Source organism: Podarcis gaigeae (genome assembly GCF_964106915.1).
Source record: "Podarcis gaigeae genome assembly, chromosome: 3".
Taxonomy (NCBI): domain Eukaryota; kingdom Metazoa; phylum Chordata; class Lepidosauria; order Squamata; family Lacertidae; genus Podarcis; species Podarcis gaigeae.
The window spans coordinates 90,473,639-90,545,549 of record NC_139680.1 but is presented as its reverse complement, the minus strand read 5'-3'; the positions used below and the strand labels follow the sequence as shown (position 1 = coordinate 90,545,549).

The following is a 71,911-nucleotide window of genomic DNA, read 5'->3' as shown; positions in this document are numbered from 1 at the left end:
CCCTGGTATGAAACTGACACTTCTCCAGTTTCACCCACAGCCGGTTTTCTCGCAGCTTGCTCAGTACCTCTCTTACATCTCGCACATGCTGCTCCTCATTCTCTGAGTACACCAGGACGTCATCTAAGAACGCTACGCAGTTCTTGTAGAGCAGTGGCCCCAGGACGTGATTCATGAATGATTGAAAGCAGGCGGAGCCCGCTTGTAATCCGAAAGGCATAACCCGGTACTCAAAAGCCCCCAAGGGGGTGAACATAGTGGTCTTCCACTCATCCCCCTTTCTCACACGTATCAAGTTATATGCCCCCCTAAGGTCCAGCTTGGTAAAAATTTTCCCTTTTCTCACCCGTGTTAGAATGTCATCAATTCTAGGCATAGGGAAAGTCACTGGTCCTGACACTGCATTTAGGGCCCTGAAATCACATACAAGCCTGGGCCTGCCCGTGTTTTTTTTGTCCACAAAGAACACTGGGCTGCCCCCCACCGCTCGTGACTCTCTGATGAAACCTCGCTTGAGGTTCTTGTCAATGAACTCCCTTAACTCCTGCATCTCACTGTCTGACATTGCATACAGCTTGCCCACTGGCAATTGTGCTCCTGGGAGTAAGTTAATTTGACAGTCAAAGGGTCTGTGCGGGGGCAGTTTATCTGCTTCTTTTTCGCTGAATACGTCAATCAAGTCAGCGTATTGTGGTGGCACCCTCCCCTTGTCCATCACTTCCATCCCTGCTAGAGTGGCCCTGGCCCCTGCCTGAGCCTCTCCCTCCTTGCAGTGTTCTAGGCAATGTGCTGATCCAAAGGAAACCACTCTCTGATGCCAGCCTACTAGCGGATCGTGTAGTGCCAGCCAGCTCATTCCCAAGATAATAGGAGCTCCTCCCAAGGTGGCTACGTTAAACGCTATCAGTTCTGTGTGTCTTGCCACCCTCATTATCATTGGTACAGTTTGTTGGTTCACTTCTCCTCCCAACAGCTCCCTCCCATCAATCGTGGTAACCTGCAAAGGCTTACTTAATGGGATAGTCTGTATCTGGTGTTCAGCTGCAAACTCCTTACTCATGAAATTACATGAGCTACCTGAATCCAATAGCGCTTTTATCTTCAGTGGGTGTCCGTTTGCCAGTTCCAGCAACACCTCTATCACAAGCGCTGGTCTTGGAGGTTCCGGCGTGGGCACATTCACTACTCCCTGGCCTGGCTGCTGTGCCCTGATGTTGGCAACCAGGCGTTGGCTTTTACTTGCTCCGTGATTTCTTCTTCCTCCTTCCCCCCAACAGTTCCCGCCATCCCTTGCCATTCCTTCCTTTGCGGACAGACTCTGGCAAAGTGACCTGGCTGTTGGCAGAGATAGCATCTCTTGCCGCTCTTTCCCTCCTTCTTCCGCCCTTCACTGGTGTTTGAAACTGCGCGCGCGCGCTGTTCCAAGTTCCATCGGCTCTGCTGGCGGGAAAGGCTGCTCCGGAATCTCTGGAATGCGGAAGTCCTTCCAACGTTCCCCCTTTCCTTCCCGCTTTTCCATAGCTCTAGCCTCCTGGCGTGCTCCTATGGACAGCGCTGATTTAGTCAGCTGATCCATAGACTCCGCCCTAGGCGCCCGGGAAAGTTCATCTTTCACTGCCGGAGAGAGACCTTCTTCAAACAGCATTTGAATAGGTTCACTAGCAAGGTCCCACCCTAGTCTATGAATCAGCATGGTGAACTCAGTCCAGTACTCACGTACAGATCGGCTCCCCTGTTTACACGCCATTAACTGTCTGCGCACCACCCCCTGCTTGATCTCGCTGGAAAACATCAAGTCCATGGCGCGAAAAACTTCATAGTGTCCTTTAAGATTTCATTATTGGCTGCCATCAGGGGCCGAACCCAGTCCTTCGCCCCTCCCTCTAGATGGCCAATCACGTACGCCACTCTAGAGTTCTCATCGGGGAAGTCATCAAACAGTAGATTGAGAGCATATTGCATCTCTGTCCTAAAGGCTTGATAGTTCCTGGGATCCCCCCCAAATTTCTGCACCAATCCAGGCACCCGTCTGGCAAGTGGGGTGGTTTTCCCTTTATCCGCATCTTGAGCCCTCCTCTCCTCGAGCCTCGCCGTTTGCAGTGCCAGCTGGACCTCCAACGCCCTGTACCTTTCTTCCAGGCTTGGACCTGCTCCAGCTCCTCCGGTTCCGGCTGGTTCGCTCATGATGCCCTCTGCTTGCACAAGCTGCTTTCAAAGACTGTCAGATTGCTATGATGGGATAGTGAGCTGCTTGTGCGTAAAAGCTTGATCCCTCTGGGGTTTGGCTGGTCATCCAAACCGAGGCACTAACGGAGCCCCCAAAGCATGACTCCGTCAGTCGCTGGTAGAATCTGACAGTGGGCGTCTACGGAATTTACGCCAACATAAAAGCTGTTTGACGGACATGCGCCTTCGTGACTCTCTGCGTGACAGTTTCCGGCGAAGGGTGGGAGTTCCTAATGGGGGTTTTGTTACCTCTTCGCTATTCTCACTAGAAGTATCCCAGAGCCTCCCCTCCGCTGTGACTCCTGCACTCCCCCTGCTGGTTCCTTCCTCTGCTGCAGATTCTCTCCTATTCTCCTGGAGCCTGTCCACCACCTGTCCCTCCGATGGCAGTTCCCTGACAGTACCCATCCCCAAACTTGCATGCACAATCTGCACCGATTCCACAGGAAACTCCCACCTGGAAGCACTCTCTGAATGTGTGTTTCTCAAAGGCACAAATGAAATCAGTGGGGACTTAAGCTTAGCATCGGGATATAGTACACTATTACCCAGCTGATTGTAGGAAGAGGAAGAGGCAACAAGTCTTCAAATTCACTATTAAGAATGGCTGGAAAGATTCCCCTTGTAACCTGGCGCACTTATTCCATTAGACTGTAATTACATAACCATAATTGGACAGCTTTGTGTTTGCTTTAAATCATTTTTATTACAGCAGTAAAAGTTCTTTTGTTTTCTGAAATGTGACATAGAAGGTAATTTTCTTTTTCAACCTGTATTCTCGCCCCTTTTTTTTCTTTGTCTGTTTTCGTAACTCATAATAGATGTACATTTTGTGACATTGTTGAGATAATCCACAGCACCTTTATAGGGATGAGATGAGCAGGAAGTTACAGTAAATGCTGTAAAAGTTTCCACTCCATGCTGCGTGGCTTAAACTTTAGAAAAATAGGGAGGTATTCTGGGCTTTGGGAGGAACCACTTTATAATTTTAGAACCGAAAAGGGGAAGGTGGAAATGTCATACGCCTCAGAACCCAAACCTCAGGGCATGTGCACTAAAGATTTAATTGAATGCTTAGAACATGGAATAACTTTATCTCAAGCTTCTAATTTGTTGAAAGGACAGCTTTGAAAATGTGCAGCAGATGTTAATAAATTGATAGGTTGGAGTTATCATTAATCTTGAAAACTAAAGCAACAGAGTTATGAAAAGAGCCTTAAATGAGGTTGCTGGACAACAGTTTATTTATGATCTGTATACAGTACGGTGCTTCTTATTGCCATGCAACATATTACAAAAGCCAGCGGGCCTCTCTTCTGAAATTATTACTGTGTGCATTGCAGTTTTCATGGCAAGGCACCAGCCCTTAAATGTCAAGCGATGGTTCTGAGTGATTATGTCTTTAGAGAAAGCTCAGGGCCTCTCTATGAAGCACTAAAGGAGGGGAAACCAAATGGAAGTTACACACCAACTCCCACCAACCCCAGCCAGCGTGACCAATGTTCAAGGGTGCTAGGGGTTGTAGTCCAACAATATCTGTAGGGCCACAAGTCCCTCACCTCCTGCACTAGAAAAAAATATATTGGCAACAGAGAATCTGCTTTGCACACACAAAAGTAGGATTGCCATATTGCCTATTGCCCAAAAATCAACACCTCTGATATGGGCTGCCAAACGACCAGGTTTTCCTGGACATTTTAGCCACTTTTCGAAAATTCCACCCAGAGGTCATTCTTGACGGATGAATCTTGGCTATGTCCAGGAAATTCCAGATGTATGGCAGCCCTACGGAAAAGGTTCCCAGGTTCATTCCCCAACATCTCCAGGTAGAGGTGGGAAGGATTCCTGGCTGAAACTCTGCAGAGAAGCTGTAAGTTAGATGAGTCCCACAATACTGAGATGAGAATACATGATCTGACTCAATATACGGCAGCTTGCTATGCGACTAGTTTACAACTAATATGCTCCCATCGATGTTTAGAGGCCCAAATGGGACGAGACAATTGGAGGTCTGTGACTGGATTTCCCATAGGTTTTCATTGCAGCGGCTACAAGGGTCCCAGTTTGGACTGGTGTCACTGTGCAAGGTGAGAAAGGCTTTAGAGCCCGCCCGCCCCAATCTTTTTTTCTTATAAAAAATCCCCTCCCAAAGCTGCTGTTTGCCAAGCTGAGCAAAACATACTGCACTCCCCCTGCCATCCAGTGCTGCTGCTGTAATTTGAACCAGGGAGGGGTGTTTTTTGACTGTTTAAAAAATAAAATCGGTTGACTTACAGGTTTTTTTTTTATTATAAAAGATTAGCAGAGTAAAAACAGCTCGGAAGCTGGAGCTAACCTACTACTCATCGGCTATCTTGTTCACACATTGCTAGCACTGCTATAAAGGTATAATAAAATACACTGGAGTCCCATTGCTGAAGAAACAAATGTTCTGCATTGTGACAGGTAGTGTCATGGCTGCCTCATTCAGAAGGAGGGTCAAGAGAGAAAAGAGAGAGAGCAGAAGGCAGGGGCAAAGCTTAAGTGTTTAGTGGGAAACCACAAAGTCTATTTTCCCAATGTCTCAACTCTGCCCTCTGCTGACTGGAGGCATGCATGGCCGCTTATACCCAACATTTTTGGCTGTGGAAAAAAGGAGGATCTTTGATCATCTGGTTTGGTTTATCAGTAGAAGCTGCTCAGCATGAATCACATGAATATGTTAACAACCTCCACCATCATTCCAATTGCTGGGCAGCCTAGACCTGGATTAAAGTTACTTGTACAAAAAGTTGTCAGTTGTAGGGATGTTAAGCATCCTAGCATGTATGGTGACATCATTTTTAAAGAGATGGTCTTGAGATTTTTTTAGAGGTAATCTAATAACAAAGAGCTATTAGACCATTGTGAAGACTGTGGGGTGTGGAATTAGCAAGGAGTGCCTGTTTTGCCTTATATGTAGGGCCTTTGAAGAACAGTATATTGTTAATTCAAGATTTTAGGTTAAACAGAGTTGCAAATCTGGATATGGCAAAAAGGAAGTGTAAAATGAGTGCAGTATGGGCTTTAAAATTAGACCAGGAGGAGACAAGTGTATAGTGTTGCATAACTTTCAGTCTGTTGCAGCAATAACAGCAGTCTTTGATTAGGATGCTGAAGTATGTTTAGTAGTAATAGAACTTTTCCTTGTTTGCTGTTTTCCTTGTTTGCTCTCCTTCATTACACCCAGAAGGAAAAACCCAAAGGACTGACTGCGTTTTGGTGGTACTGTACTCCTTTTGGGGCCAACATGAGAGCAGCAACTGACTGCCAACAGTGGCTTCCTCATAAATAGGGTCTCCCCTTGGAAATCACCCGCAGGTGGGCCAGTGTTTTTACTCTTCAGGGCTAGCTGGCCCAACATTTTTCAGTGCAGTCCTATATACATCTACTGAGAAGTAAGTGTGTATAGGTAAGTGTCTCAGGTTTGCATAGGGTTGCAGCCTTAGTAGACTGTCTAGTAGTAGTTAGGATTTAGAGGTGATACGAGGAGAAACAGGTGACTCCCAAACCATGTGGTTTCCTGAGCCAGTGCTGACTTGATCCTCAAAGTGATATGGGCAGCAAATTAATTACTTCAGGAGCTAAATCTCAATATGTTGATGTCAGGCAAACACTCAATTTAATTTCCTACCCAGGATTAGAAGTCGAGCAGGGAGATTTAGAAAATACTTCAAAGAAATTGGATTGAGACGAACGAAGGATGACTGTCCACTGCTAAAAGTTCATGTACATTTGATGAACACCTCTCCAAGTCACAGCACAACTGACATCCCATACGTTCCACGTTATCCAGGGACTGTCATGGCTAGGGAATTTGGCTCAAAGCAAGCGAGGGCAGGGGGAATACTTTAATTTCAACAACAACATTTTGCTAAGCACAACTTTTTCAAGTTGCATACAGGTTTGCTTGTATCCTTCAGGAAAAAAAATATATTCTGATTATTTTGTTCTTTTCAAAATACTTCTGTTTATAACTCAGTCCTCACTTTTGAATCCCATTTGGTCAATAGAACTTGCATTACCTGGAAAGGGGAAAGCAAAGGGACATCATTCCAGCACTACAATTAATTGTCATATGATTCAAACCAATGGTTCAAACCTAGTTCAACATTGATCTGACCATCCATGGTAATGAACCAGCAAACTAGAACATGACAGCTCATGCCATCAGTTTCTGAAGACCACAAATGGCCTGTGATTGGTGTGTCATTTCATAACATTGCTTTTTCCAACCTTGATGTTTAGTTTTAGCATTTTTAATAGTCAGCCGCCTTTGAATGCCAGGACAGTCAATTTTGTGGACTTCTCATTCAGTAAAGAAACAACAACAAACCACACACATGATTTGGGCTGTGTGGGTAGAAAAATGCCAAGAAAATAAGAGGCTTGCCCCTTTAAACTCACCATCTACATTTGCTTTTGCATATAGTTCTCATGGGATACCAAACACCCACACCCACATTGCATTTACCAGTAGTATGTTCTGCAATAAACAAATTCCATTCACCAGTGGAATTCCCCTTGATTCTATTGGAAAGGAACCACCAAGTATAAAGATGATTTGTCCTTCTATGGTTTGTTAAAATGTCCATAGACAAGTCATTGCCTTCCTTTTTTACATTTCGATAAGAACCCCAGTGTAAGGGGTTTTGAGTCAAGAAGCTCATATGAAGAGTGCTTTGCAATGGAGGAAAATAAGATCCTATAAGATCCTAAGGAAGAGCTTGCTAGAAAGAAATTATAAATTTTATGTTTGTACTTGAAGGAGATGTGGAGAACTTATCAATGGGGCTTACATCTAGGGCTTTTTTCAGCCAGAACTTGCCAGACCTCTCAGGTGGGCACCATGGCCATTATAAGAGAACAAAGGAGGTATTCGTGGTGAGTTCCAGACCTCTTTTTATTTTTTAAAGAAAAATTGTATTCTAGAAAAGTAGAATACATAATACAATATATTATATTGTACTATAATATAAAAAATTTTAAGAGGAAGGACATCCCCAAAGGACACATTTCCAGTCAATTTTCCCACATTTTTGTAGGCAGCACTACTAACATCTCCAAATGTCTTCATCGTGCTGCCAACCAGATCGACAAAGTACAGCTATAGAGTAGGTTCCAGCGCTTACACCCATAACCAGAGAACAGCACTCACTGTTAAAACCAGTCCTTTAAAGGACGGCTACAAAATGCTGCCTGAAGATGAATAGCTGGACAAGGAGAAGGAAAGTTGGAGTCGGTTTAGGGGTTTGACTTTATGGGAGTGTTATTTGAGGGGGTGGGGCGGAATTGTACAGCTCCTGCCAATTGCATGACATTTTCTCCTTTTCATTATTCTTAATGAACAAGATCCTCCCACATCTACTAGGATCCAAAGCTGAGCTGGATCTGCTGATCAAGAGCAAGCAAGCAAGGGAGGGAATCATGCACAGTGAACAAAGTATCTCAGAAGGGCAGTATGATCCTGGACAGACTCACTGGGGAGGGAGAACAATGTGTACCCTTCTCTTTCCAAACCTTTAATGGAAAGGGTTTTTTTTTTGCTAGAGAGGGGCCATCGTTAGAAATGGCATGGAAGGTAGGCAGAACGTACTGAATGCCTTGCAAATGCTGCTGTTAACAAGAAAGTAGCTTATATCTGAAACTGGTTTTAATATGTGTTTTTTAATCAATGGTTTTACTGTTAAATAGCTTCAGGAACTCATCCATTAATGAAATGAAATGAAATAAATAAGAACAGAGGGCTGCTCCTGAAAAACGTGGCTTCATTTCTCCTCCCTTAGCTTTGTCTGGCGTACTCTGGTCCATGGGGTCACGAAGAGTCGGACACGACTAAACAACAACAACAAGCTTTGCTTCCTTCTGTTTTAGGAATCTGACATTTCCACAGAAAAAGCTGCATGCCCTTAATAAAGCTTCTTAATAAAGCCAGAGTTACAAACAGATGCAAAACTGCTGATCCAAACTTGGTTCAGTGCATGTCTTGCAGTTTCACTTGACCATTTTTTTTTTTGTGTGTGTAAATATTTTTATTTCAGCTTTCAGTAGGTATAATGCAAGAAAAATGGTCATAACCAAGCAATAAAATCAGGAAAGAGAAAACAAAACCCGTATCTGTAAAATGAGTACATTTGTTTGTGATGATTTCACTTGACTTTTGAAGCCCATGTTAGCATACAGAATTTGGCCAGGACTAACCACAGTATATGACTTTGCAGACTTCAGAAGGGTGCACGAATGAGTTCAGGTTCTGTATGTTCCATCAAAAATGGCAGCTGTAGCTATGAAAGAGGTTCCGCCCCTCCATTTCCTATTTGTGGTGATCCTTATGATTAACAAAGAGTGACAGTAAGGAATAGAATTTGCTTCCTGACCAGCACATGGTTACCATAAAATGATTATCTACTCTGGAAGTTTTGAAAAGGAAATCGGTAGGCAAAACATAACATAATAAAATTAAATTGAGCAGAACCAATTATAACAACACATGGGGCGAAACAAAGCAGGTTCTTTCCCTCCATTAAAAAAAAAAAAAAACATTGAAAAACACACGCACTGATACTAAAGGGAGATGGGAAGGATTTCTCTCGGGGTTCTCTGTGCTTTGTACTTTGTACCTAAGAAAGGTTGCTCTCAATTACTATCTGCAGCAAATTCCTGTGCTAATCCTGTGCTAATCTCACTTCTGCAAATATTGGCCAGACGGTTAGCACAAAGCAAGTGACTAATTGCTAAAATTGGCTGGCGGGTCAAGAGTCCGTCTCTTGGCTTGCAGAAATATTTTAGCTGCTGTTTGCAGATTTAACCAGGCCTGCCAAAGAGGCCCCCTTCCTGTGCTTATGCTTACTAATGCAAAAATAAGAAAAGACACATACAAGCAAGAGGGGAGGGGGGAGTGCTTAACTAGCAGAAAGACACGTATGAGGAAGTGCTTAGCCGGCAGAAAGATGTGTTAAGCAAGCAATAATAAGTTGAACATTTGCCAGCTGATGGGGAAAGTCTGTAAAGGGTATGGGAGGGGGGAGAGTGTTCAGAAAAGTATAAGAAAGTCTGCTGAAGTGTCTTGAGACACAACCAGTTCTTAGGAGCTATCCTGCTGGTTGTCTCTGTGCACAGATTTCAATAAACTTTTTCTCCAAAGAAGATTTTGCTTTCCTGGTACTTTTGTTCCCTCCAAGGTCCGGGGATGGCGAGGCTGATGGATCCCTAGGTAAATAAGGCTTCATTTCTTTGGGGGCTCGTCCGGGATAAGCCCCCTCCCCAATACGGACCGGAGGGCCAGGCTCAACCAAGGTGAACAGCTCGGCAGCGTTTTGCAGGCTCCCGTGCGCACCCCGCCTGTTTCGTGGGGGGGAGCCAGCCACACTGTTCTGGAGTGGAGACATCTTGTTGAGGGAGGAAAAGAGGACGGCGCCAAAAGGGGACAGGTCCGCAGCGGAACAGGTAAGCCCGACGGAAAGGGCAGCCCGACGGAAAAGGGCAGGAGGCCTGATCAGCCTCACCTGGCTGTGGCAGTACAGTGCCAGCCAGGAACAAGGGGATTGGTTGTGCAGTAGAGTGCCAGCCACCAGGAACAAGGGGATTGGTTGTGCAGTAGAGTGCCAGCCACCAGGAATAAGGGGACTGGTTGTGCAGGAGAGTGCCACCAGCATAAATTTGGAACAGAGGAAGGAGGGGAAATTATATTGATGTGATTTGTATGTTGTGTGTGTTGCATGTCAGATACTCCAGTGATTGAATTGTCGAGTGTGGGTCGGGGTTTAGCATTCCCCTTGGCCGAGCGGTTGCAGGATTGTGCATTTTCTGCCAGGGCGACCTCGCGCAGATCACAATCTGTAGTGTGTAAGCTGTGAGAGAATTTTTACTGTGAATAGGAGCGGAGTTTCTGGAAGAAATGGGTTCTGGCCAAAGTAAAAGCACCCCTTTGGAAGGCTTTTTGGGGATCCAAGCTGATGAGGGGAGGATGAGGACATTGTGAATTAGATTGGCCCACCCAAAAGAATAAATTGGCCGTCCACTAGGACCCTTGATTTGCAATTCATTAATCTATTATATCAGAACATTTTGAATGTCCGTTCTGATCAAATCCCCTATATTTCCACATGGAAGACCAATGTGGAAAGGAACCCCCCCCCCCTTGGCTGAAGTCATGCTGCCAAGAAGTCTCAGGCAGCCGTATCTGCTCAGTCAGGAAGACAGGAGGACAACCCCCAGTCCTCCAGGATTCAGAGAGGGAAGAAGATAAAGTTTTAATGCCCCCACCGCCTTATGCCCCGGCAACAGCCCTGGCACCACCCCTGCCACAGGGAGCAGATGGCCCAGCCCCCAATTCCGTGGACAATGCATTGTTAGACCTGGACAAAGATGAAGAAAGGGAGGAAAGAGAAGAGGATGGTGAGGATGAGGAATTTGTAAAAAAGATTAGTTAAGTTGACAGATGATAATAAGAACAGGCAGAACGTTTGAGGAAGTATGTGGAACCTTATGCAGGAGAAGGGGACGTCAGTCCCCATTTGTTAAAAACAGCGGGATGTACAGGGGAACAGAAAAGGAAGTGGCAGAAAGAGTGGGGAAGGCAGTGAAAAGTGTGACCCTCCATAGGGCACATAAAGCACAGGAGAAGGGCGCGGCCAGAGTGATGCCTCTCCGCAGAGTGTATGACCCTCCGGCCCCCGCGGGACCTGATGGGGTGGTGCCCAATAGAACTTATACAGTTCAACATGTCCCCTTCTCTAGTGCAGAAGTTTGTAATTGGAGGAACCAAAACCCTTCATTTGAAGAAAACCCTGCCAAAATCATTAAGCTGATTGAGGGAATTTTCAAAACCTACAATCCCACTTTGATGATGTGCAATATTTGATGGATACCCTGCTAACTACAGAGGAGGCTAGGCGAATTCATGCTGAAGCCCGAGCACACATGAGAGCGCAGGGGGCAGGAGATCAAGCTGTTGTAGCAGGATATCCTGAAAATACACCGAATTGGGATTATCAGACCACTGAAGGGCAAAATACCCTCACCACTTATCGCCAGAATGTCTTAAATGGCATGAGGAGGGCAGCCAGAAAACTCACCAACTTTGTGAAGGCCAGAGAATTAGTGCAAGGAACAGAGGAGGCCCCTGGAGCCTACTTAGAGAGGCTGAAGGAAGCCTACCGCCAGTATACCCCTGTGGACCCAGACGAGGCTGCCAACGCCCCAATTCTCAAAGTGGCCTTTGTAGTCCAGGCAGCGCCCGATATCCGCAGGAACATTTTTATGGGCCACACCCTTGAATGGATGCTAGAACTAACCCAGACCACTTATAATCAGAGGGAGGAAGAGGCCCAGAAGAAAAAGGAGAAGTTGATGGCCCTGAGGACGGGAGGTCCACCGTTAGGAGGAACCACCCGGGGAGGAGGGCGAGGCCGCTTAGGAAAGAATCAGCATGCCATCTGCCGAGAGGCACCTATTTCCTCTCCCAGGCTAAAATGAGGAAATATCAGATGCTATTATTACATCCGCGTTAGAAATTCCAAGTCACCACAGCCCTCAACCCAGCTACCCTATTACCGGTAGGAGAAGGTGGGGAGCCCACGCATGACTGCATTGAAGTAATGGATGAGGTGTACTCTAGCAGGCCTGACTTTAAAGATGAAGCAGACCCCCAGTGGCCATCATGGTTTATGAATGGAAGCAGCTTCATTGAGGCTGGACACCGGAAGGCAGGTTATGCAGTGGTAGCCCTGGAAGACCAGGTGATCAAGGCAAAGCCACTCCCGCCTGGAACATCGGCCCAGCTGGCAGAATTAACTGCGCTCACCAAAGCCCTAAACCTGGTGACAATGAACCAGCCTTTGTTCATTTAATGTTGCAGGAATTGGCCAAGGCACTACAAATCAACTGAAAGTTGCATACAGCACGCAGACCCCAGAATCAGCTATCCAAGCTGACATAGGAAACTGGGTCTAATTGGGTGACAATGTTACCCCTGGCATTACTCAGGGTCCGCAATCTCCCATTAAATTGTGCTTGGGAGACCGGTCCCATATGTCAGAATGTTGTCCCCACATGTTGGTCAGGATATGCAATTGAATAATTATGTCCAGACATTCTTCCGAGTTTTCTTTTGTCTCGACAGGTGGACCCAGGCTCGCAACCCCTGTGTGTTGGCTGCATCAGTTCGAGCCAGGTGATGAAGTGTGGGTAAAAGATTGGGCACGGACGCCACTACAACCGTGTTGGAAGGGACCTTATACCGTCCTGCTCTCCACACCCACTGCCGTGAAAGTCGCCGGCATCACCCCTTGGGTCCACCACACCAGAGTGACCGCTACAGATTGGACTGTGCAACTAAATCCTGATTAACCCCTTTGGCTGACCATCTCCAGACCCTCCGCTGACGACCGCTCTGCTGATATCACACCGGAAGCTGATATCTCTACGCACAGCTGAAGAATTGGATGGGAGGGGCGCCCGCGGGCAGCGTCCCCAACGTGAAAACCCGTGCCGGGACTGATCCAGGAAGTCCACCAGGACATTTAATATTTTCATAAGGACTTTCTCTGTTCTTTTTTTTTCTGTTATCTGCTCTATGCCCCACAGCCCTGATCCCACTGAGCCACACCGCCCCTACTGGCCTGCTGGCCTCTGCTACGAATGGTTCGTCTTGCCGGTGGTAAGAGATGGCGTACTCTTTGGCTATTGGAAACTGGGGATTGATGAGATTGCCGTATTGAAACACCCCACTGCCCCGTTGTGGCTCCTCTCCCACACCACTGTCCAGCACGTGTGGATAGTGCTCATACGGGAAGTTGCAGAGACGGTTGAAATCTATCGAGTTCTGGACCGCTCTTGCTGTTGTGGGAGGGTAGTCAACTGTTATCTGGGGGGTAGAGCACTGTACCAACCTCATTTGATAGACCAGGTCCTACTCTTAATCCAGGCGTTAGATGGGACGGAACCTATCTTAATGCAAGTGTTGCAGGGGTGAGAGCCTTAACCAGGTGTGCATTGAAATTGCTGAACAAGTGCCAGTAAGAGTTGCCACCCCAGGATTTCAGCTTCCATATGCTCTGGTCAGTAGGGAGGCAGCACGAAAGTTCAATCCACCCAACAGGGTTAGTAGAAAAGTTGACCCACATAGTGGGAGCATCAGCTCACCGGTGGGCCCTCATCCTTGAGGCTCAACAGGTAATCGGGCACGAATATCAGTGGGCTCTTCAACAATGAGCACACCCCCTGAATATTGCTGGGAGGAACCATGGAGTGATTGGGGATGGTGGATGGGAGTTATTACAACTGCCCTTGCCACATGGAAGTGTCTCTTTTTCTGCTGGCATGAGCGTCATAGGCTCTGCGGGAGACGACGGCCCGATCCTTCTATCCCCTTGATGATCCTCCTAGTGTTCCTCGTTCTCCTAGTTGCAGGAGACAAGGAAGGTACTGCACCTGGTGAACATGGTCAGATGGGGACTAGATTATTGAGCAAAATATCACGAGGAGAAAATTATCATAAGATGTGGAAAGACAATATTTATATCAAGGATATGTTCAAGTTCACCACAATGTTAAATCTTTCCAATTGTTGGCTGTGTATGCACATACCACCCTATGCTAAAAGGCCAGGTTTGATGCTACATGGAATTCCCATTGATGATATTTTTAATATAGAAAATAGAAAAAACCCTGAAGAAGCTCAGTGGCCGCCCGTAAAATTGGCCCTGTCCGAGCCAGCTTTTATTTGTTTAAAATTTTCTGAAGGGTCAACCCCACGAGGGATTTACCCTGATTGCTTACATGTATTGAATTTTGTATTTGATAGGGCCTGCTCTGCCTTCGTTAATTATGGAAATACCTCCCGGTGTTATCAATCCGATACTAGCGCCAAGTTAATGACTGATATGCACCACCTCCACAAAAGCTCTAGTTCCAATTCTTCTGTTCAGACCCTATTAAATTTTACCCAGGAGCTATGGCACATAAGCCTTCTGTTTTCACAAGCTTTCAAGTGGTCGGAGCAACACCGAAACATCAGTCACCTTCTTCCGGAAGAACTCTGGCTAATTTGTGGCGATGCAGCATTTAAATCCGTTCCCCGAGATCTTACTGGAATCTGCACCCTAGGAGTGGTGGTTCCCCTTTTATATAAGATAGGAGAGTTACCAACATCTCTCAGACTGCGTAACCGCAGGGCAGTGAATACACCTATTAACCATTATGTTGGGACCCAGGTATCGCGGGGCCTACTACCTTCCTTAGGGGCAGCCATGAATTATAGAGATCTTCATTTGCTCGCCAATTGGACAGAAGGACTATTTAATGATACCATTAAGGCATTAAAGGACCTCAACCAAGAAGTGTCTGCTATGAGGGAGGTCGTTTTGCAAAATCGTTATGCTTTAGATGTAATGTTGGCCTCGAAGGGAGGAGTTTGTGCACTAGTTCATTCTCATTGCTGCATGTTTATCCCAGATAATAATGTCAGCATTTCGGCCACAATTGACCACATGGAAACAATGATAGCTGAAAACCCGCTAAAAACTACAGAAGGTGATCCATGGAATTGGTTATATTCTTGGCTGCCCGATGGTAGTTGGATCAGGAATATTATGGTATTAATAGCAGGGTCACTTATAATCCTTTTGCTTCTCTGCTTTTGTATTCCCTGCTTGATGCAATGCTTGCAGAATATGATGGAAAAGATGATGTCTCGCATGATGGGACCTCGTGTAATTGCTGTAATGAGAGAATATAGACCCCTGCCCCAGAACGAATCTAAGTAATAGATTGTTCAAAAGAAGAGGAGGGAGTAAAGGGAGATGGGAAGGATTTCTCTCGGGGTTCTCTGTGCTTTGTACTTTGTACCTAAGAAAGGTTGCTCTCAATTACTATCTGCAGCAAATTCCTGTGCTAATCCTGTGCTAATCTCACTTCTGCAAATATTGGCCAGACGGTTAGCACAAAGCAAGTGACTAATTGCTAAAATTGGCTGGCGGGTCAAGAGTCCGTCTCTTGGCTTGCAGAAATATTTTAGCTGCTGTTTGCAGATTTAACCAGGCCTGCCAAAGAGGCCCCCTTCCTGTGCTTATGCTTACTAATGCAAAAATAAGAAAAGACACATACAAGCAAGAGGGGAGGGGGGAGTGCTTAACTAGCAGAAAGACACGTATGAGGAAGTGCTTAGCCGGCAGAAAGATGTGTTAAGCAAGCAATAATAAGTTGAACATTTGCCAGCTGATGGGGAAAGTCTGTAAAGGGTATGGGAGGGGGGAGAGTGTTCAGAAAAGTATAAGAAAGTCTGCTGAAGTGTCTTGAGACACAACCAGTTCTTAGGAGCTATCCTGCTGGTTGTCTCTGCGCACAGATTGTCTCTGTGCACAGATTTCAATAAACTTTTTCTCCAAAGAAGATTTTGCTTTCCTGGTACTTTTGTTCCCTCCAAGGTCCGGGGATGGCGAGGCTGATGGATCCCTAGGTAAATAAGGCTTCAATACGGGTAGGCTATGTTGCTCTCCTCCTCCATTTTCCCCCCAAGTTTGGGTTTTGATGCAGTGGCAAGGCTCAGTTAGGCCTAAAGCAGAAACTGAGCCTTTTTTTAACTTAGCTCCCTCTGGTGGTTTCATTTTTTTACTTAATCAACAAGAAAATCCCACCTTCAAAAGGATAATTTGATTGTCAGACATTTATAATTATGGATTTGTTTGGCTTATTATTATTATTATTATTATTATTATTATTATTATTACTACTACTATTATTATTATTTAGGGTAAAGGCATACCCTCCAACATTTCTCTGATGAAAATAGGGAGTCTTATTCCATAACAACAACAACAACAACAACAACAACAACAACAACAACAACAACACTTTTATTATTTATATCCCAATTGCCGCAGCCACTCTGGGCGATTTCCAACATAAATAAAAACACAATAAAGTATTAAACATTAAAAAACTTCCCCATACATATGTCTTCTAAAGGCTGTATAGTTACTTAGCTCCTTGGCTCAGAGGGTGGGGTGCATCACTCCGTACCCTCCAACATTTCTCCAATGAAAATTTGAGACATCCTAAGGAAAAGCGGGACATTCTGGGATCAAATCAGAAACCAGGTGGGCTTCTGTAAATTTGGGATTGTCCCTGGAAAATAGGGAAACTTGAGGGTCTGTAATTGAAAACCTGGGTAAATGGCTGAGAAAATCTATGTAAGGTAAAGGTAAAATGTAAAGGACCCCTGGGCGGTTAAGTCCAGTCAAAGGCGACTATGGGGTGTGGCGCTCCTCTTGCTTTCAGGCCGAGGGAGCAAGTGTGGGATCGGCAAGCCCGAGAGACTCAGTAGTTTACCACAGTGCCACCTGCATTCCTTAGAAAATATATGTACATGTTTGCATCAAGAGTTTCTGGGAATAAGATGAGGCCAATGTTATTGCTTGCTGTTCTTATATTGCCCTTGTTATAGTGGAACAAAGCATTCTTACCAATAGGAAATAAAATAACACGAGATTATTATTATAGTTATTATTAAAAGAATTTGTAATTTCCTTTCAAAAGGCAGAGATAGGTCTTCTTTTTCTTGACAATACTGGGATTGCTGCCGAGTACTTGAGGCAGTTGCTTTGGTTACCACTCTGCTGGGCACAACAATCATCCTGACCCACCCCACTCTACCCCACCCACTCACCCTTTGCTTGCCTCATATCCAAAGAGAGAAGCAGAGGCAGATGCTGTTCCTCCTGTTCAGACAGACGGTAATTGTACAGGTTGCTCTCTCTTCTCTCTTTCTGAGAACCAACTTGTGCAGCCAGCAATGAGTAATGTATTGTACTGACTATAAATGGTATGAATTGTGGGAGCTCTGACCATCCACTTTCATCCTCCTGGTAGCATCCTGAACAGTTGAGGGAGGAGAGTCATATATGGGTGATATGTTTTCAGATAGTTTTAATTTATATATTATTTTGCAAGCTGTTTTGAGACCCAGACGTGGTTTTTAAAAAGTGGGGTATAATGCCGACTAATTAATTGATTGATTTGTTGCCTTTTACATATGTCTCACAAGGCTGGAGGAGGAGGAGGAGGAGGAAGAAGAAGAAGAAGAAGAAGAAGAAGAAGAAGAAGAAGAAGAAGAAGAAGAAGAAGAAGAAGAAGAAACAATAGAAAATAAACACTAATATAAAGGACTTTTTATCCAGCCATAAGAGACACAGAAATGATTCTGTTCACCTCTCATTGTATACAATATGCAAACTGGGATTCTATTATCATCATCATTACTCATTGCATTTTTATACCACTTTATATTTTAAAGAAAAAAATTCAAAGTTGTTTACAACACATTAAAACATCAAATGACACAATCCATAATGAACCAAATCAAGCAAATTCAAATTCAAGCATCAAGAAAAATATTTCAGATCCATCTCTAAGTGACATTTTCATCCCCCATATTGATTTATGGCCTCGGTCCTGTTAGGGTGTGAAACCTAAGACGCTGGCAAGTTAGCAATGTCATGTGACTTTAAGTAGTCAAGCTCGTTAAGTTGTTAAGTTGCTCAGTATATAAAGAGTGTTTGTTTTCTCTGCCTGCGGGGCGTGAAGCAAAAATGTCTGAAAGCTCCGGAGGTGTTTCTGTTATCTGTCTGCAATAAACCTGTCTTTGGAAAGACAGGCTTCCCTGTGTCGTAATTCCTTTGCTGCTGAGACTCTGAAGCTTGTACTGCAACAAGAATCTCTGCACTGGACTTAATTAATGCTCTGCAAAGAGAACTGTTGCTGGTTGCGCAGCGGAAGCGTTTACTGGGCCAGTACACAGACTCTCTTAGGTTATGGGTCCTTCTACGTTTCTACAGCTATATTGTGTGCAGAGAAAGTGAAAGCAGCTTTCGGATGAGAGAAGACCGGCTTGGTCATAAATCCAGCTCTTAAAGGAACTGAGAGGCTGCAGAAAGTTGAGAGAGCTGCGTAAGTGAAGATTTACAGCTTCATTAGCTGCAAAAGGCAAGCTTGACCTCCCGTTCTGTTTTTGTTTTGCTAATAAAAACAGAGGACGGTGGTAGGTTGCTAGTGAAGAGACGGAAGGAAAAAAGTTTAAAAGGCTTCAGAGGAGGCTGGAGGCGTCTGAAAAGTGAGTAAAACAAATCCCAAGGGGAAAGAGAAGCAAGGGCACACAGAGGGAGTAGCAGCAGACCCCAAGAATGGCAGTGGAAAATTTCCAGGTTCCCTTTACAAAGTTGAACTCTGCTAATTACGTGCAGTGGTCTAAGAGGGCTCAAGTCTGGTTGGAAGCCAAAGAAGTGTGGGCTGACTATGTCCAGAGGCGAAAGCCGTTTGTGGCTGTTGCAGCAGATGCCACAGCAGAGCAAGAGGCTGCTGCACATGCTCAGAACAGGGAACATGATAAAATGGACACTAAAGCTAGATGCATGTTGATGGTATCGATAGACGATTCCCAATTACCTCATGTGGAAAATTTAAGTTCTGCATTTGAAATTTGGGAAGCTCTTAGGCGAATTCACCATAGAGCCACCATAGAGCGTGGGGGAACTAGCAGGCAGAGCTGTAAGGAAGCCTCACAAGTGTCTGCTATGGCCAGCAAGTCATGTTTTCGATGTGGCAGCAGGTTTCATTTGATAGCAAAGTGTCCTGAAAAGCAACAGGAATTTCAACAGTCCAAGGTCAGTTTCCGGAGCTACAGGGGAAGACGACGTGAGAGCTACAAGAATCAACGATCCAGAGGGGGAGCAGGTGCTGATAAGGGACTATCTGCAATGGCAGCACAACAGAGTCTTAAAAGGAGCCAACAAACCTTGAAGTGGATAATTGACAGTGGAGCAAGTCACAGTTTAGTTCCAGCGACATCTAGTGGCAGCTTGAAGAACTGCAAGACATTGCCAGTTGCAAAAACTGTGACTATAGCAGACAATAGTAAACGAGAAATGAGCCTTAAAGGCACAATTTATGTTAATTGTTTGCAAACTAACCTTCCTGTTTTTGTTCTTCCAGGAATGAAGAATGGACTTTTGAGTGTGTCATGCCTGGTAAAAAGTGGTTTTAAGGTTGAGTTTGAAAATGATGTGTGCACCATTTCGAAACAGGGGAAGGAGCTAGTTAAAATTCCCTGTGAGGATGGGCTTTTTGTTTTGGATGAAGAGCAGTTAGCAGCAGGTAGATGTTCAACAGGTGAAGCACAAGCTAAGTGTGTAAATAAGGCTCCTCATACAGGTTGTGCACATCTACTACACAGAAGGTTAGCTCATATATGCTTTAAGTATGTAAGCAAGATGCCAGATTTAGCTGAGGAGTGTAACATTAAACCCTGTCCAAATTTTCTGGATTGTTGTGCTTGTAAACATGCTAAGGTTAAGACATGTAACTATCCTAGATCTGACAGAGTAAGCAAGAAACCCTTTGAACTTGTGCACACAGACGTGTGTGGCCCTATGCCAGTCAAATCGCTTGGAGGTGCGAGATTTATGCAAATTTTGGTGGATGATTTTTCAAGGGCTAGTTGGGTTTTCTTTCTGAAAGAAAAATCGCAAGCAGCTTCCATCCTGATGGATTGGATTGAAGAAGTCGAATGTAAATTTGACACCAGGGTGCGTAAAATACAATCAGATCGTGGTGGGGAATATGTGAACCACACGCTGGAGACGTGGTTAAAAAGGAAAGGTATAGTTCATAGACTTACTAATCCCTATTCACCACAGGAGAATGCAGTTGCTGAAAGAAAATTTCGAACATTACAGGAAGCCATTGCTGCTTTGCTGTTTGATTCTGGACTTCCACAGCGGTTTTGGGCTGAGGCTGCACTGTATGCGAATTATACTTTTAACAGAGTGTACAATAGCACAGTAGGCAACACTCCTTACTTTATGCTATTTGGAAAAAAACCAAAAATTGATCATCTAAGAGTTTTTGGATGTCGTGCTTATGTGCTAGTGCCTAGGGCACAACGTAGGAAAGGCGATCCTAGATCTAAAGAAATGCTTTTCTGTGGTTATCAAGCAAACACAAAAGGTTGGAGATTTGTGAATGTAGAAGGCAATCAAACGAAAATCACAATAAGCAGAAGTGCGGAATTTTGTGAACAGGATGGTTGGAATAAAATTCATGGAAATCCTGACATACTATTTGACGTGGTGAACAGTAACAATGAAACTCAGGCCCCAGGGCAGGTATTAGTTCCAGAACAGGCTGAGGAATTTGAGTCTGAGGACAAGGGTGAGAAATCGTTTAGTTCACCCAAGTCTGTAAAGTCAGAATCTTCTAGCTCTAAAAGTTCACCTGTACAGCAAGAGAGTGTAAAGTCAGAATCAGAAAGTTCTTCAACTATTAGTGACAAACAGGTGACGACTAGTGATTCTGGGTCAGAGGGGGAAACTGAAGGAACATCACAGGAACTGTTAAGGCGTTCCAAGCGTGCCAACAAAGGTATACCTCCTGAAAGGTACCAAGCTATTAGTGTTTGGGCTGGTTTGGCAAATTGTGAACCTGAAAGTTTTGAGGAGGTTGAGCAATTACCCCAGGAGGAGGCCAGTAGGTGGCGTGAGGCCATGCAAAAAGAGTTGAATTCTATGAAAGAACTGGGTGTGTTTTCCATCACCAAACTGCCAGAAGGTACCAAGGCAGTAAGTTGTAGGTGGGTGTACAGGATAAAGACAACAGCGATGGGGAAACCAGAGTACAAAGCAAGGCTTGTAGCTCGAGGTTTTACGCAAAGAGAGGGGTTACATTATTCTGAAGTCTATGCGCCCACTTCAAGGAGTGAAACCCTACGGGCACTATTAGCAGTTGCTGCTCAGAAAGGGTTCAAAGTGAATCAATTTGATGTCTCTACAGCTTATCTTCATTCAGACTTGGCTGAAGAGCTCTATATGGAGCTACCGCCAGGATTGAAAGTTGGTAAATCAAATCAGGTATGGAAACTACATAAATCTATTTATGGACTCAAGCAATCTGCTCATAATTGGAATGAGTGTTTGAATGACGTTTTGGTAGGCATTGGTTTTAGCAGGAGCAAGGCTGACAATTGCTTATATTTCAGAGGTTCAGGAGATGCGCAAGAATCTTTGCTTGTTTATGTAGATGACCTGATTTATACTTCAAAGACACAAGAACAAGTAAAAAAACTAGCCAAAGAGTTAAATAAACACTTCAAAGTTAAGAATCTTGGTGATGTAAAGGTCTATCTTGGTGTTCAGATAGATAGGACCAAAAATGGCAGTTTTCTACTGAATCAAAAAGGCAAGATATTGCAAATGTTGAAAAAGTTTGGCATGACAGAGTGTGCAGGTGTTAGAACACCAATGGAAATGGGTTTTGTAAAAGACAATGAGTTCAAGGATAGTGCTGAATTCAAGCGTGCTGAAATCTTTCAGTCAGCTCTGGGAAGCTTACTTCATCTTTCGCAATGGAGTAGACCAGATATTGCTTACGCTGTTAACTTACTCAGCAGAGAAGCTTCAAAACCTAGTGTAAATGCATGGAAAGGAATTCAAAGAGTGTTAAGATATTTACAATACACCAAAGATTTTTGCCTTGAATTATCTTCTGAAGGACAAGCACAGATTACTTGTTGGACAGATAGTGATTGGGCAAATTTAAAGGATAGAAAATCAGTGTCTGGCTGTGTAATAAAATTTGGTAACTCTCTGATTGGGTGGAGATCCAAGAAACAGAACCTGATTGCTTTGTCGTCAACGGAAGCTGAGTTCTGTGCCTTATCTGAGTTATGTAGAGATCTAGAATTTTACAAATGCTTGGCACAAGAGATGTATGAAAATACCATCACTCCAATCACTGTATGGGGTGATAATCAACCGTGTCTTAAGTTAGCACAAAATGGGCAGTTTAAAGGTCGTACAAAACATTTGGATATCCGCTTTCAAAATGTTTGTCAAACGGTAAAAGCAGGAATTGTTAAATTAAATTACTGTCCCAGTCATGAAAATCAAGCTGATGGTTTTACAAAACCGCTTGGGTTTCAGCGGCATGAAAACTTTTGTGAAGAAATGGGTCTGAAGTAATTTTGTTTTTGTATTGCCAGCGAGAGGGGGTGTTAGGGTGTGAAACCTAAGACGCTGGCAAGTTAGCAATGTCATGTGACTTTAAGTAGTCAAGCTCGTTAAGTTGTTAAGTTGCTCAGTATATAAAGAGTGTTTGTTTTCTCTGCCTGCGGGGCGTGAAGCAAAAATGTCTGAAAGCTCCGGAGGTGTTTCTGTTATCTGTCTGCAATAAACCTGTCTTTGGAAAGACAGGCTTCCCTGTGTCGTAATTCCTTTGCTGCTGAGACTCTGAAGCTTGTACTGCAACAAGAATCTCTGCACTGGACTTAATTAATGCTCTGCAAAGAGAACTGTTGCTGGTTGCGCAGCGGAAGCGTTTACTGGGCCAGTACACAGACTCTCCAGTATATCTGAAGGAGCGTCTCCACCCCCATCATTCTACCCGGACACTGAGGCCAAGCACCATAAAGCAGGAACTTGGTTATCTGAAACTCAAAGTTTGGTTCTTGCCTATCTACAGTAAAGGGTGCAATATTTGGACACTGACGTCTAGCGCTGAGGGCCTTCTGGCAGTTCCTTCACTGCGAGAAGCTAAGTTACAGGGAACCAGACAGAGGGCCTTCTCGGTAGTGGCGTCCTCCCTGTGGAACGCCCTCCCACCAGATGTCAAAGAGAACAACAACTACCAGACTTTTAGAAGACATCTGAAGGCAGCCCTGTTAAGGGAAGCTTTTAATGTTTAACAGACCACTGTGTTTTAATACTTTGTTGGAAGCCGCCCAGAGTGGCTGGGGAAGCCCAGCCAGATAGGCGGGGTAGAAATATATTATTATTATTATTATTATTATTATTATTATTATTATTATTATTATTATTATTACCTACTTAATTTATAGAGTGCCACATATCAGAAGGACTCTAGGAAGCCAGTGTGGTGTAGTGGTTAGAGTGGTTAGAGTGTCAGATTAGGACCTGGGAGATCAGGGTTCAAATCTCTATTCATTGTCATGGTTCTTCATTCTCATGAGTTCCTCTGTCATGGAAGCCCAGATCCATCTCCTTTGATTGGATGTTTCACTTGCAATACTTGTCGTATCTCTTATCTATGAAATGTGGCAGCTTCCATCATAATTTGTTTCTGTTAGGCAACTTCTAGTAAAATCCAGAGCTAATGGCAAGCAAAACACAGCAGCCTGCAACGCTGCTGACACGTCTCCCAGTCTCTTCTTTTTAGCTGTGCTGATCAAAAAGTCAGACAGAGGATTTACATACACGCCAGTAAATAGATGGCTTTAATTCAAATTAGTTTCCACCAGCTAGGCACCCCCCATCCCAATCTGAAGTTGTATAGCCGTATACAGTGAACAGTTTCCTTGTAAAAGCAACTGCTGCATCTGCAAGATTGATTAAAGATACTAAGTAGGTACAGTCTGAATAATAATACAGGGCTGTTGTAATTGCTCACAGAGGCAGGACTGCAAAATGCCAAGTCTCAGGGCCTCTGCCCTCATTACGCATTGCTTGGGGAAGCCCTTAGTGGCACAATGACCATGTCAGGCAGCTGCAACTGTCAACGGCAAAGATATTTCTCTACATTCAAAGGAGAAGATTCATCCTTCTCCCTCTGCAAACAAAGCAGGCTCACTGCATCTTCAGGGATGGGAAGGCAATCCCAGAAAGCCTAAGGAAGGATTAGAAGTTCATAGGGAAAGTTCCAGGGAACTGTGAGCTTCTTTTTCTGATGCATAAGAGATTTAAACCAAATGTGCGTGTGCATGTATGTGTGAAAGTCCCTTTGAATTCTCTCCCATTTAGGATTGCCTTCCTTTTGAGAGGGAATCTCATTCATTTAGTACAGCAGTGTGGGAACCTGTGGCCCTCTGCAACTCCCACCAGTTTCATCCAGCTTGGCTAATTGTGAGGGCTTGTGGAATTTGTAGTCCAGCGACAACTGGAGCCTCAGAGGTTCCCCATCCCAGATTTAGAGGTTTGCAAAGTTACAATAACACACACGGAAATGAAAGAAGGCCATCAGTGAATCAGGTTCATGGATCCAGGATTGTACATCACCAGCAAATTAACAAAGCTCAAGAACCAGGATTATTCAAAGATTAGTGCACATGTACAAGAGTTCCCACGTTACAGCACACTTGACTTCAATGCAGGAGATTAAGGCCCTGTTTGGGCATTCAGGCAACACATTCCTGTCCAAGAACAATGCCCTGACTTTCCCACATTAGGCAGGAAGGTCTGAAAGGGTCCTTTCAGTGCATTTAGATGAGCACACTTAGTCTCCATTGTTAAGTTGAGGGTGAACATATCAGACGACACAGTGATTCTTCAAACAGCTCTTGTTTATTCACAGGCCAGAACAGAACTGAACTGAAGTGTTCAGCCAGCCTGCTTACATAGAGCTCCACTAGAACGCAACAGTAGCCATTTTCAGTAACTATCCAATCACTGAACGTCACTTTCAATCCCTTATTTGCATATGTGGACCTGAGTGAAAACTATCTACAGTATCCCCCTGTTGGCCCAGAGTGAGAACTTCAGTACATAACATCCATGTGACTGGGAGCCCTGATCTCTTGGATGATTTGATCTGTATCTAGCTGAACAGGGTTAGAAGCCCCCTCAGGTCTTGGTGCTCAATTTGATAAGCTGTCCTGTGGGAATGAAGACAATGGGGCCTGGGCTTGTACACTGCCCCTTATCGCACATCACTTTGAATGCCTGAAGAGGGCTGTCAACAGATTATTTAGCCTCAACAAGGAAGGCATTGTGTGGACCAGGGACTTTCCACCAAAGTTTAGCTACTATGAAACTTAACTGCTGCTCTAGAACGAACTTCCAGACCGTGGGTTCACGAAACCAGTAGTGGCTGGTACCTGTTTTATTAAGAGGCCTAGAAAGGTCTTCATCCGGTCCTCCAAACCTGGCACAGTTTCACACAGAAAGTCAACAAAAGGGCATTTGATCCATGTTCCAGTTTTAAAATAGAGCAAGCTGAGTTTTTCTACACACCTTAGAAAGGTTAGCTAAGCAAATCCAAATGCTTGCCATATCATGAGTTGCTTTGACTTTTAGCTTACAGGCACTAAAAGGGACAGAAGGTTGCAAATGTAATGGAAGTAGATAACATGGTGGCCAAGGATATGGAGCTTTCCCTCAGCACAATACTTATCTGTCTAGAAATGACTGCAACACTCAAATCAGAAACAGATGCAGAAGGCACACTTGCCGAGAAATCCCCTGTAACAAACTCATTTGGGTTTTCAAATCTTGCTAGAAGGCATAGGGTGTGCAAAACCTTCAAATGATAGAGAAAATAAAAGGGCCTGCCTTGGGGAGAACCTCAACCTACCATATTTTTTGCTCTATAAGACGCACCAGACCACAAGATGGTCCACCTAGTTTTTGGAGGAAAACAAATATTCTGAATCTCAGAAGCCAGAACAGCAAGAGGAATCGCTGCGCAGTGAAAGCAGCAATCCCTCTTGCTGTTCTGGCTTCTGGGACAGCTGTGCAGCCTGCATTCGCTCCATAAGACACACACACATTTCCCCTAACTTTTTAGGAGGGAAAAAGTGAGACTTATAGAGCAAAAAATACGGTATATTTCAGTCTTACATGCCTTTCAGAGACTCTGTGGAGACTAGTCTATTGGGGAAAACAGGGCACTGCCCCACCAACCTCAGTCAGCTCTCAGCTGGCCTTCTTACTTGCAAGCAATCCAGAGAGGGGTACAGCCTGTCAGCTTCCTCCTCTTTGGACTCAAGTGTCACTGTTTGGGAACTCAGCAGGGACAAAACTAGAATGCGTTGGCTCCGCCTGCCATTAACTCTGAGGACCATCCACCACTGAGGGCCTTTCTGTGCCCTTTCCCCCAGCTTTTTGTTAATTTAAATATTTATAATCCACACTTTCATAAAGTATATCTGGTTGGCTTACAACATGCAAAAAGTAATAATGTCAGACCATAAATACCCATAAAACACAAGAACACCAATAATGTTTTAATGTCCTTGGATCCCTGTTTCCTTTGTATCCTGCCTCTTAGCACCCTAGCCTCTCTGAAATCCTCTGAATTATGTGAAGACATAAACATGGCAAGCATTAGACCCTGTTAAAACTAAAACAATATACTGTATACAAAATTGTGCTTTGCAGGTTTTGGTGTCCTCGGGTGTCTTCCCGTGTAAAAGTTGGGGTGTCTAGGCGACGTTTCGACGAGGTCTCACTCGTCATCTTCAGGCTGGTGCTTTCGGCTTCTTGTTACTGGAACACGAGTGAGACCTCGTCGAAACGTCGCCTAGACACCCCAACTTTTACACGGGAAGACACCCGAGGACACCAAAACCTGCATTCCTGTACCCGTGAAAATCTACGAAAGCAAAATTGTGCTTTGTATAATTTATTTTGAATGCTGGAGATTTGCTTTTTCTGTTATAAACATCTATTTTTAGATACAGTGCTCCAGCAGACTTGCCAACAATACATTGTGTGTGCGTGTTTTCCTGACTGGCATAAAGAATTTTAATAAAGGGCTGTATGATTTCTACATAAATCAATGTAAAGCTGCTGAAATGTGGAGCACTCCAGCTATGATGCACCAAAACGTGTAAGTTTATTTGTGGTTGATTTGCAGTACAGAAGTAATCCCATTAAAAGCAATCTAGTAATTATTCTGTTTCAGAACCCAGCATCTGCTTGCCCATGTTTACAGAACCTGAGCAAAAAGGAAGAACATGTAAGTTATTTTACACACTTCTGTGGATTTCTACAAGTCTCTAGACCTCATGAGGCAGCCAGGGTAAACTTACGAGGGCTTGAAGCAGAGGCGAGAGATGCTTTTGCAAAACATGCTCCCAATGTCTCCATATGCACTGGCTCTACTTCAGACCTTCCTAAGGTTCAGTACCAAGTGCTGAGAACACACACAGAATCCTCTCTGCAATTGTTATCCCCTTATGGGGAGATTCTAAACACACCTAGGAACCATTTTGCAACAGAACCTCTGTTTTGTTAGGATACAGTTTCTGTTTATTGGCCTGATCCTACATATGAATGGCGCTTCTAATTTAGAATAGAACTGAAAGATGGAGTTGGGTGTCACATTCATATGGGTGATACTGGACACCAAATCCCCAGCTCCTAACAATTTCATATAGGTATTAAAGAACGTTAGAGACATGATGTTGCCTTGCACAACCCCATAGTAGAAATACCATGGGGCTGTGCAACAAGGATATGAGCAAGGAGCCTCCCTGTGCAACTCTCTGGTCCTGCAGATAAGAAAGGAAGCTTGCAATGTAATCTAGAAGAACACTATAGTCAATGACATCAATGCTGTGAGATCAAGGAAAATCAATAGGGTTGGCTTCCCACTCCCCTTTTCCCAATAAAAGTCAACAAAAGGAAGTTATTTATTTGTTAAATTTGTAACCTACCTTTCCACTGAATGGTACTGAAGGTGGCTAACAGCAACATTACAAAGACAGCATTACAATACAATACAATACAATACAATACAATACAATAGCAATGAAATTGACAGTGATAAGACAAAGGCAGGTAAAACATCAGTAAAAAAACCCAAACCCAATTATAACACATTTCCAAGTGGGCCAAAAGCCAATGTAATAAGAATGTTGTTGTTTTTTAAATACAGCTTTGTTGTGTGGTCTAGGGGGTTGAATTCAGTTGGCTTCCCAGGAATACAATTTCACTTCAAAGTAGTTTTTTTTACTAGATCCTAGAGCCACTCATTATATTATACACTGGCATAATATTTTTAATGAGTTGAAGACTTAGAAAAACTCCTATAATAAATATGTTCATATGGAACCAGGGGGTGGGGGGAGGCAGCATGTAGATGGAGGCAGGAACTGGTGTCCAAATAGTCTAGCAAGACTTTTAAAAGTGTTGTCTAGCAGGGTGGTGTTACTTCAGGCAACAAAAGATCTTAGCCTTGTGGTTGGGTGGAGTTTGGAACGAGAGTCCCCTCAGGTTTAATCTAACAGTGTAACCACAACACTACACTTATAATTATTTCCTCAGGAAGCTTGACAATTATGAATCAAAGAATGACTAGAAACAATAATTAAGTTTCCTCCAGGGTCAGCTGCTTGGCATGTGATCTATTTAGAAAAGTAGAATGTGAAGGGAGATTCCGCCTGCAGGGTTCTTAATAGCTGCGGTTAGAAACAAAATCCTGAAAAATATATATCCCTTCTCACAGTGTGAGCAGGCACAGGAAACTGTTCAAAAAAGTTCTTAATAAAACGTAAGCTGGTAGAATAATTTGTTCCTTGGCTGGTTATTTATTTATTTATTGCATTTATATTCCATATTTTTTCTCCAAGCTCAAGGTGGCGTACATGGTTCTTCCCAGGGGGTTTTTCTGCCAGAACTCACCAGAACTCAGTTCCAGAACCTCTCCGGTGGGCACCATTGCCATTATAAGAGAACAAGGGAGATGTTCATGGTGAGTTCTGGCACTGGTTCTTCCATTCCTCGTTTAACCCCCACAACAACCCTGTGAGGTGGGTCAGGCTGAGAGGCAGTGACTGGCCCAAATTCACCAAGTGAGCTTCATGGCTAGGTGGAGATTTGAACCCTGGTCATCCAGGTTCTTGGCTGGCACTACATTCTAAGTTGTTTTTTAAAAAAAATAAAGACAGTTAAAACAGAAGTCATGCCTCTGTGTAGCGGTAAGAGGGTGTGGGAAAATAATTTTGTGAGTGAAATCTTCAACAAACTTGCAAGGAAAACTCATTGTAACTCTCTGTAATTTACTTCTGAATATGCATGTTTAGGGTTGAGCTGTTCATCTGGGGAAATAAGTATCTGCCCAGTTTTTAAGGAGCAGTGTTTTCACCTGTAAGGCCTCTAGATTCAAATGCAAACTCAGCTTGCTGTCCTAAGCATTATTACTTGGAAGCGATAACATACCACCCTTTTAATTCAGTCCTCTAGGCAGTTTAAACTTGTCCTTAAAATACAAAATAGAAGGTACAGTAAACATGTGGCTTGCTTTTGAGCAAACATGGTTGAGATTTGCCCTGCATCACTCACAAAACTGATATCCTCACAATTAGCTTATTGCATATCCTTAGGACCATACGTTCGATGCACTACACAGCTACCTCAACAAATAAATCTCTCTCAGCCACATGCATGTGTTATTAATAGCGTGGTGCAGTGGTCAGAGTGTTGGACCAGGCCCTGGGAGATCAGGGTTCAAATCAGTCGCTGCCTTTCCGCCCAGCCTACCTCACAGGGCTGCTGTTGAGGACACGAGGTGGGGGGGGGGCAGAACCAGGTTTTCCACCTCGAACCCCTTGGAGGAAAAACAGAATATTAATATTAATAATAATAAAATTTATTTATACCCCGCGCTCCCCAGCCAAGGCCGGGCTCAGGGCGGCTAACAACCAATAATAAAAACAAGTTGATTGAATACAACTTACAAACAAGATTAAAATACAACATTAAAACATCAAAATGCAGCCTCATCACAGGAGGAGAAATGCAATCAACCAGCAGTGCAGATTTATAGACAGGAATTGCAGAAGGTGACAAAACTATTGCATTCGCTTCTCATGCATCCGTAGCCGCGAGCCACAGATTCGGCCTCTTTTCCCTACTGGGCTCCCAACGCGTTGCTGTTTATTTGCAGCACAGACCTTTAAACACACACACCCCAACAGAGGAAATACTGACGAGGCTTGCTTCCCATTGGTAGGTTGCCGCCCTGCCCATCTTCCTCATTGGGCAGAAGGCTGGGTATTTCCTGAGCGGCAGCCGCCTGCGTCAATGAGGAGACGCGGCATTCCGAAAGCAGCCTTTCGAGAAAGAGAACGCGCCGGAGCCAATCAGGAGCGGAAGAGCCGTCGGAGGGGTTAAGGAGCCGGGCGGCCAGGTGAAGAAGTCCTGGAACTCGTGGCTTCGGGTCGCGGCAGAATCCGGCCGGGCGGCGCGACCCAGCCAGGTGAGGGTCTCGGAGGCGCGGGGCAGCGAGCGCTTTCTGCCCTGCAGCTCCCGACTTCCGGGCGTCTTTCTGGCTTTCAAGGATTACAGCCTTGGACTGAATCCGGTGCAAAGGGCTGCGGGCAGCAAAGTAAGACCGCGATGCGAGTGGGTGGGAAGAAGAGGTCGCCTTAGGTAAGAGGGGAAAAGGGGAATCTCCCAGGACTCTCCCCCTGAGGGTGGATCCCTGCTATGGGCCTTCCATGGAGGAGTGGAGAACGCCGGAGGGAACTGTGCCCTGCAGACTTCCTCTTTACCAGGGAGTGGTAAAACATTTTAAATGCCTCCCTGATTTGAATATACTTTACTGTAGTTCGTGAAAGATGCCCAGCAAGCTCTTAGTGCAGGAAGATCTTCAATGTGGGTGTTGTTATTTCTGCCAGGCATAGGCAAACTCGGGTCCTCCAGATGTTTTTGGGGACTACAATTCCCATCATCCCTGACCACTGGTCCTGTTAGGTAGGGATGATGGGAGTTGTAGTCCAAAAACATCTGGAGGGCCGACTTTGCCTAATCCTGATTTCTGCCATCAGTAATATTTTGGGTGTTTTTGTGTTTCCCTTTTAAATGAGCACTCCCAAATTAATCATTTTATGTTTTTGTTTTCCTACCCAAGGAAAGTGAAAAGTGTATTGCTGGCTGTTGTCTTAGAGGCACTTATCTGATCACAGTTATGGTACACTATAGAAAGTGTTGTCTCCAGGGTGGCGTATGAGTTTAATTAATTAATAGCAACAACAACACTGAAAATGTGAGCTTAGCTGCTGCTAGCCTATGACCAGGGTGGGTTATATCATTAAGCCAACTAGGGTGCAGACTTCAGAGGAGTGCAGTACTGACTTTTGAGGGGCACAGTTTTCTACAAATTAGTTTTTGTTATAAATTTCTTTTATATATATATATATATATAATATTTATTAGCAGTTTTTATTTTTAATTACAATACCAATAAACAATACAATATGACACATCTCTTAACATAGTTTTCTTAACTTCTTTGGACTCCCTCACATCTCCCGCTCCTACGTTCCTAACTAAAAAAGTTTTATCCAGCAAATTTATCCCCTTGTTTCTATTCTTATTATCTAATTTTCCAATATTATATCTCTAATTTTAGATATCCTTTATTCAAATCTTAAGATTTAAATATAACCTAAAAATTCTCCAAAAGTCTGTCTTTTCTTAAATTTAACTTATCTTTATATTTCACTTCATCTAGCTTAATGGTGCCCAGTTGTTTATATTCTAGCATCCTTCTTAACATTCATATAATTTACAATATTTTTGTAGATAAATCTTGAATTTCTTCCAGTCTTCTTCCACCGTCTCTTCTCCCAGGTCTCGGATTCTGCCAGTCATCTCAGCCAATTCCATATAGTCTATCAGTTGCATCTGCCATTCTTCCAGTGTGGGTAAATCTTGGGTTTTCCAATGCTTAGCGACGAGTATCCTTGCTGCTGTTGTTGCATACATAAAAAATGTTCGGTCCTTCTTTAGCACCTTCTGGCCGACAATACCCAGAAGAAAGGCCTCTGGTGTCTTAGGGAAGGTATACTTAAATACCTTTTTCAGCTCATTATATATCATTTCCCAGAAAGCCTTCACTCTAGGGCAGGTCCACCAGAGGTGAAAGAATGTTCCTTCATTTTCTTTGCATTTCCAGCATTTGTTATCAGACAAGTGGTATATTTTTGCAAGTTTGACTGGGGTCATATACCATCTATATATCATTTTCATAACATTTTCTTTCAGAGCATTACATGCAGTAAAATTCAGTTTTTGTTATAAATTTCTGATAAGATTTTCCTTTTACATTTTGAAGAATTTTATCATCTTTGAAGTAATTCATACATCAGATTTTTTTAAAAAATGTATATATGAAATAGATACAGTATATAGTATCAACTAAAAATCTACTGAAGGTGTACTTGAGGCTTGCAAAAATTGCAGAAATCATGGATGCTCAATGGAAACGAAGATGCTGAAGAACTGTGTGGTGAACTTAGAGCAATAGCTTGAAGTCTTCCATAGCCTGTGCAAAAATTCCATTGTCAGTGGCAAGTGGTGAACATAGTTTCTCATAGCTCATACTTATAAAAACTTACATACACTCAACAATGTTGCAAAAGAGTTGGCTTGGCATGCGTCAGCGCTTGACCTGAAGGAATTAGTGACAAAATGTGCAAAGAAAAAGGTGTTCACAGTGAGATTTTGATGTGCCTGAAATCAAAACTTTTAAGAGACATAAAATTTTAAACTTTAACATCACAATTCACAAGTGTATTCAAAATGATTTGTGTGCTAAAACATTTTCTTTTGTATTTGAGAACGACAATCAAAAGATAGTTGTATTGTTTATTCTTGCAATTTAAATGCCGGTCCTAAGGCAGCTTCACGTAAAGTCATCAGTAACTGCATGCTGAGTTTGATTGTCATGGGATTTGGTACAGGGAATGGTTTCTATACTGCCTTTCTACCCAGGCATCCAATGTGGTGGTTTATAATTTTAAAAATATTAAAACAAATATATAATGGCGGAGCTAAGGGCACAAGCTCCCTTACCTCAGCTTTCTTGCCTCTGGGTATACAGACTTACTTTCTTAAGCAGCCCCAAGGAAGGTTGTAGGACTCAAAAGGTGTGGGGAAAATCCCTGGGATATGTTGATGCTTTGCCGTAAAGGTAAAGGGATCCCTGACCATTTAAGTCCAGTCGTGACCGACTCTGAGGTTTTGGCGCTCATCTTGCTTTATTGGCCGAGGGAGCCGGCGTACAGCTTCCAGGTCATGTGGCCAGCATGACTAAGCCGCTTCTGGCGAACCAGAGCAGCCCACGGAAACGCCGTTTACCTTCCCGCTAGAGCAGTACCTATTTATCTACTTGCACTTTGACGTGCTTTCAAACTGCTAGGTTGGCAGGAGCAGGGACTGAGCAATGGGAGCTCACCCCATCGCGGGGATTCGAACCGACGACCTTCTGATCGGCAAATCCTAGGCTCTATGGTTTAACCCACAGCGCCACCCGCGACTGGTCCCTTAATTCTATGGCTTCAACTGAAGCAGCTGGATGCTTTGCCTTTGCCATTTACTCTAAACAATAAACAAGGGAAAATTGCATATTTAATCCTTACAAATTAAAATAGCTTTAGTTCTAGTATCCTTTTGTTAGAATAACTAATTGTGCTTAATAGTTCCATTTTTAACTGAGTAGATTTCTATTTCATCCTTTTAAAAACATAATGACAACTGTGCATGTATAAGCTATTCTGCTATTCAAAAAACAAACAAAGCTGTTTATTACAAGAGTGAGCATGCACACACACAGAACACAATAAGCAATGTTAATACTATATAGCAAGACTTTAGGATTCTTCCTTATTTAAAAGGCAATAGGTCTGTGGTAGAGCATCTGCTTTCCAGGTACTCTGATTCAGTCACCAACAGGAAACGTCCAAAATCCTGGAAATGCACTGCTAGTTCGTGTTGACTAGGGCTGGGTGATATTTGGTTTTCAACATAGTGATATATCAGCAGTGAAACATCACAATATACCTATATCTCAAAATGTCTGAAATACCGTATTTTTCGCCCTATAGGACGCACCGGCCCATAGGACGCACCTAGAATTTTCTGGGGGGGGGGAATAAAGGGGAGAATAAATATCCCCCCCCCAGGCGTGGGGCTGGGGCGGGGGGAGCCCGAGCTTCCCCTGACCCCAGCCCCCAGAACAGGTCCGAGAGCGCTGGAGAAGGTGAACGCACCTTCGCCATCGCTCCCGGAGCTTGCGGGTCTGGGGGTGGGGGAAGCCGGAGCTTCCCCTGACCCCAGCCCTCAGAACGGGTCGGAGAGCGATGGCGAAGGTGCGCACAGCTTTGGCATCGCTCGGGGAGCTTGCCGGGCTGGGGGGATAGCTTCCTGAAGCCTGGAGAGCGAGAGGGGTCGGTGCACACCGACCCCTCTCGCTCTCCAGGCTTCAGCGAAAGCCTGCATTCGCCCCATAGGACACATACACATTTCCCCTTCATTTTTGGAGGGGAAAAAGTGCGTCGTATAGGGTGAAAAATATGGTAAGATGGAGTTATACAGAGGCATTGGCTGGCTTTCACGTAATTCCCACATTGTGATTTTTGCACAACACACACGCACATCGTGATTCACGATGCAGTCGTACCTTGGAAGTCAAATGGAATCCGTTCCGAAAGTCCGTTCAACTTCCAAAATGTTCGGAAATCAAAGTGTGGCTTCTGATTGGCTGCAGGAAGCTCCCGCAGCCAATCGGAAGCCCTGCCGGACATTCGGGTTCCAAAGAACGTTAGCAAACCGGAACACTCATTTCTGGGTTTGCGGTGTTTGGGATCCAAAACATCCCTAGTACCAAGGTGGTCAGGATCCAAGGTACCGACTGTATATTGCCAGGTCCAAACTTAACGAACCAATATCACATTATGGACTTCAAACTGGTTTCCGGCAATATATCAATATCTCACCCAGCCCTAGTGTTGACAGTGATGAGCTGGATCAACCAATGGTCTGACTTGGTGTAAGGCATGTTCTTTCCCACAGGGCAACGTGGGGGTGGGGTGGGGAGGTGATTCAGCTTGTGCAGGTTGTGATAATTTCCTTGTTTGACCTTCATACTCTCATTTTCCACCTGACCTTGAGAACGTTTCCTTGAGTGTCAATCCTAACCATTTCAGGGAAAGCAAAGTACCTTTTAGAACAGTAACCTTGCTCCTGACTCTTGTTCTAACCTGGGACATTGTAAACAAGATGCCTCTTTTGTTTTGTAATGATATGCCAGCCGGTGTTGTGGGTAAATTAGCAGCTCACAATCCCAGCTGGGGACATAGCACAAAGTAGGGCTAAAAGTATGTAGATATAAAAGTTTAGCAATGGTGTGCGAGAACACCAGAAATTGCAAGTTGTGCAAAGGTTACCAAGAACAGATTGTGTCGTCGGGATTCTGTTTATTATTATTATTATTATTATTATTATTATTATTATTATTATTATTATACCCTGCCCTTCCCGATTCAGAAAACCGGGCTCAGGGCAGCTAACAACAAATTTAAAACACTTAATTGCTGCAACAAAAACAGCATAAAACAATTTAGGTGGAAAATCCATCCAATAAACATTAGATGATCACCAGAGCTAGCTGGCTAAATTAGTCCTATTTGGGCCAGCGAGGAGACCAGGGGAGAATTAGCTGTGGGATCCCAGAGTGGGTAATCTTCATAAAAAGGGGAGAGGGAGGGAAGGAAGGGGAATAAAAAATCAGGCTAAGTTCAAATTGAAAGCCAGGCAGAATAGCTCTGTCTTACAGGCCCTGCGGAAAGAAGTTAAATCTTGTTCTTAAAATTGAAAGATGCTACTGTTGAGGATTTCCTGGGAGCCTTGTCACCTGCCCTAGGGGGAATCCTGTTCCTTAACTGTGTGGGAGTAGATTGCAGGAGCTCAGTGTGGAGGAAAAGGACTCCATTCATGCTCAGAGATACTCAGAGATACTTAATAGTAACCTTTTGGCCCAGAGTGACTTTGAGCAAAAACATGAAAGGTCAGTGTATATTAAAGGAGCAGTGGATAATATTAAAGGAGCAGTGGAGAGAACTACAATATATATTTTTCTGTTAAAAGTACTGGTAAGAAATATGAGGACATGCCCTCAAAAAGGCCTATAAAGGAAGTTGGAAGTGGAGTGCCTAACTCTACATTCCATGCTTGTCTCACAGTTAGACCTGTTTGCCATGTGATTAGAGAAGCACAAGTGCTGGAAGAAACCCCCAGAGCCTGCAGATTTAAAGGACCACGTAAGTGCACAACAGGAGCAGATTGTGTCTACTTGTAAAATAACCACTCTGTAGATGAGCCCTTTTCATGCTCCACTTCTGTGCTAATGCAGCAAATCTTGTCATGTTTGTTTCAGTCAACCTGACTCCATAAGCACAAGCCACATGGGAGCTTGTTGGTCCCCTTGCCAATTGCTGCTAGTCCAAACAAACGCACATCATCAGCAGTGCGACACAACACACACTCGAGCTCTTTAAGCATATATTCTGTGGAGATATCATCTCATTTTTTTGTTTTCCAAAGCTGAAGAAGACAGAGTGATAGAATTGTAGAGTTGGAAGAGACCCCAAGGCTCACCAAGTCCAGCCCCCTGCAATGCAGGAATCTCAACTAAAGCATCCATGGCAGATGGCCATCCAACCTCTGCTTAGAAATCTCCAAGAAAGGAGAGTCTGGAACCTTCTGAGGGAGTCTGTTCCACTGTCAAAGAGCTTTTGCTGTCAGAAAGTTATTCCTGAGGTTTAGTCAGAATCTCCTTTCTTGTAACTTGAAGCCATTGTTTTGGGTCCTACCCTCTGGAGCAGGAGAAAGTAAGTTTGCTCCATCGTCCATGTGGCAGCCCTTTAGATATTTGACGATAGCCATCATATCTCCTCTCATTCTCCTCGTATCCAGGCTGAACTCCCACAACCATTTCCAGAGCCTTGTTGATCATAAGATGCTTTGAACTAGAGGGGTGCCCTTGTCCAACTTTCCACAGTCCAACTGGAGCCAACAGTGGAACAAAATCAAATGCGTCTGGACCTGGGAAGGCAAAACTGACTCCATTTGTGAATTAAATGTCAAGCTTCACAACCTAGAAACCAGACTTTGCCAGCTGGGCACCTTCCCATTGGTTTGGACTACATATCTAAAATAACCCAACACGTGCTAGCTAGGGCTGATGGGAGTTGTAGTCCAAAACATCTTGAGGGCACTCATTGGTAAAGACTGCTCTAAGCCATACATACACATAAAAGTACAAATTTGCATAGGGGTTAATACAGATTGGATTTGTACATATCAAATTCTAAAACTAGCCAGTAGTCAAGAGCAGCCAGTTCGTACTCTCCTACAGTAGAGGAACTCTTGAGGCTGAGAGAGAAGCAACTAGCACAAGGCCAGCCATGGAAGAGATTTGTTTATTTGTATTTGCTATTATTGAAGTATTCAAAGTTGGAAACTCTTGCCGGTCAACTGCAGACCATCCCAGTGTCTCCCCATCTCTTCCTTAGAGGAAGCTGAGTGTGAGTTGGGCTTATCAGATAACAGGGAACAAGTGTAAATATTTCATTTTGCTTGGTCTAGATTACAGCATGAAGCAAGATAGCAGGTAGAACTTAGAATAGAATCGAAGTTTCCTAATTCTCGGTTGATTTCAACCTCTGAGGCCTGGATTTCAAACTTGGGAGGCCCTGCTCAATGTTACAAAAGTCTGTATTGAAGGATAGCATCCAGAGATTCAGAACCACTTCCAGCACATGTGATTTTTTCCTTCCCTTTGTGTGTGGTGATTATTATGTTCCAAAGTGTTTTCAGAAAGCTGTTATGAAGATACAGCCACAAATCAGTTTGGGCAGGGCAGATGCTGAACCCTGCGATGGGGTGGGGAGTGTGTATGTTGTTTCCCCACTGGCTTCCACCCTACCTTAGGCTCATAGGCCACTCAGAACCTGGATCTAAATCCATTGGTGCAGTAGTGAGCCGCTTTCAGGAAACAAAAGGGAACAGCATGATGGCATGAGTGCAGCTGTGTATGGCAGGGGCCAGCAAGCTTTACCGGCCATGGGCTGGATCACTCCATGGAAATCATCCGTGGGCCGGACTGGCACAGTGCGATGCCAGAAATTGTGTCTGTGCATGTCCGCGGTGCCAGAAATCGCTTCTGCACATGTCCAGGCACCGAAAATTGCGCCTGCGCAGAAGCGATTTTTGGCGTCACGGCATTCGCAGACCTGATTTCTGGTATCGGCACGTGTGCAGATGCGATTTCTGGCACCGCTCGGTGAGTCGCCGCACTGCATGCAGGGGACTCGCTGAGTGGGCGGCTCAGTGTGGGGGTGGCTCGTGGGCTGGTAAAACAGTCTTCGTGGGCTGCATCCAGCCCATGGGCCGTACGTTGCCAACCCCTGGTGTATGGCTCTGTCCATGCTGATGCCCTTCAGTCCTGGAGGGCATGTTACCACTGCTTATGTGTAGGGAAAATGTGACTGTGAACCATTCTAAAAGGCCAACTTTCTTTGCAGTTTACTACTTTTCAGTGAATGAAGGTTTCTTTTCTCCAACCCTTGGTTTAAGTGTTTCTTTGATTGCAACTCCCCATCCCCCCCCCCCCGCCACAGGCATATCTAGAGGAGCATCAGTGGTTTTCCAGCAAAGGGTCTTTCTTTTCTCTGAGAGGCAGGTGATCAGGGAAGGGAGATTAGGTGGGTAGTAAAGCTAAAGGGACCCCTGACCATCAGGTCCAGTTGTGACCGACTCTGGGGTTGCGGCGCTCATCTCGCTTTACTGGCTGAGGGAGCCGGTGTACAGCTTCCGGGTCATGTGGCCAGCATGACTAAACTGCTTCTGGTGAACCAGAGCAGCACACGGAAATGCCCTTTACCTTCCCGCCGGAGCGGTACCTATTTATCTACTTGCACTTTGATGTCCTTTCGAACTGCTAGGTTGGCAGGAGCAGTGACTGAGCAACGGGAGCTCACCCCATTGCGGGGATTCGAACCGCCAACCTTCCGATCAGCAAGCCCAAGGCTCTGTGGTTTAGACCACAGGGCCACCCACGTCCCTCTAGGTGGGTAGTAGTTACCACATATTCCCCATCAAGACACTTGGAGCACATCTTGAACCTCTGGGATGTTGCCTGGCTTTCCTTTCTTCAGGAGTTGGCTCATAAGAGTCACAGAGAATCATCGCAGTGCGGAAGTGCCATTAATCCTTTTCCAAACCAGTCGGTCTATCTTTGGAACTGTGGAACTCAGAATTCCTATATTCTTTGGCCTCAAGGCTTTTCCAAATTGTTTTCTGTTACTTCTGCCAAAAAATGGACACCTCTCTCTGTGTGTCTTATATTTACAGTATATGCATATATGAATTTTTAAGTGGCACAAAATACAGTTCCAGAGTGTGGATTAGTTTAGCATAAGATTCACAAGATACATGGATGCTTCCCTGTCTCAGTGCCTCTGACAATGGAAAATATAATTTGGCATTGCTAGTTCTCGCTATATCTAAAAGAGTTTTAAAATCCTTTTCGTTTAGGCTGACCTCCTATTTTAGACTCTTAATTGATGAGCTTAAATTAAGAATGCTTTTGTATTCAACTAAGTCCTAAGAACAGGTTCATTAATTTTGGTGGGTCTAAGTTAATCACATTCATGAACTTCAGTGGGTCTACTCTGAGTAGGACTAACATTGAATATCACCCATAGGGTGTTTTTTAGGTTTTACTTTGCTGATACTTACACATGCATCTTCCAACTTCACTGACACACAGACCGAAAACTGTGAGAGGGGGCGGACAGAACAGGGGAACCCCCACTTGCACACGTCCAGAATGTAACCCCTGTGTAAGTGGGGATTCCCCTGAAGCTTTGTGCCGATGCATATAAATTGCCTAGTTTTTCTTCGTTTTAAATTGTATTGTGCTTTGATTATGTGTAAGTAGCCTTATGTGGGCTGTGCTCAAAATAAGTTTGTAGGTGTCATGATTTTGACTTTTTCTTGCCGTTCTCCGACGGCTCAACCTTTTGTGGGTCTCTAATACAGCACTGCAAGGTTCTCTGTGAAGAAGGAAGCATGATCACCTTCATGAACAACTCAGACAGCGAGGAGGAACCCTGCAACGAGAGAACGTCCTTGATGTCGGCCGAGAGCCCCCTTCTGCCTTCTTACCAAGATGACACACAAACACCAGAAGCAGGAGAAGCACTCACGCACAGGGTAGGTGTATATTCCACTTCTGGGAAGAAGGAACACTTTGTAAAACCCTGATCTTGTCCTCTGTGCAGGTTCTTCCTTCATATGCCTTCATGAGTCACTTATCAGTGTGGGGTTTTTTGTTTGTTTTTAAGCCTTAGAATGAGTGACTTAAGGTGGCGACCATGTTCCTGTTAAGAGGAGCTGGTGATGCTCAAATTCTCTAGAACAGAGATGGTCTGGAGACCAAATGTAGCCTTCTGGACTCTCCCCATGCCACAGCCTTCCCTAGCATTGCACCTTCCTGAGGTGTTTTTTTTTTCCTTCTGGCTGGAATGTCACATTCCGAATGTGTAATTAAACTGAGCAAAAGCATCTTGCTTACCTGGAACATCAAATTGTGTGTGTGTGTGTGTGTGAGAGAGAGAGAGAGAGAGAGAGAGAGAGAGAGAGAGAGAGAGAGAGAGACGTGGCTGGAATGTACCATGGCTGGAATGTAGCTTATTGTCCAAAGGTAAGAGTCCCATCTGTGTTTTGCCTATGCTTCTGCCCACCGCTGTCATGTGACACACACACCCTCCTCAAAAGATAGCCCACTAGGGAATATGGACCTTTGTCTGAAAGAAGGTTCCTCATCCCTGTGGCAGAACATAGGCAGGCCCTGTGCACACCAAAGTCTCCTCAACCTTCAATCATTTGGGTGGGTTATTGAATGGAGGGATTGCTGAGGGCAAGGAGCACTGCCTGCTCCTTCCACTTTCCAAGCTGCACCCTGTAGAACAGGCATAGGCAAACTCCGGCCCTCCAGATGTTTGAGACTACAATTCCCATCATTCCTAGCTAACAGGACCAGTGGTCAGGGATGATGGGAATTGTAGTCCCAAACATCTGGAGGGCCGGAGTTTGCCTATGCCTGCTGTAGAACATGCTTTTTTTTTTCTTATTTACATTTTGCGGGATAAATGAACTTGGGTAGGTTGGCAATTGAGCAGATGAGCTGAGTGGGATGGAGGCAGGGTAACCTGGGCAGACAACTGGTGATCCAGGTGTAGGACCTGCCAGCTGCTAACCCCTGTTGCATGTTCTTCCTTTGTAGAAAGGGCGCCCTGGCAGCAGCGGGAGCTCCAACAAAATGGCTGATGGAAACGCGGCCGACACAGAAAGAATAGCCAGAGTCCTCGCTGCCGTGGATAGCGAGGAAGAAGAACTGACCTTGAAATACGGAGCGAAACATGTGATCATGCTGTTTGTGCCTGTCACGTTGTGCATGGTTGTGGTCGTTGCAACCATAAAGTCGGTGCGGTTTTACACCGAGAAGAATGGACAGCTGTAAGTAGACCTTGTCTGACCCTGGGTAATGTGATTGCCTTTAAGGCTACATCCAAACAAGCCTCCTTTCTTTTCATTTGATTTTTTGCTGTCCTCCTTTCTCTGCAATTGACCCTTTGCTATTCCAACACAAATCTCAGTCCCTACTTACTGAAAGGGTCAGCTCAGAGTCTAGTTGATGCACCTTGTTTCTGCCAGCTTTTTGTCAATTAGAGTTGGGGATTTGCATTGGCTTAAGTATATTGCTGATCCACAACACAACTTGGAGGGCTGAGTTTGTGTCGATGATCGATTTGTGCTGGAGCAAAACCACTTTTTCTTAAAAAAAAGAAAGAAAGACATGCTGTGCTTTTCTTGCAGGATTTATACCCCATTTACGGAAGACACGCCCAATGTGGGCCAGCGTCTCTTGAACTCTGTGCTGAATACCATAATCATGATCAGTGTCATAGTAGTAATGACGATCTTCTTGGTTCTATTATACAAGTACCGTTGTTACAAGGTAAGGCGATGGCCTAAGATTTGCAAGCGATGAAAACAGGCATACCATTTTAGCAGTCCTCACAATGGATCTTCTCAATTTGCCTTGTATACCTGTAAGTCAGAAACTGGTCATGTGTTTTTTGCTCCTCCATTCAAGTGTATTGCTCACTTTTTTTTTTTTAAGGCTCAGAGATGTTTTTAAAAGCAGTTTAGATATATTTCTAGAGGTATCACCCATGAACAACTGACAAACTATTTCAAAACTTTTCCAGGGAGGGAAGTGTGTTGGTGATGCCCTAGGCCAGGGTAGCCAACCTGGTGCCTAATAGATATAGGATTTCAACTTGCATTAGCTCCAGCCAGCATGGACAGTGATTGAGGATGATGGGAGTTGTAGTCCAATAGCATGTCACCAACACCACATGGGCTACCTGGTATAATAAGCACTAGCCAATAGATGCCTTCCACAACCAGCTTTTCTTCACTACAAACAGAAGAACATTGAAAACCTGCAGAATCATTTGATTTAGGCACTCATTTCAGGCTCTATGGTGAGAGCCCTTTCCCCCTTAGCTTTTATAATGTTATTTTAATAGCCAAAGATGTATTGTGCTATTTCCAAAATTCTGCTATGATATTGCTGGGCAAGTTCTGTGCTTAGGCTCAGAATTAATATGCAGATTATCATTTCTGAACCAGACATACTTCCACAAACGTACAGTCATACCTCGGGTTAAAGTTTCTTCAGGTTGAGCGTTTTTGGGTTGCGCTTCGCCTGTTCACAATATTTCAAATGGGTTTGGGTAAACAAGCCATTTCCATGGGATTAGACTAACATGGAGCTTTGAAAGAGTTTCTTCATGGCACATGAATAAGTTTTTTTAAAGACAAAATGAAAGACCACTTCATTCCAAAATAGGTCAAGAAACTTGATTGTGTTGAAGCGTGAAATTGGTATTTTTAAAACAGGCCTGCACATTTTGTAACCCATCGAGCAAAGAGCAGCCCACTTGCCATATATGGTGGTCCACAAGGGACTTGATTAAACTGCCTGTCCTTGCTGTCTGCCTGGGATTACGAAAACAGAGCTTGGCAAGCTACAGTACATATCTGGTGGGCTCTGTCCAGTGGGGAGGTCAGAAATTGTACAGACCTCCTCTTTAAACAATCCCAAGTGCATCAAGGAGAATATCCAGCAGTTCATTATGAAGAGTGAGAAGTTGGGAGATGGCAGGTCTTCAGAAGACACCAAAGAGTGCTTACGCAACAGCTTTTTTTCTCTCTCTAAAGGGAGAGACTGTGACCAGTTGTTCATCTGCTTTATTAGTTATTTTAGATGACCTCCCAAGAACTTAATAAAGCTCAGGCACTTTATTAAAGAGAAGGTAATTGAATGTTATAAGGATTTAATGAAAGAGCAGGAAGAAGCACTTGGAGAAAGCACAAACGCCTCTTTGGGTAATACAAATAGCAAATGCATCCCTCTGCAAAGAGTTGTGTTTCAACAGTATCTGGGTGATCCCTGCAGGCTTCCTAAGGGGCTATGCAGTAAAGTCATATAGCAGGAGGTTAAAATAGGCTAATACAGGCATGGGGAACCTGCGGCCATCCAAATTGGCAAATTTCAAAAGAGAAGGGATCAGATTACCAAGAGAGGTTGCCACTTAGTTTCTATGAATCAGGTTTTGTTTGTTCTGTGTTCCCTGAACCAATAAACCAAATAGTGCATGCCAATTTCAGGCCACATGGGAGAAAAGTGCACCAAAGTAAAACATGATGACACTGGCACCCAAGCAAGGAAGATACCAGGGTGCCTCTGAACTGAAGAGAATGTGGCATGCCAAAGATTCTTGGGACCTGTAATAAGGAGATCTCTGACAAGTACTTTGGAGCAGAAAGATGGGAAACCTTTTGTCTCTGTGTTCCTCCAACTCCCATCTGCCCCAGCCAGTGGTCAGGCATGATGGGACTTACAGTTCATAGTCTGATGCTAAAAAACAAAACTATAGTTTTGGGTTGTATTCATAAATTCAGACAAACCACACCTTGCCAAAACAAACCATGGCTTCATGTTATATGCAAACCAAGCCATAGCCTGAAAAACAAGCAGTATGGTTAAGAGGAGCACTTCTTTGATATATCTGTGCAAAGCAACCATGTGTAACTTCTGTTTTAACAGTTCATTCATGGCTGGCTCATTCTCTCATCTCTGATGCTGCTGTTCCTCTTCACCTACATCTACCTTGGGTAAGTGTGAGTAAGTGCTGTTGATCCTTAGCAACTCAGCAGGGCTAGAAAGAAGGTAGAGACCAGCCAATGACTGTCTGTAGATTAGCATGCGTTTCTGACTTCTGAGTGTTTGATAATAACGAAAAGATTACAATCCCTGATCTGTTTTACATCAGGGCAAAATCCTCATTACAATTGTTTGTAATGTTGTCTTCTAGTGGTTACTTTGTGAGCCATCCAGTCAGACGGGCAGGGTACAAATGACAACATCATTCTTCTTGTTGTTATTACTTGTTTCCTTGACTAAACTTCTTTTTCGTTTTGTTCTGCAGTGAAGTGCTAAAGACCGACAATGTGGCCATGGATTATCCCACCCTGTTCTTCTTCATTTGGAATTTTGGAGCCGTTGGGATGATTTGCATCCACTGGAAGGGGCCCTTGCACCTCCAGCAAGCCTATCTCATCATGATCAGTGCCTTGATGGCTTTAGTCTTCATTAAGTATCTGCCTGAGTGGTCAGCCTGGGTCATTCTGGGAGGCATATCGGTTTACGGTACGTCTGTAATGGAAGAGACTACTTGGTAATGGAAGAGATTTTCCGTTTTCTATTCTTCATCACATTCTTTAGCTAGGAAATGGGAAACTCACAGGAGCTAGCCTAAATCAGTGTTCGTACAAGCCATATTTCATAGTCAGCTAATGGCCCCTTTTCCATAAAAGCGTTTTTCAGGGGGATGGCTGAGAGAGGAGCCCTTGGGAACCTGACTTGTATTGAGTCGCATAGTCCTGTCCACATTGATTAGCAGTGGCTTTCCAGGGTTCAACAGAGGACATTCGCTTTTGCATGCACAGCGAATTTGCACCTGGATGACAATAAAATAATTGACAATTTGTTTTTGTCCTTTTAATGGGCCCGAGATCTCCTCCTTGACACATCAGCTTCCTCTGCAAGCATTGCGGAAGGCTTCCTAGAAAGAAAACAGGAAAAAAATATCAGAAAGATTGGTGCAGGGATTAGGGAATCATGATGAATGGAACATGTTGAGAAGCTCTGTTTATGTTTTTGACATGAACTGTCAACTGATACATTCCTTCTATATCCCTCCCCTGTAACTTTCTGTGAATGGAAGTAAAGAGGAGAGACCCATTGCTTTTTTGTTGTTTATTGAACCATGGTTTGAACCAAGTATAGTTTAGAGCAGGGGTCGGCAAGCTTTTTGGGTGGTTGGCCGGTTCACCACACCACAAACCTCCTGGTGGGCCGGAGTGCGTGTGTGTGTGCATGCACGGCAAAGGGGGCTTCTCTCTCCCCCAGCCCCTCCCGTCCTCCTGCCTACCTAGGGTGCTGCCGAGAGGCAGAGGGTGGCAGCGGCAGTGGAGGAATGAGCAGCCCGAAAGAGCAGCTTTCGGGCTGCTCTTTCTGACAACGACAACAGCCTCTGCTGCTCGCAAGGGCAAGCGCAGGAGCCGCGCTTGGCAGAGCAGCGGTGGCAGCAGCAAACAGCTTGCTCCAATGAGGGGCTGCTGAAAATGTGCTCAGCCAGCTCAGCCCAGCCGCCTTTCTCCTCTCAGCCACACGCAACCACCACTCGCCCATTGGCCAGGGCCTCAACCTTAGCAAGTGATTGGCTGGCAATTTGCTGCGCCAGAAGGAGGGAGGGAGGAGGTTCCGCCGTGGTGAGGGAGAGGGGGGGAAATGTCGGGGGGGGGAGGCGCCTGCACCGCAGGAAAAAAACCACGGAATCCCCATGCCAATCCACGGAAACGGCCTTGGGCCAGTTCCGGGAGGCTCATGGGCTGGAAACGGCCCATGGGCGTTAGGTTGCCGACCTCTTGTTTAGAATTACATCTGAACCCAACAACCATGGTTCATTTGGCTACAGCTGCACCTACTTTTTAAGTGTAGGTTTGTCAGTGACAAAACTACTCCCCCTTCTCTCCCTCTCCCCTCCCTGTTTTTCATCTACACCCAGTCTGTGTCTCTCTGAATCGGTCCCAAATGTTTGAGAAGGATCCAAGTTGCTTTAGGCTGTTTTGGAGGACAGCCACTTCACCCTGGACATGGGTTAAATCTCTGAACTAACCCAGTTTCAGATTCATCTCAACCAAATGCTAGCTCCTCACCCCCTGGTTCCTTCCCATGCCTTGAGGTTGTTGTCCAAGGTCCCTTTTTCAAATTCTCCCACCCAGTGAGGTTTGGAAAGTGGCCATGTATGTCAGCACCTCCTCAGCATTGGCCCCGTGTCTGCAATGGTCTTCTTAGAGGTCCGCCCAATAAGTATCTGGCACTTGGTAAATACCTCTTTTGTTTTCCCAGGACTTACAGTTTGTTTGGTTGGGGTAGCATTGCAGTAGCGCTGATAATTTTTATTTCTCTGCTCTACTTCAATGCCATGGAGTTGTGTTCCTCTGCTTTCTATTTTTCAAAGTGGTCTTTTTGACTTAATAGCTGTGTGTTTTTAATTTGCTGCTCATGATTTGATTTTTGATTATTTTATTTTGTAAGCTGCCAAGAGGGCATATCTATAAATAGAACAACCCCTTACACTGCAGTGACTGAACTACGTCTGCCGTGCATACTTAAAAACAAAAATAAGTGACCTGCTGCTAAATGGCAGGAAAATGAAATACTTATGAAGTGATTTGGGATCAAATTGATTTCTCTCTCTCTCTCTCTCTCTCTCTCTCTCTCCAGACTTGGTGGCTGTCTTGTGCCCAAAGGGGCCACTCAGGATGTTAGTGGAAACAGCGCAAGAGAGAAATGAGCCCATATTTCCGGCACTTATTTATTCGTGTGAGTAAAACAGAGGGGTGTAGGGGCATCCATTGCAGAATATACCCTGCAGTGTAACAACATGGACTCAGGACCCCAATACCTCAAGGACCACCTCTTTCCATATGAACCCCCTGAGATCATCTTCTGAGGCCCTTCTTTGTGTGCCTCCTCCTCAAGAGGTGCGGAGGGTGGCAACACGAGAACGGGCCTTCTCTGCAGTGGCTCCCCGTCTGTGGAATGCTCTCCCCAGGAAATTTCACCTGGCGCCTTCAGTATACACCTTTTGGTGCCAGGCAAAAACGTACCTTTTTAACCAGGCCTTTGGTTGACCTGATTGACATCCTATGCCCTTTTAAAGTGTGGCTCTTCGGGGGGGGGGGCTGTTATTGGGTTGTGGTTTTTATTTTGATTACATATATTGTGGATTTTATGTTGATCTTTTCTGTGAACTGCCCTGAGACCTTCAGGTATAGGGCGGTATATAAATTCAAACAATAACAACAAATGCAGGAAACCTTTGATGCTCCAGATATTAGTGAACTACAATGCCCATCAGCTCCACCAAGCTAATGGCCAGGGTGATGGGTGTTGTATTTCAGCAACATCTGGTGAGCCAAAGGTTCCCCACCTGCTATAAAGAGCCTGGAACTGAGAATGTGAAGTGCAGCTGTTTGATGAACAGGACACAGGTGTGGGCAGCCTGAGGTAGTTCCAACAGACCTTGACACCTGCGCATAAAAGCAAGCCCTGCCGAGGGTGGCAAGCTTGCAGCTGCCACCAAAAAGGTGACGCTTTCTCGGTTCCCTGGTTTGCACATAACAGGGGGAAATTGGCCTAATGTATGCTGTGGTCTTTGTGCTTCAGCTGTTACAAAATGGTCCTGGTTGTCAAACCAAACCATGGTTTGTTTTGTTAAAAAGCTTCATAAATAGAATTGCTCAGCTTATGAAACTCTGGATAGCTGTCCAAACACAGCCAGCAGAAAATGAAACATCAAAATGAAAAATCTGTTTTGGCTTAACAAAACTTTGGAATCAGAGTGATTCTTCAGTTTGGAGAATTTTTTAAATAACAAACTGATGGATTGAGCAAAATAGTTCCCACTGCACCCAATCTATGTACAGTGGTACCTTGGTTCCTGAATGGCTTAGTTGTCGAACAAATTGGCTCCCAAACACTGCAAACCTGGAAGTAAGTGTTCCGGTTTGCTTTTTGGGAAGCCAAACATCTGACGTGGCCTCTGCTTCAGTGCAGGAAGCTCCTGCAGCCAATCAGAAGCCACGCCTTGGTTTTCGAATGGTTTCGGGCGTCAAACGGACTCCCGGAACTGATTAAGTTCAAGAATCAAGGTACCACTGTACTGATGGGTAAGTGTAACTACCTGCAATGCAATATGTGGAGCTTTGTCATGTATTATTTTCCTTTCTACACTATAGCTACTATGATGTGGACTGTGGGAATGGCAAAACAAGACAATGCACGAAGGAGGTCTTCTGAAGAGACATGGGATCAAGGTGACCTATGCACTCTCTGTTTTGTTTTGTGTTATTTTAAAGTCTTCATTTGCTTATGAATAGCATGTGAATTCATTCTGAAACATCTTGTTAGGTGGCAAAAACGGTGGATGTACTTTGCTGACTGAGACTCCTGGCTACTTTTGAAATTAGACATTCTAAACTTCAGTGACATTGTTGACACTGGCCATGAAAGGAGAGCCAGTTCTAGCACCTCTTACAGCTTATGTGGGAGTGAGAATCTCCCAAGATTTTTCTCGGACCCAGATGTATTTGGCAGTGGGCTCAAGTACTGAGATCTGCGGATGAATCCCTGATTCTATTCCAAACGTTCCGGATGCTAGGATGCTTTCCACTAGGAGCAGGGTTTGCTGCTGTTGTGCTTTTAAAAAAACAACAACTGTAGTCCCTTTTTCTTTTCAAATGCTATTTCATCAAGTCTTTGTGGAGTTGGTGTACCGTATTGGCTTGAATATAAGCCACACTTTCCCCCCAAATTCTGACTGTGAAAAGTTAAAGTATGGCTTATATTCATGACCTTATGGTGTATGGCCAAGAGTGTAGGGCAAACAGCACCAGGAACGTGATGAAGCAGTGCCTGCCCCACACATAGTTCCCCGTCCTCTTCCCCCAAGGCCAGGAAAGGGGAGAGAGCGAGGAAGGGGAAAGGCCATTGGCAACGCATCGCAGCACAGCCCCCCCCCCATATGCAGCCAGGAGCAGTGAGGATTGGAGAAGTTTATATTTGGGCATTTTGCTTATCCCCCCCCCCCCCAATTTTAAAGCTGCAGCTTATATTCAGGTGCAGCTTGTATTCGGGCCAATACGGTATTAAGGCTGCTGCTTCTTTCGGCCTTCATCGATACAGTTCTGGTGTGTGTGTGTGTTTATGATACTTTCATTATTCTTGGTTTCACTTTGTACTATGAACTGCTTCATCAAAGTAAGGTGACAAAAGTGGTATATAAATATTGTATGGAAATCGTTGCTTGGAAAACAGTGAAATGTTTTGACACATACTGACTCTTTCTTACAACTGACTTGTAGGCAAGTCTGTAGAAAACTCCAGCTTATATGTGCTTGTGTGCATATATATCCAATAATTGTATGTACTGAATTGTTGTGGGTGGCTTTTGGTCTTCTCAGCAGAAGGAGCACAGAACCATGATGATGGTTGTTACACTGAGCCAGCCGTTCCTGACATGAGAAATTCAAGAACAGACCATCCAATCGATCCTCCCTTAGAGGAGGAGGAAAGTAAGTTGAGACCCTTTTATGGCCACTTTGCTGGTATTAATACAAAATATGAATTTGGACATTCTATTCACCAGCTTGGTGTCTTCCACATGTGTCTGGCTGGTGCTGATGGGAGTTGTAGTTAGAAACATCTGGAGGGCACAAGGTTGGTGAAGCCTGCTCTAGTATTTTAAAAATATAGGAAGCTCCTTTCAGATTGAGTCCATTGATGCCTATAGCCAAATGCCACCCTTTGGCTAGAAGCAGCTTCCAAAGGCTTCAGGTTGGAGGCCTTTACTATCCTATATTATCTGAAAGCTTTCAAATGGAGATACCAGCTACTGAACATGAGATCTTGTACCCAAAGCAGCTCTGCTCTCTTTGGTCCTTTTGTACTAATTTATGTCAAACTACATGCCATGAAGGGACGCGGGTGGCGCTATGGGTTAAACCTCAGAGCCTAGGACTTGCCGATCAGAAGGTCGGCGGTTCGAATCCCCGCGACGGGGTGAGCTCCCGTTGCTTGGTCCCTGCTCCTGCCAACTTAGCAGTTCGAAAGCACGTCAAAGTGCAAGTAGATAAATAGGTACCGCTCCGGCGGGAAGGTAAATGGCATTTCCATGTGCTACTCTGGTTCGCCAGAAGCGGCTTAGTCCTGCTGGCCACATGACCCGGAAGCTGTACGCCGGCTCCCTCGGCCAATAAAGCGAGATGAGCGCCGCAACCCCAGGGTCATCCATGACTGGACCTAACGGTCAGGGGTCCCTTTACCTTTACCTTTACATGCCATGAATTGGAATGGAAAGGTTTGGGGCTATGGCAGAGTTCTTAATATCACCCTAGCATTTTGAGTGTCAATTTCTGCAGCAGCTGATAGTATTTTGGGGAGGGGATCATTTTGGTGATAAAGCTTATATCTGGGGGGGTGAAGGGGGCTGCTTTTATGTTAGAGAGTGTGTGTGTGCGCGCGCGTGCACTTTAAAGGATTTTTGTGTTGTGCGCTTTTAGAAATGACTTTGAGAGTTTGTGAAAAGTGTCTATTAAATTAAATTAAAAATTATTCCTGGGACTCCTCTTGGAATGCCTCTGCATTCCGATGCATTCCAATGCTTTTTCCACAATAGTTCTGTGTCCTGGAAATGCTACGATTACAAATCATTTGCTTTGTCAGTACAGATGGTGATGGTCAGTTAAGATTCACATGAGGCTATGACCCCAAGGCTTCCCCTAATGATTTGTGTCGACATAACGTATGCCTGACCATTAATTGGATCAGATACGGATTCAAAACTTTGGAGAATTAAAATCCACACTTCACTCCCCCCCCCCCAAAAAAAAGTTGAGTGCATCTCAGAGTAAGGGCTTTCTATCTCCAGAACCCACCTTTAAAGCAGAAGGAGTTCTCCGCATCTCGGATGTTTTAGCCAGATTAGTAAAGGTAAAGGGACCCCTGACCATTAGGTCCAGTCGTAGCCGACTCTGGGCTTGCGGCGCTCATCTTGCTTTATTGGCTGAGGGAGCCGGCGTACAGCTTCCGGGTCATGTGGCCAGCATGACTAAGCCGCTTCTGGTAAACCAGTGCAGCACACGGAAACGCCGTTTACCTTCCCGCCGGAGCGGTACCTATTTATCTACTTGCACTTTGACGTGCTTTCGAACTGCTAGGTTGGCAGGAGCAGCCAGATTATCTTATAGGAAAATACCTTTTCTCTTGAGAAGTACCTCTCTGGCATAGGCAGTAACTGCATTTCTTAGTATGTCTTCTCAGAAGGAAGCCCTACCGAGTTTAGCAGTGTAAATGTGTGTGTAGGATTGAAGTTCTGTTAAACAATCTTGCATTGCTTGCTATGAACTCTCCCTCGTGGCATCCAGTTTCTTGCTGGCAAAAGCTAAAGAGCGATGTCCTACCGACAAAAAGAAAAATGCACCCTTCTTTTTTAAAAAATTACCCTTGATAATACTGGCGCAGATCTGAAATGGATGTAAAGTATAAGAAACGTGATCCTGTTTCTCTAGATCAGTGTTCTCTTTCCCCACCCACTAGAGAGCTGCCAATGCTGTGATGATTTTGGTCCCGATAATAAGTGGAGAACGATTGGTGATAATAGCACTGCGTTTCTTGTCAGAATAGCAGTTTCATAGAGCTGATGGAATCCTTTCTTTCCCTCCCTTCTAAACAGGAGGTGTCAAATTGGGCCTTGGGGACTTCATATTCTACAGTGTACTTGTGGGCAAAGCAGCCGCCACTGCTAGCGGTGACTGGAATACAACTCTGGCTTGTTTCGTAGCCATCCTCATAGTAAGTGAAATCGATAGGTTATGTCTTGGTGTTATGCCATAAAGCCAGGCTAGCTGAATCGATTTCAGCTGCGGAAGATGCCTGCCCACATGGGGCCCACCTCCTTAAAGGTGAAAACTCACCCCACAAGAACTCGGCCATGTTTGCTGGGGTTGATGGGAGTTTGGAATCCGACAACACCTGGAGGGTGCTAGGTTGGCGATTGTTGAATGAGTGATTCTATTTCTATGCTGCTTTTTATTCAAATAAATCCCAAAACAAAAGAGAAAAATAGCATTATGGAACATCATGAATACAGCATAAACCATATAAAATACTTAACAAATCATCAGTGAAACAATCACAAATCCCAATTAAAACAATTCCCATCTATGTAACACTATTAAAAAAACCTAAAAGAAAAAGCTAAACATCAGAATTACACCAAAAATCATATTATAGGATTCACAAAATACGACAGCATTCATACCTATAAAACAGTATTAACAACATTAACAAAATAGCAACAACAACAACAAAAACAAAGACCTGTTGAATTTGTACACTTGCTCTTTCCTCCACCATCACTCATAAACTTTCATTCTATTCAATACATTAAAATACTTTCTACCTAGAAATTTGCACATTAAGCAAGGTAAGAGGGGGAGTTGTTGGTCTCTTGAGGAGGTACTCTGCAGTCCACAAAAGTTTATACCATTATAAATCTGTTAGGCCTAGTGGACTTAAGCATAGCATAGACCTCAGGTATAGGGCAGTGTATGAATTGAATAAAGAATAAAATAATAATAAAATATGTGTCTTGGGATTTTGACCTTAGTCTTTTGAGCTACTGCAAGACACTTCCAATATTTTATCTATTGGTTTTTATCTCTTAAGGGGGCAAATAACCTGGCCTTCTTCCAAGTAACGTTTTTCTCCTACTCCTTAGGGCCTGTGTTTAACTCTTTTGCTGCTGGCAGTATTCAAGAAAGCATTACCTGCCCTTCCCATCTCCATCACCTTTGGCTTGATCTTCTACTTCTCAACAGATTACCTTGTGCAGCCTTTCATGGACACCCTTGCAGCCCATCAGCTATATATTTGAAAAAAGCAAACAAAGCAGTGGTGATCTTCTCTGGAGTCTTTGCTGTGCAACAGGACATTTTCCAATAGATATGGTTTTTACACTTAGTGCCATATATTTTTCAGGAATCCCAGTAATAACACATGTGCGAGTCTCTCCTGAGACTCAGTAGCCAGGTCCTTCGATTTCTGATGTGAACAATTTGACTGGGAGCAGGACACACGCAGCCTGATCCTACCTGTGTTTACTACTGATCTCAGTTGGACTTGCTCCCAAGTCAGCTTGCGTAGCATCGCAGTCCCAATAACCCTGAGACCCCTGGCCTCCTGCTTTAGTTTAGCTTGTAAATGAATGTGAAAATGCATTGGTTATATTAGCCCAAGGTGAAACAAAATTCCTCTCCCAGGAGGTCAGCAGATGATGAAGTGTGAGATTCCAGTTTGCCAGAGATGTTGCAATCGTAGCGAAGAATAATCATGGTTTCAATGTACTGCTGCACCAGCATGCTTCCGCTGGTGTAACAGGGCCTCTTGTTTCCTCTCCCCGCACCAGGTATCTCCAAAATCTGCGCCAGACCTCCCAAGCTGATTTTGAGGGTGAGCAGGGGGTGGTCTGGATGGAACAGGAAGTTCAGTTTCATATGCCCCTACAGAGCTGCAGCCCCATAATAATAGTACAGTATGCTTTAAAAAAATACTATAAAGAATCTAAATGGAATAAATGAGAGGGTATTTTTTTCTGAAAAGGTATTGGTTATATTAGCCCACGGTGAGAAAAATAATTCCTCGGCTGGGAGGTGAGTAGTTGGTGAATTTAAGATTCCTGTTTACTAATTTGCAGAAAAAGAGTAATTATCATGGTGGTAATTGTGCAGCACACTTTTTTTTTATATAAGTCTGTGACAATGCTCCTTTAAAATAGGCATACAGCTAAAGTGCAGGGGTTGTGTGGAGGCAAAACTGCAGCTGATTAATATGTAGCAGGTTTCCAAATCTCTGTTTTTTCTTCAAGTGCACCCGTGGGGGTTGGAGGCCCAATTGGAATTGGGAGAGAGGGAAGGTTTATCCTTTCCCTCCCCAGCCATTATCATGGCAAAATTCAAGGGCTCCATGTGGCTATAAAGCTTAAGAAAATAACCCCATTGGCACCAATGGGACCTCCCCTTCCTCCTCCTGTTTTATGCTAACCCTCCCAGCTGTGCCAGGGGTGTTTCATGGATTCGTTAGCAAAAACGTATGTGCTGCTTGATTGTAATAAAACCTCTGAGTGGTTTACAGGAAATATTAAGATGACCAGTGAAAAGCATCTAGAAATAATTAAAACAAACCGTAAAAAGTGATTAAAACAAATCAACATCTACATGTCTAGATAGACTTGCCTAAACAAAAAAACTTTTAAGCATGAAAAAGAGTGCAGCAAATGCACCTGCCTGATGTCAACAGGCAGGGAGTTCCAAAGTCGTCGTGTGATACTCAAATAGCAGTTTTTTTACAGCTGTGATGCCTGTAGCAGTGCAGAGTCCATAGAGTGAAGTGGTCGAATGGGCACATACAGGGTGAAGTGATTGTATTAGTAAACTGGCCCCAAGCCATTAAGGGCTTCATATACCAGTAGTTAAACCTTGAACTTGGCCTGGTGAAAAGGCCCTCCCCAGCAGGAAAGTCATTGCTGGGGAGGGAAAGGAGAAATCTAATAGCCGCACCTCATGCTACCACCCCAATAATTGTTGGGACTCCCACACGCCTGTCACTAAAGAAAAGCCAGAGACTCCATTCAGTGTAATGTGTAGTTTAGCCCCAGGGATGAAGCAAGGGTACAGGGCTTCTTCAGCTTTTCCACCAAAGCCCTTCCAAGGGAAGGAAGCAAGCGGACTTTGAAATATAACAACCTGCTTGCATGGGAGTTTCCCCACACTCTGGATTGTACACTGCAGGAAGTGCAGGAAGCAAGAAGCACAATAGATGTTTGGCCTGTCTTGCCCTCTTCTCAACTGAGCTGCCCGGGGAATTGGTGCTGGCCGGGATGGGGCTGCCACCCAGATGTGCTGAGCACGTAAGTGTGGTGACACACACACACACACAAAAAAAATCAACATCTTTGTAAGACCCAATGGTTTTTGTAGCGCTGGTCAATGTGAGCAAGCACATCAAAAATAAAAATTGAGCTGTACGGCCTTCAGTGGCAATGGGGAGCCCATGGCCCTCCAAAGATTGTTAGGATGACCGCTCCCATCATTCCTAACCGTTGGCCAAGCTGGCCGGGGCTGATGGGAAGTGGGAGTCCATTCAATATCTAGAGGGGACCACCAGTTCCCTATACAGCATACTTTTAGAGCCTCTAGCAGAGGGCCCAACTGTAAGTGGAGGCAAGTTGTAAATAGCAGGCGGTTAATTGCCCTGTTGCCTCCCTCATACTTGAATTGGCAATCAGGCCAAAAAGCAGCCCACATACAGCCTCTTGTTTTTCACTGTTTAGGAATGATTTGGGGAGAAGCCATTGATTGAGCCAACTTCTTTCGACTGTGTGGGGTGTGTGTTAAATGACTAGCTTGGAAATGCTATGAAAATATTTAATGTAAGAGTGAACTGTTTGGGGAATAATGTTTGTATCAAAACACAGGGATGAGATTTGAACCTGGTGTGCACATTAATCTAAATGAGAAACAGTTGGTGCTCAAAATATTCAAGACTTTTGCCCCGCAAATAGTTTACTTCTAACTTGGACTTCCTCCCAGGGACATTGGTTGTTTTAAGGTTTTGGTTTTTATTTTAAATCTGATCTGCTTTGCTTCCAAATATCCCCTTCTAAGAACAACGCTACTTACGTGATTTATCTGCCTAAGCAAAAGTAATAGCCTAATGAAGCAAAAGGGACTGAGACGGGTCAGGGGGAGGATCCAATGTAAGAGACATTGAAGTGCAGAAGCTCCCATTGATTTCCATTCTGGATGCTTGATGAATTGGATTTGTGTGGATTCAATTCAAATTGAGCTGATCTGAACCTTCCTTTGGAATTTAGAAAGTGATTTGTTCTTCTCAAATTTTTGCAATGCAGTTCATAGCTCAAAAAACTTACCAAAATGTGTTTTTTAAAAATTGTATTTTAGGATGAAATGCATACATTTGGGCAGAATATGTGTACGCTTGCTCTTTTGTGTTCAATTCAGTGTTGGTTTTTCTTTAGAAATCTAAATGATAATTTGCAAAGGTGTACATTAATGCAGAAATGGGACCGAACAGACTTCTGAATGAATATGTGTAAAAGTGACACGGACTGTTCGTCCCTAGCTTCAGTGGGCTTGAGCAACAGAATTGCTTTATAGCTTGTGCCTGAAGTTTCCTTCTGTGAACACTCTAAAAACTATATCAAGATTAAGTTTCAACCATTTTTATTTCCAAAACATGTTTTAAATTGCTTACTTTTGAAAAGTCTATTAATTACATAGTAATATATTGATGAATGTTACATTTTTAAGACCGCTTGCAAATCCATACAGTATTTGCTATTCCATTCATATATAAGCTGTTTCAAGGAACTTTGTAGGGGTTTATGTTTTAAAAAATTGATCTACTTTTTTTGTTTATTAAATGAGCTGCTTCTCAATACTCTGGTGCTGCAAACATGAAGGAAGAACAGTAAGTTGGTCATGAAAATATTTCCATGATTATTTTATGCATTGATTTCAAGATTATGAAGTATATTCATGGGGCTACTTTTGAGCTTTGCCATGTGCAAAGGTATTGAGCTGATGTTTGCTTAATTGGTCTAGATCTCTCTCCCCCCCCCTTTTTTTCTAGACTTTAAGCTGTTTAGCATGTACTGCACTTTTAGGTGCTTTTTGAAATACTCATTCATGCACCTGTCAACTGTAGCAAGGTAGCAAATATTATGTGGACTAGAGGAATCTTAATCACATATATGGTATACACAAGCCAGAACTATTAACTTTCAAAATGTGGACTGATTTATCCCGCAATGATTTATTGACGTCAATCGGATTTCTCTGATTATTCTTGGAACTGGAATTGAAATGAATAGCGATTGCATGGCAGATCTCTTTCCCTTTTATATTGGTTCTGATTTTCTTCATTAAATTTTTATACAGTTTTGCATGGATGATCAGGGGGTGGGCCAACAGGAAAGAATTCCGCCTGAAATCTCTTTGAATGTAATTCTAGCAGATTAATTTTCATCATGGGACGTGTGTGTGGCTGTATGTCTGTGTATTTGGTGAAAGGGAAACAAATATACTGCATATATACAGGAAATGCTTCTAGCTACATTAGGAAAACAACAACATCCCTGTGTACTTACTGCAAATGCAATGTATACAATAAAAATTATACTTACGAGGCAGCACTATTTTTTTAAAGTGATTTACTTTCTGAAATACATCTCTCATGTTATCTGAATAAAAGTTGTGAAGAAGGTGTAGGAATTCTCTGATCATCTGCCAAAAGTTTCTGTCTCTCAATGACCCTCTAGTAACAAACTGAATCTGTGGTCAGCAAGAAATTTCCCCTCTTTTGAATAAAGTAAGACAGTTGTTGTTCTCCATTCCACAAGATCAGTAGAATGAGATTTTTGTAGTTGGCCGCCAGAGGGCATTGTAACAATAGTGGATGTTTCTTCTTGGTGCTTGATATGTAATATGTCAGATTTGTGTAGTGCATTTTGATCTTGAAAACATTTCACATGTATCTCAGAAACCCTTGGGGGTATCCAACACGGTGTCCTCTAGATGTTGGGCTTCATCTCCCATCATTATAAACCGTTGGAGATGCTGGTTGGGGCAGATTGGAGCTGTAGCCCAACAACATCTGGAAGGGCACCACCAAGACCCATCTTGCGACAACTCCCTCAAGCAGATTGGTGCTGGACTCCTATTTCATTTGGATAGGAATGAAAATCGAGAAAAGGCTAGGGCAAAAGTGATCGCGTTTGTTTCAAGTTAAAACAACCCGCCATTAGTAACAATCTAAAGCAGAGTATCACAGAGATGGGTGGAAAGCACAGAGAGTTGATGAAACAGCTAAGAGAACCCTGCACTGCCGATAGCATAAAGCTAAATAACTACACATTGTTGTTGTTGTTTAGTCGTTTAGTCGTGTCCGACTCTTCGTGACCCCATGGACCAGAGAACGCCAGGCACCTCTGTCCTCCACTGCCTCCCGCAGTTTGTTCAAACTCATGCTGGTAACCTCGAAAACACTATCCAACCATCTCGTCCTCTGTCGCCCCCTTCTCCTTGTGCCCTCCATCTTTCCCAACATCAGGGTCTTCTCCAGGGAGTCTTCTCTTCTCATGAGGTGGCCAAAGTATTGGAGCCTCAGCTTCACAATCTGTCCTTCCAGTGAGCACTCAGGGCTGATTTCCTTCAGAATGGAGAGGTTTGATCTTCTTGCAGTCCATGGGACTCTCAAGAGTCTCCTCCAGCACCATAATTCAAAAGCATCAATTCTTCGGCAATCAGCCTTCTTTATGGTCCAGCTCTCACTTCCATACATCACTACTGGGAAAACCATAGCTTTAACTATACGAACCTTTGTTGGCAAGGTGATGTCTCTACTTCTCAAGATGCTATCTAGGCCTGTCATTGCCCTTCTCCCAAGAAGCAGGCGTCTTTTAATTTCGTGGCTGCTGTCACCATCTGCAGTGATCATGGAGCCCAAGAAAGTAAAATCTCTCACTACCTCCATTTCTTCCCCTTCTATTTGCCAGGAGGTGATGGGACCAGTGGCCATGATCTTCGTTTTTTTGATGTTGAGCTTCAGACCATATTTTGCGCTCTCCTCTTTCACCCCCATTAAAAGGTTCTTTAATTCCTCCTCACTTTCTGCCATCAAGGTTGTGTCATCTGCATATCTGAGGTTGTTGATATTTCTTCCGGCAATCTTAATTCCGGCTAGGGACTCATCCAGCCCAGCCTTTCGCATGATGAATTCTGCATATAAGTTGAATAAGCAGGGAGACAATATACAGCCTTGTCATACTCCTTTCCCAATTTTGAACCAATCAGTTGTTCCATATCCAGTTCTAACTGTAGCTTCTTGTCCCGCATAGAGATTTCTCAGGAGACAGATGAGGTGATCAGGCACTCCCATTTCTTTAAGGACTTGCCATAGTTTGCTGTGGTCGACACAGTCAAAGGCTTTTGCATAGTCAATGAAGCAGAAGTAGATGTCTTTCTGGAACTCTCTAGCTTTCTCCATAATCCAGCGCATGTTTGCAATTTGGTCTCTGGTTCCTCTGCCTCTTCTAAATCCAGCTTGCACTTCTGGGAGTTCTCGGTCCACATACTGCTTGAGCCTTCCTTGTAGAATTTTAAGCATAACCTTGCTAGCATGTGAAATGAGTGCAATTGTGCGATAGTTGGAGCATTCTTTGGCACTGCCCTTCTTTGGGATTGGGATGTAGACTGATCTTCTCCAATCTTCTGGCCACTGCTGAGTTTTCCAAACTTGCTGGCATATTGAGTGTAGCACCTTAACAGCATCATCTTTTAAAATTTTAAATAGTTCAGCTGGAATACCATCACTTCCACTGGCCTTGTTATTTGCAGTGCTTTCTAAGGCCCATTTGACTTCACTCTCCAGGATGTCTGGCTCAAGGTCAGCAACCACACTACCTGGGGTGTATGGGACATCCATATCTTTCTGGTATAATTCCTCTGTGTATTCTTGCCACCTCTTCTTGATGTCTTCTGCTTCTGTTAGGTCCTTTCCACTTTTGTCCTTTATTATGGAAATCTTTGTACGAAATGTTCCTTTCATATCTCCAATTTTCTTGAACAGATCTCTGGTTCTTCCCATTCTATTGCTTTCCTCTATTCCTTTGCATTGCGCGTTTAAGAAGGTCTTCTTGTCTCTCCTTGCTATTCTTTGGAAATCTGCATTCAATTTCCTGTATCTTTCACTATCTCCCTCGCATTTTGCTTGCCTTCTCTCCCCCGCTATTTGTAAGGCCTCATTGGACAGCCACTTTGCTTTCTTGCTTTTCCTTTTCATTGGGATGGTTTTAGTTGCTGCCTCCTGTATAATGTTACGAGCCTCCATCCATAGTTCTTCAGGCACTCTGTCCACCAAATCTAAATCCTTAAACCTGTTCCTCACTTCCACTGTGTATTCATAAGGGATTTGGCTTAGATTGTATCTTACCGGCCCAGTGGTTTTTCCTACTTTCTTCAGTTTAAGCTTGAATTTTGCTATAAGAAGCTGATGATCTGAGCCACAGTCAGCTCCAGGTCTTGTTTTTGCTGACTGTATAGAGCTTCTCCATCTTTGGCTGCAGAGAATATAATCAATCTGATTTCGATGCTGCCCATCTGGTGATGTCCATGTGTAGAGTCGTCTCTTGTGTTGTTGGAAAAGCGTGTTTGTGATGACCAGCTTGTTCTCTTGACAGAACTCTATTAGCCTTTGCCCTGCTTCGTTTTGATCTCCAAGGCCAAACTTGCCAGTTGTTCCTTTTATCTCTTGACTCCCTACTTTAGCATTCCAATCCCCTATAATGAGAAGAACATCCTTCTTTGGTGTCACTTCTATAAGGTGTTGTAAGTCTTCATAGAATTGGTCAATTTCGCTTTCTTCAGCACCAGTAGTTGGTGCATAAACTTGGATTACTGTGATGTTAAAAGGTCTGCCTTGGATTCGTATCGAGATCATTCTATCATTTTTGAGATTGCATCCCAGTACAGCTTTCGCCACTCTTTTGTTGACTATGAGGGCCACTCCATTTCTTTTACGGGTTTCTTGCCCACAGTAGTAGATATGATGGTCATCCGAACTGAATTCACCCATTCCCGTCCATTTTAGTTCACTGATGCCCAGGATGTCAATATTTATTCTTGCCATCTCATTTTTGACCACCTAGCATGACGAAAGCAACAAAGATGGTGGCCAAGGTATGTATGGTACATGCACACTGACAACTGCACTAGAAAAGGGGAAGCATTGTAGAAGGAAAGAACAAATGCTGAAGAACTGCAAGTCCATAAGAAATTGCTCCTTGGGTAGAACATGAGACTCTTAATCTCAAGGTTGTGGGTTCAAGCCCAGTGTTGGGCAAAAGATTCCTGCATTGCAGGTGGTTGGGCTCTCTCCATCAGCCTACACTTGCACACATTTTTCGTTGGCTTTCTTGCCTACCTCCATACAAGAGGAATTTACATCTGCTTTAATCCATTGAGTAGCCTCCCCTAGGGAATGTACCAGTAATTCCTGCTTCCTCTCCTCACACGTAATCTCTTCCCTCCCCCTTTGGCTTTCTGAAGCCCTCAAATGTTATTCTGGTCCAGGTCTGCGTCCTCTCCAAGGAATGAGAGGAGGTGGTTGGAACTGAAGACAACTGAGTACCAGTGGGCTGTTTATCTTCCTGCCACATACCAGCAGGGGAGATAACAACAATTACAGCCTGTACAAATGCGGGCACAGTGTGCCTGCCTCTCTGAAGGTATCAATGCTCCGCGCTATTTATGGTATGATATAAAGAGAGATATAAATAAACAGAGCCTCTGAAGTGATGGCAGCTGGAGGCATTTATATGCAGGCCTCTCTGAGCCAGGTAAAGTATTGGGACAACTGGGCTGGAACTTTCCTCAGACTTAGCAAGGCTTGAACTAGTCAGTGTGGATGGACTGGCAACACAGAAGGACATTTTGGGATAAGGGACACGTCAGCCTGGGGCAAATGAGGTAACCCAGCAATGCTATGATAAGTTTCTTCTTCCTATGTCATAGCCTATTTATAGTGAACTGTCTGCAGGGCCCTGTTGCGTTCAAAGGCAGCATATACATTTTAAACAATGTGTAAGCAAGACAACGGATCCCTCTAGAATTCCTAAAGGATGAACTTCATGTTTCTGAAGCATGTATTAGGCAACAACTACGTAGTTCTACCAAGTTTAGCAGATTCTCAATCCCAGTTCATATATCCTCCAGCCATGTAAATCGTAACAGTTTCTCACTTAGAAAAGATTATCCATATCTAAATTATCCATATTTATTTCCTAGGGTTTTTTTTTTTTTAGTCCTCTGTGCTACTCTCCACTAGATTTCTCGACCGGCCTCCCTTTATTCATCTATTGAAAACAAGAACACCATTTTAAAAAATTATATCCCATGCTACAAAAAAAGATTATTCAAGGATGTTTTTACAACACAACCCCTCCAAAATATAACCAACAGAGGTACAATAATATAAAAACTAATAATGGCTAAACAGCATCTTAATTTCTTCAATCATTAATTTAATTTATACTAATTCCTTCTCACCCTTTAACCCCCTTACATTTTGGAAAGGAAAGCATGCCCTAAGCCACCATTTCTGATCAGACCAGGAAGAAAACATCCAAGACTCTGAAAAGCATCTAAAAGTGCCTCATTCCTGACCACATGCTGTAGGGAAAAGGGAGCTGCAGTACCACCATTGGCTCCCGCATGTTTGTTTGTTTTTCCTGACCCATTCCCAAGGAGTAGAAAACCTGTGGCTATGCAGACATTGTTGAGTCACAGGCATCAGTATGCATTAGCCGTGATTCCTACACTGCAGAGAATTGGACTAGATTACCCTTAGGGTACCTTCCAGTCTTAAGATTCTCTGATTTTAAAGCACTCTTATACCACTTTAAGTCACGGAGAATCCTAGGAACCATCGTTTGTTAAAGGTGTTGGCCTCACAGAGCTATAATTCCTATATTATATATTATATCATTTCTAGCAACCTTAGCAAGCTACAGTTCCCAGGAATGTCCATCACTGTACTGTTAAAGTGGGGTGTTTTAAATGTATGTTGAGTGGCTGTAGCCTAAATTCTTTTGAACTACATGTCCCATCAGCCCCAGCCAGCACAACCAATAGTCAGGAATGATAGAAAATGTAGTTCAACAACAACTGGAGGGCTACAGGTTCCTTAGCCTTGCAGTATCACAAACTGTAGCTTAACCCAGTTTTTAGCCGTTTCTGTTTTATCTGTAAAGCTGCCTTGAGTCATGGTGGCGCACATGAATTTCTGATGATCTGGAAGTACAGACGTGAATGTCCTTAGTTTGTCATTGGGTTGAACAAGGTTTTACTGTATTGAAACGTGCAAGGTTTTCCCAGCATGTATGCAAGTAGATGTGCACATTCAGATCTTCCCAGCATCCTAATTCATATAAATGATGTGTCAGCTGCAGGCAAAAGGTCAACTGTCTCACACCCCTGCTGATTCATGCCACACACACAGTGCAGATTCATAGATTCCATTATGCCCAATATATATTTTCTTTATTTAAAAATAAGGGCTTATTAACTTCCAGGTCACAATAAACTAAACATAACTTAAAGGTAAAGGTAAAGGTAAAGTTACCCCTGCCCGTACGGGCCAGTCTTGACAGACTCTGGGGTTGTGCGCCCATCTCACTCAAGAGGCCAGGGGCCAGCGCTGTCCAGAGACACTTCCGGGTCACGTGGCCAGCGTGACATCGCTGTTCTGGCGAGCCAGAGCCGCACACGGAAACGCCGTTTACCTTCCTGCTATTTATCTACTTGCACCTGGGGGTGCTTTCGAACTGCTAGGTTGGCAGGCGCTGGGACCGAGCAGCGGGAGCGCACCCCGCCGCAGGGATTCGAACCGCCGACCTTTCAATCGGCAAGTCCTAGGCGCTGAGGCTTTAACCCACAGCGCCACCTGCGTCCCAAAAACTTAACTTACACCAGCTTGAAATGCAACATCTGCCAGAAATAGTAGTGGCAGGCCAGGGATTTAAATGCCCAAACGACCAACTCCTCTGATTTCTTTGATATTTTAAAACCATACAATTATAGGGTCATCTAGTAGTCCAACCCTTTGCAATGCAGGAATTGATCACAATCAATTGATCTTTGGGATCGAAAAACCGATTACAGCAGAATATTTTGTATCTCCGTGTGGCTTCTGGGCACAGGCATGTATAAAATGTTTCACAAGGCTTCTGCAGTACTTTGTTCAAAGTTCATACCAAGTCCAAACCAGGGGTGGGGAGAAGATTTACTTTGCATGTTAATAACCAATTTAGTATTTAGTAGTTTTGTGGATGCAAAAAGCTACAACACAACTGGCAATTTGATGAGCAGTTGGGGTGGAGTGGGGAGAATCTGGATGAATTTCCTGTTCTGTTAAAGCTATGTTCAGGCAGGAGTTTATTTTGGGGTGGGTTCCTCTTCACAACTAGATAGCTCAATCCGTTAGACTAGAGTATGGTGCTGATAACACCAAGATCGCAGATTCAATTCCTATATGGGACAGCTGCAGGAGGTTGGACTAGATGATCATGAGGGTCGCTTCCAACTCTTCAGTTCTATTAAAGGTAAAGGGACCCCTGACCATTAGGTCCAGTCGTGGCCGACTCTGGGGTTGCGGCGCTCATCTCGCTTTATTGGCCGAGGGAGCCGGCGTACAGCTTCCGGGTCATGGTGAGCCAGAGCAGCATACAGAAACACTGTTTACCTTCCCGCTGGAGCTGTACCTATTTATCTACTTGCACATGACGTACTTTCAAACTGCTAGGTTGGCAGGAGCAGGGACCAAGCAACAGGAGCTCATCCCATCGCGGGGATTCGAACCGCAGCGCCACCCACATCCCAGTTCTATTATTCTATGCATTTACCTGTTTTGCAGCATCTACATGGCACTGTTGGCATTAAAATGCCAGCCTGTATCCTCCCTCCTTCCACTTTAATCTAGATTTACAATGCTGGGGGGAAATCCAGTAAAACAACAACCATAACTTGTTGCCAGTGCCCCATCTGTGATCTCTGACTGGCCCTTTACAATACGAAGTCCTTGTCTAGAATCCTCCTCAGAGCCAACCAGGTCAAGCTGGATTTATTTTGGAACATACAGATCTAGAGTTCAGCAGAAATGTTGTAGCTGGACAGAAGATTAGAGCTGTGAACTCTTTTTTGACCTTTGATTCCCTCAGGGGGGAAAGTTCAAGGTAAAAGGGGAGGGGGAAACACCTGCCAAGATTTAGGACTTAGATTGGATTTGCAAAGGTTATCTCTGGAAGCAGCAGCTGTTGGCTTTGTGTCTTCCCCTTCCAAGAAGACTGACTTGTGCTAATATAACAGAGAAGTGGGCAATATTATTCAACGTTCAAAAGCAACAACAGTTTCAGTTCTGCTTCCCAAAACTTCGTAGGGTCGACCAGAACCTATTGATGACATATTTTGTCATATTCTGTCAGATGTGGCTTCAAAGGACAGAGCATTTTGCTCAGATTTATTAAGTTCCTTTCCGCATAGTCTTAAACTGTGCTTTAAGTTTATGCGTGTGCTGATTTTACCTCTGCAGTCAATCTATGCTGCAGTGTTGCAGCATAAAAAGAGTGCTTCCCTCCTTTGTTGTTGCTTTTGTTTGATTTAAACTACAGAAATCGCAGTGGCACAGATGAAATCACAGTGGAATAGCTGCAGCCCGAAAACATTTCTTAAAAAACCACACTGCAAGCCTGCATCAAACTCAAATTCCTATTCAGGTCTCTTGCACACTCCTTGTCTGCCATACCAGACCAGACCTCCTTGGCAGAATGTATGACTTATTTCAGATATTTGGAACTGCTTATGATTCAGTGTTCTCCCATTGGACCATGCCAATTCATGTTCAAGAGAGCCAAATCATAACAACACCATCATGACTTCTCACCATCATTTGGCCAGCAATTCACCCCAACATTCCAACCATTTGGAAGTTTCTGCTCTTAATTAATTAGCTGCCTAATGCCATAGTTGTGGAATGTTTCTCATCATCAGATAAACTTAATTAGGACTAGTCTAAATACCACTATGCAGTCCAGTAATTAGAGCTCCCCTTTCTCTTTTTATTCAGCTGCCAGCATACTTAAGAACCTGTGACCTTGATCAAATCAGTTTGTGGCCAACTCATCATAAAACCCAACAGGCTTTCTTTCTCAATAGAACAAGCTTTGTAATGCAAAACCTCTGATTCAGCTCATCCCATCCGCTTACTGCTTCTCTCAGCCCACAACCAGCCACACAATTGCTGCTTTAGATTCATGTTGATAGGAGACCAGGGAAGCAAGCTGTTTTGTTATGATAGGAGAAGGCTCTAGCCATGTGGTCTGTGTGTGTTTCACAGCATGGCCTAGAATTACAGGGCAGGATTTAGCATCCACTCCAAGCGCAGGTGGACTTAGGACTCAGGGTGGGTGCTTTCATATGTGTTAATACAACATCTCTCCCTTGCATGCCTAAGAACAATATGGCACTTCCTCTCTCCTTTATGTTCCAGAAACCACTCATGATAAGGAAAAGAAGAAATACTTCATAGAATAAAAAGATAGTGTAGCACCCTGCTTGTGGTTAACGCTTAGCTGGAATGAAATATTCAACGCAGCAATAGAGAAATTAAAATAATAATTTATTTGTCAGACAAATAAATGAGAGGCTCAGTGGTATATGGTTACCAAGCTCTGGCCTGCCCTCTTGCCATCCTGGCCAGCACTTATATTCCCTTAATCCAGCCCCCTTTGCTCCTCCTGTGGCTGCCTCTGTCCAATCAGCCTGGTTGAATATTCCTATTGGCTGTTTGCTAGAACCAATCACAAAAGATACACCCATATCCTCCTGTCCTTATAAGGGAGACAAAGAGCTATATATATGACAAATAAGTAATAATATATCTTACATGGAATCTTAATTACCAGCTCACCTCTTGCCCTCCTTGCCCTATTGCCTTCTAAAACAAATGTTTAATCTTACATTTTTATGTTCAACAGATGTCAAGGATCTTGAGTTTCACATCAATATTGAAAGATTTCCTTCATTTGAAAGTTTCTAAACAAATGCCTGACAACCATATATCAAGAGTGCTTGGATGGCGTCTTCTGTCTGGCAGGGGGGCTAGGCTGGTGGCTGACTTAATTTCAGGATAAATACAACTCTTACAACCATATGAAATAAGAATCTAGCATTCCTTAAATCCTTTGCATAATTACATTTAAGCCAATATATTTAAGCTAATATATTTCATTCATTTATCATAGGTAGCCTTTTAAAAGAATAAAGCTTCTCAAAGTAAAAAGGAAGGAACTCAGTAAAAAAACACAGCTTTTAAAATAAACCTCTTCAGTGTACACCTCCCCCCTTTCCCCCTCCTTTCCAGCCTCAAAATAAAATAGAAAGAAGCTTCTTCTCCAGCCAAGCCAGTTGCCTTTCCCACATTTAACCTTTTTTAACTCTCTCAGTTTAAGAAAAAGAAACAGCTTTAAAAGATTTCCTTAAAATGCTCTCTTTTTCTGCCAGCTAGATGCCTCTCCATTGCTCTTGGCCTTTTTAACCTTAGGAAGAAGATCTGGCTCATTTTACTGGGAGGCACATTGGTATTATTTTACTTATTTACCCATTCTTAATTGTGTTTTTTCAGCCTTGGGGCAGCATATGTAATTCTCCCTTTTTATGACTTTTAGAATTGTTTTTCTACTATAAATCAATGGAGCCCCCCTTGTCTTAGGAGAAAAACCTCTTGCCAAGGTTCTTTCTGCCTGGCATGAAACATTTGAAAATCCTTTTTTTAAGCTCATTTTTAAATACAAGCCTTGATTGCAATATATAAGCTTTGATAAAAATGCAGGTGTCAGGACTGCCGCTAGGTCCCAGCTCACAGAGGACCAACGCCCAGTGGATATTATATACAAAAGTCTTTATTGAAGTTTAGTTTCCATTTCCAAGCTCTGGGCGCGCAGGCCCACGTCTTAACGCTAGACCGGCTAAGTCCCCTCTGACTCACTGCTCCACCCACACCAGTTTAAGATTCTAGCCCGGCTCCACCTCTTGCGCTGCTCTTTCCTGCGTTGGGTCCTTCTGCCCTCTGGGGTTCCCTCCTTCCTGGACTCCTCTGACGCGGAGCCTCCTGAGTCTTGCCCCTCCCTCCGGCGGGCCTTAGGACCTGGCTCCCTTCCCGGGCTCCCCGCTGTGCCGCGCTCCTGTACATTTGAACTTGGCGCGCGCGCCCAGCCGGTGACTTTCCTTCTGACCGTTTCCCCGCTTCCTGATGTGGGTGTTGCCAAACCTGACTCCTCTCCTCCCTCTGGTGGTGAGGACACTGGTCCCGACTCCTGGGACTCCCCCTCCCCACTGCGCTCTGGTGGAGACGCTGGCCCTGATCTCCAGCTGCTGTTCAGAGACTCCCCGCTGGCCCCTCCCTCTTGAGGTTTCTCCCTTGGAATCTCCCTTGCTCTGGCCACCGGCGCTCCCTTCTGTGAGTCCTCCGATTCGCTAGAGAGGCTTGTGGAATAACTCTGGCCACTGTCACTGCCTGCGCCCCCCTCGTACTCCTCCTCCTCACTCTCCATTTGCTCCCCCTCCTGTGTCTCTCCTTCTGAACCCCTGACATCCATCCCCCCCTCGAAGCCCCCCCTTCCCCCCTCCCCCTCTTCCGGTGCGGGTTCCGGGTGCTCCATTGTTGTAGGGGTGAGTCCAGGATACAGCTCGTCCCCTGAGGCTTGCAACCATCGAGATAAGTCCGGGAAGTCCCCCATGGGCTCGTCGACGACGACCTCCTCCGCTTCCATCTCCTGCGCGGTGTGCTCGAAATCTGCGCTCGACCCCAAATCACCCAAGAGCCCTCCTCCCCCTGTTGTTTGATGGGGGTCCACCTCCCAGGGCCCCTTCGGCATGTCTCTGCGCCAGCCCACCTCGGGTTGGTCCTCCCACCAATAAGATCCCCCCGTGCCAAAACCTGAAAGTGATCCCTCCGGAGAGCTGCCTCCCGGAGCCGAGTCCTCAGCTGACGAGAAACCCCGGAAAGTGCTGGCCGAGAGTGTGGGTGTGAACAAACAATCCTCGAAAAAGCCCGCCGGCATAGGCTTGTGCGGGAAAAGTGTGTGGAATTCTTCCTTGAGCAACTGCTCTTCCACTGCGTAATCCGGCACCCACCTGTTGGCGCTGGCCGGGGTGTCCTCCGTGGCGAGAAGATATTCAATCCCGTCCTCCCCCCACCTTGAGTCTAAAATCTCAGTGGCTTCATTAAGTGGCTCCCCTTTCGGCGACCCCCCTTTTTTGGGCGCTTCTCTGAGCGGGTCTGGCGCCTTCCCCGGTGCTTGAAACCTGTGGGGCTCTCTGTAGGGCGTGAGCACTGATCTATGAAAGACCGGGTGCATTCTGGAACCCTCCGGGAGTGTCAACCGGAAGGCCACTGGGTTGATCTGCGCCTCTACTTGGTAAGGCCCTAGCTGCTTGTGCCCTAGTTTCTTCTTGGCTAACGATCTGGCTGGAACTGCTTGTGCTGCCAACCAGACCCAGTCTCCCACCTGGATGTCCTCCCCAACCCTCCTGTGTCGATCTGCCTGCACTTTGTAAGCCTGTTTTGCCAACTCTAACTGCCTCCTGAGCTGCTCGTGGATCTCCTGCAACTCCGCTGCCACTTCCTCTGCTCCCTGTGGCTCCCCCTCCCGCACTGTGTCCAGACCCGGGAAGGTTCTGGGATGCCTCCCGTAGTTGGCAAAAAATGGGGTCACCCCCGTGGACCCGTGCTTCGTGTTGTTGTAGGCAAACTCGGCCAACGGTAGATAGTCCACCCAGGTCGATGGCTGCTGGTTCGCGTAGCATCTCAGGTACTGCTGCATGATGGCGTTGACCCTTTCCGCCTGCCCGTTAGTTTGCGGGTGTCTCGCCGACGCCAGGCTGACCTTGACGTTCAGGAATCCCATCAGCTTTTGCCAGAAGTTGGAGATGAACTGGCGCCCCCGGTCGGACAAAATAGACCGTGGTAGGCCGTGCACCTTGAACACGTGGTCTATGAACATCTTAGCGGTCTGCTCGGCCGTGGCCACCTTCGCGCACGGAATGAAGTGGGCCATCTTGGTGAACAGGTCCACTACCACGAGCACTGCCGTCTTGCCCCTTGAGCTGGGTAGATCTGTGACAAAGTCCAGGGCTACCCTCTCCCACGGTACGAACGGTGTCTGTAGCGGTTCCAACAGGCCCGCCGGCGGCTGGTGCACAGGCTTAGCCCTTTGGCAGGTGTCGCACCTATTGACATAGTCCGCGACATCCCCCCGCATCTTAGGCCACCAAAAGTCTCTGGCTACTAAGTCCACCGTCTTCTCCTTGCCGAAGTGCCCTGCGCTGGGCGCGTCGTGCAGCTGTTGCAGGACCTTCGCGCGGAGGCTGTCTCCTGGTACGTAGAGGACTCCCTTGCGTAGGAGCAGGCCGTCTCGCACTTGGAATTCGTCGCCTCTCGCCTTGCCACTGCACACCTCCTCCATCTTGGCTCGGGCGAACGAGTCCGTTTGCAGCGCGCGGCGCACCGCGTCCAGGTCCACCGTGGCTGACGCGCATGCCCACGCCTGTGGTGTGAAAATGTGCTTGGCCGCCGCCGGTGCCTCTGCCTCCAGATACTGCGGTTTTCTGGACAGCGCGTCCGCCAAGACGTTGCTGTTTCCTGGGATGTACTCAATTCTGAAGTCGAAATCTGCAAAGAACTCCGCCCAGCGGATGTGTCGCTGGTTCAGGAACCTCGCCGTGCGCCAGTACTCCAAGTTCTTATGGTCTGTGCGGACCTGCACCGTGTGCTTGGCTCCGACGAGGAAGTGCCGCCACGCCTTGAAGGCTGCATGTATGGCCAGCAACTCCCTGTCCCAAATGGTGTAGTTCTGCTCCGCTTTGCTGAGTTTTCTGGAGTAGAAAGCGCACGGCCTCCAGTCCCCCTGGTGGTCTTGCTGCAACAGAACGGCTCCCACGGCCCTGTCTGAGGCGTCCGTCTCCACTCTCATGGGCCTGCTGGGATTTACGTGCAGTAGGTTCTCTTCGGAAGCGAAGAGCTGCTTGAGCTTCTGAAAGGACTGCTCTGCCTGCTCCGTCCAGATGAACCTCTTCTTCTTGGAACTGAGGGTGTCGGTGATGGCCGCTGTCTGCATGGCGAAACCCTTGATGAACTTGCGATAAAAGTTGGCAAAACCGACAAACCTCTGTACTTCCTTCCTATTGCGTGGGCTCTTCCAATCCAGTACTGCACGTACCTTGGCACCGTCCATAGCCAGTCCCTTGTCGGACAGTTTGTAGCCCAAGAAATCCACCTCCGTCTTGTCGAACTGGCACTTCTCCAGCTTGGCGTACAGCCTGTGCTCCCGCAGCCTCTGCAGAACTTCCCTAACATCTCTCTCGTGAGCCTCCGGCGATTCCGAGAAGATCAGGATGTCATCCAGGAAGCAGACGCACTTCTTGTAGAGGAGACCCGCCAAGACATGATGCATGAAGGCTTGAAAGCAGTGGGAACCATTTTTTAATCCAAAAGGCATAACTCTGTATTCATAAGTGCCCAGCGGCGTAAACATGGTTGTTTTCCACTCGTCGCCTTCCCGTACGCGAATGAGATTGTACGCTCCGCGCAGATCCAACTTGGTAAAGATGCGACCCTTCCTCACCGTCGCCAGCAGGTCATCGATCTTGGGCATAGGGAATGCTGAGGGCTTGGTCTTGAGGTTCAAGAAGCGGAAATCAACGACCAGCCTCTTTTGGGGCGTGTCCCGCTTCTTTACAAAGAACACGGGACTGCCTCCTGCCGCCTTGGACTCCCGGATGAATCCCCGCTTCAGGTTGTGATCTATGAACTCCCTGAGCTCTTGCAATTCATCCTCAGACATGGAGTACAGTTTCCCCGTCGGGAGCGTCGCCCCGGGCAGGAGGTCGATCTTGCAGTCGTAGGGTCTGTGGGGTGGCAGCTTATCCGCCTCTTTCTCGCAGAAGACCTCCAAAAACTCCTTGTATTTGTTAGGCACCGCTTGCAACATGCCCAAGTTCAGCTGTGGTCCATCCTCGTGCCCCTCATCTTCCAAGTCCGCCAGGATGCAGTTTTCTGCGCAGTAAGAGGAGCCGAAGGTCAGTTGCCGCTGGTACCAAGCTAATGCCGGGCTGTGCCTATCCAGCCAACTCATTCCCAACACTATGGGCGTGTCTGACAGGCGGGTGACGTTGAAGCTGATGACCTCACGGTGGTT

General features: G+C 44.8%; 1 protein-coding gene across 6 annotated transcripts; it reads left to right on the top strand.

Annotated features, from left to right (window-relative positions):
* Positions 1–30,073: 30,073 nt before the first annotated feature.
* PSEN2 (presenilin 2) lies at positions 30,074–57,292 on the top strand. Of its 6 annotated transcripts, none has more exons than XM_083732612.1 (11): positions 30,074–30,228; positions 39,858–40,031; positions 41,104–41,336; positions 41,697–41,838; positions 43,999–44,066; positions 44,381–44,601; positions 46,744–46,842; positions 48,261–48,338; positions 49,488–49,595; positions 51,755–51,873; positions 52,802–57,292. In XM_083732612.1, the coding sequence occupies exons 2-11, from the start codon at positions 39,888–39,890 to the stop codon at positions 52,955–52,957; spliced, it is 1,368 nt and encodes a 455-aa protein (XP_083588738.1). In that variant the 5' UTR covers positions 30,074–30,228; positions 39,858–39,887; the 3' UTR covers positions 52,958–57,292. The 6 variants fall into 6 exon arrangements, with proteins under 6 accessions (XP_083588738.1, XP_083588737.1, XP_083588734.1 ...); XM_083732611.1 differs by having other exon boundaries at positions 30,077–30,234; XM_083732608.1 differs by having other exon boundaries at positions 30,077–30,234; positions 49,485–49,595.
* Positions 57,293–71,911: the final 14,619 nt, after the last annotated feature.

Excerpts from the sequence above, each read along its gene's own strand:
- PSEN2 (XM_083732608.1), top strand. The coding sequence starts at position 39,888 with ATGATCACCTTCATGAACAACTCAGACAGCGAGGAGGAACCCTGCAAC. Across the intron at positions 44,602-46,743 it reads GGGAGGCATATCGGTTTACG|ACTTGGTGGCTGTCTTGTGC; the intron begins GTACGTCTGTAA and ends CTCTCTCTCCAG. Across the intron at positions 49,596-51,754 it reads TCCCTTAGAGGAGGAGGAAA|GAGGTGTCAAATTGGGCCTT; the intron begins GTAAGTTGAGAC and ends CCTTCTAAACAG.